A 72089-nucleotide genomic window follows, 5' to 3' on the forward strand; every position below is an offset into this window, starting at 1 on the left:
TGTTGAAAGTTCAACAAAAAGTGTAGAACATTTATAAGTATAGAGAAGGAAAAAAATGGTGATCGAAATTGATTCCACTTGCCACGAATTCTTTCTCTTTCGCATCGAAAACTTTTAGAGTCGTAGCGTTTGGAACCATTCGGAAGACATGAAATAGCCAACAGAGCCGCTAGATCTTTATTCGCTCCACTATGTCTATGTCGTCGTAAAGCCCTTGCAGCTCATTGTTCCATAGCCTACAATACTCACCGTTGCTAACGTGCAAAAGCCCAAAAATCGTCTTTTAAATACTCCAAGAGACGCCTCATCGCATGTTGTAATCGTCCAAGCTTCTGCGCTATACGATAGGAATAGCAAGTGAAAAATCGAAAATCTTTGGTTAAAAACCACATCAATCTGACACATGGCACATAACGAAAATAAAGTAAACCACAAATATAGGTATTTACCACTCGTATTTAGAACAACTATGTAAAGGGTTTTCCAATAAGAGGTGTTATTTTGATATTCAAAGAAAAATACTATTTTTTAATATAAATAATCGGATGTTTATTTCATTATAAAGAGGAAGGTATGCCGTTAATAGTGGAAAATAACATATGCAAATGACCACCACAACCACGCTTACGGGACAATATCTTTTTCATGAAATTTTCCATAACCGAATTGCAAAGATGTTGCCCTATGTCGGCGATAGCCTCACGAATTCCATCTTTGAGGTCTTGAATCGACCCTTGGCTGTTCGCGTAGTCTTTCTCTTTCACGTGGTCCCAAAAAAAAGTCAGAAGGTGTTAAATCACGGTCCGGTTCCCGTAAAAAATCAATAGTTTCGTTGCTTGTGTGGCACGAAGCGCCGTCATGTTCTTCATGCATTTTTTAGTTCAGATATAAACATTTTTCCAAAAAAATATTCTTCACCCGAAGAAAAACGTTTCTCTAAACATATCGCATTTGTCGAATGTCAATGTCAATGGAAAATTAACCTAGACAAAAATATTAATGTCGATGATAATAATAATTCCTGCCGGGTAACCACAAACAATATTTATATGCAAGTACACACACCTATAAAATAATATACTTTCATACACGCATACAACCAAAGAATCGTATAGCCGATATCGCCGGTCAGTGGTTGCATTTTCAGAAGTTTTCAGTTTCGTTTCGTCAGTTGTTGGCGTTAAGAGAGTGCGTGCGCATATTCGGTTACGGAACGATAAATTTGAGAGAATCGAGTGAAAAAGTGTTTTGCGCTAAAGGTTCATTTGTTTACTTTCATATTTATCCGGTTGATATATCGGATGTTCCTTCTAACTATTATTGGATGTTATTTATGAGAAATTCAGTTTACCAAAGTGATTAAAAATGAAAAATGATTTTTAAGAATTCAATAATAAAGCAAAGTGAAATGAATTTGGGAAGATGATAGTTAATGGAAAAAAGTGGTTGAAAAAGTAAAGAAATGAGCAATGAAATAAATAAAGTGAAAAGGTGAATGAAAATATGAAACATGAAACATAAATATAAAATTGAACATTTTGTGTCTTAATGATGTTTACAATTGAATTGTTAAAACAAAAATTTATACTAAAGTGTTTATAATACTGTTATATACAGATATACAAAATATATGAATTGGTGAAGAAAGATTGAGTGGAAATATTCTGTTAAAAGTGTGTGCTGAAGGCTAAAATCCACAAAAATTTAAGTAAGTTTTTTGTTTAACTTTTAGTTATGAAAAAAAAAGAAACAACAAAAAAAAAAAAAAAATAAGGGGCAAATTATTGAAAGCATTGAAATTTTTTCAGTTTAAATTATTTAATTTTTCAAAACGTCCAAATTATATAGTAGTTTGTATGGACATTCAAAATGTTTGTCAATTTATACAAAAAATCAGGCAAAAATAATTTTAAGCATTGACATTTTTTGAGTTTAGATTTTTAAGCTTTTTAAACACCAAAACTATAGTTTGTATGGATACAAAAAATGTTTAAGAATTTATACAAAAAATCTGGCGAAAATAATTTTAAGCATTGAAATTTTTTGAGCTTAGATTTTCAAGCTTGTTAAAATACCAAAATTTGTTATATGGTTTATATGGTTATATCAAATTTTTGTGAATTTACTAAATACCAATGTACGTACACCTCTGTGTTCAAAATAATAGTAGAGCGACGAATTACCAAGCCCAAAATTGCTTTTGTTTTTAAGTTTTTTTATTAAATTTTTGCACAAATTTTTTTTTTAATTCGAAGAAACTTTTTTCCATTTCTTATTTTTATATTTATGTTTTTATAAAACTATATACAACAAAAAATCCCGCAACTCAAAACTCTAAACTTTGTAAAAAATTAACAAACATTGAACGAATTTCAAAAACAAAAAAAAAGGTCAAAACAAAGTACACCAAAATCTCAAACCTTTTATATCGAATATTTAAAAAAAATCTGGGTATGCAATTCCATAACCCATTTTAGTGAATTGAGGTATAAGCTTGAATTCGCTCAAAAATTTTCTTGATTTTGATAATTTTATTTGAACGAGTTATACTCGTATGTGGATAATAAGTGCATTTCCATCCAACTTTGGAGTTCATTGCATGCCATTAAATCTACTTTTAGTTAGTCTAAGGCTAACTCGAGTTACAATTCGGTTTTACTGAATACTTTCCAAATATTTGATTTTTTTAAATTTCTCAAATATTGAATAAAATATTACCAGGCTACCTAAGTGACCAGCCTGATAAAGTTGCACAGTAAAATGAGTCAGATTTTGAAAGTTTATCGACTTATCAAATTTCAATGTTATCGAACACGCTCTGATATATTAGGTCTCTTCTTTTCGCCAAGTGATAGCAAGTGGGCAAGCGAGCAGAGAAGTGGCAAATAGAAGAGACCTATAGACACGAAATTAGAAATATTATACCGTAAGGTCTAGGCGTATTGTTGCATTCGAATTACTTATTTAATGGCATTTAAACACTAGGTGGCGCAGAATTAATCATTTATTTTTGAAAAAATTTCTGTTTTGTATTATCATTTTAAGTTCTTAAGCTCTTAAAAAACCACCCGATCTATAAACATTAATTTTTAATTTTATTCCCCCTCTCTCTCTCTCTCTTTTCAGCATGTTTATCCTGAAATTACATATAATGTTTACACATTTCGTGTTGTTGCTGTTGTTGACATCAATGCTATGTCTGCAACAGTGCACGGACGCTTACCGCCACAAGGCGGCCAATTACGAACTCTTGGACAACGACTCTCGCTTCATATCATATCAAGGTAAATTAAATTTATTTCATAATATAAAACATTTTCATAAATGAATGCAAGCAGTTTAATTGATGAATGTTAAGGAAAAAAATATACAAAATAAATGAAGAAAGCGTAAAATTGCATAAATACGGACAGAAGAGCCACGTGGCCGACAGCCGGCAACACTCGTTTTCGGTTAAAGTTTTAATTGATTTACTTAATTTGAAAGCATTTTTATATTTAGTCTTTACTTTTCAGTTTTTTTTTTTTTGTTATTTCTTTCCATTTTAAACTTTACGTACAGAGTAATTAAATATTTAAGACTGATAAAAACACCGCAACAGCGCCGATATCCGCATGTTATGTGGCCGTGTGTGTGTGTGTGTGCATGTACGCATGTTCAAGTAATTTGCCTTTGATTTACGAATGAAGTTCGAATGTAGCTTTTAAGGTGCTTCTACCTGATTTGGAGCATGCGCCGTAAAACTTTAAGTGTCCGTGAAAATTTCAATTACTCTTTTCATTTTATATGATTTTCAGTTCCGGCAGATTTTATATTTGCAATTTACATTTCACTTCCACATTTCTATTACTAATTATGCGCTACTAATAGTAATTTCTTTGCATATTTTTTACCAGATTTAATGTCGACCTCGAAACGTTTCAACGATCCAAACACGACTTACTTTTCGCAAATGTTATTTGATGTGGCGCGAAATCAGGTCATTGTTGGTGCACGGTAAGTGTTTATTATTAAAGAATATAGTGCAAATGCGTGTATAGGTACGAAATTTTATATCGTACATATGTATGGGTGATCAATTTTGAGGCATCGGATTTTGAATTGAAATAAAACAACGAAAACTCAAATTGATTGGACAATCTTTATAATTTTGTGTAGAATCTTTCATGACATTTATTTTTTAAAGATATTCTCTTTAAAATGTTGGCCGCAACTGCGCCGTATTTCGGCCACCCGTAAACACCAATTTTGAATGACTCGCTGGAAGATTTCGGTCGGTCGATGGGTATGTTGTGAATTACTTTAGTAATGTTGGCTTCCAATGCCTCAGTCGAATGCCTTTATCCGCAAAGCATTTGTGCTTTACAAAATTACAATAAAAGTCCAAAGCTGTGATATCACACCATCTTTATGGCTACTGGTCCGAGACGAGCGATAAATTGCGCTCCAAAGCACTAATCCATTGTTTCACGAGCTGTATGGCCAGTAGCACCGTCTTAGGTAGGTAGGTGAAATGGTTGAAGTGCCAGTTTGGCAGTCCTCAAGTAGTACTGAAACGCTGTTTTGTTACTATTATGAGACCTCCAACAGGCAGTTATCTACAGCCAACCAGAGCTGTTGATATAATGGAGAAGATTGATGGGATTTAGATTGACGCACTGCCCCTGGCTATCGAAGAAAGGGGGGCCCAGTGACCATAATCGTCTAGCTGCCAAACCTGGACATTTACAGATAAAGAGCTCAACAGTTCCTTCTCTGAAAGGTCCCACAGCTTCTGCAATGGGGGTTAAATGGTAACCCTAGCGCTTCCGCGTATGTGCCGATCGTCCAGTGACCGGTAAACACAGCTACGAGAATTGTAATTGGAAATTTAATGGCGAGGAGTCCAAAGGATTTTCTAAGTCATTCGTATATTGTACTGGGGCCACAGGGTTTTCGAAATAGCACATGAAGAAATGGAACTCCATCTTTTCTGTGCTTTCTTGAGAAATAATTTTTGCAGGGTGGGAGGTTTCTGAGGCCAATTCAGTATCCTTCCTGACAAGCTCATCAACAATTTCATTTCGCTCTATGTTCCTATGTCGTGGAACCCAGATCAGAAAAATTTTAGCTGCACACCCAAGAGATTTGATCTCCTCCTTACAGGAGTTTACTAATTTCGTTCTGCACCATGGCGTCGTCAGAGCCTTGATCGCGGCTTGACTATTCGAGAAAATGCTAATATATCCCTCCCTCCGCGTTCCTTAAGCATTTTGCATGACTGCAGGATCGCAAAGACTTCTGCTTGAAACACACTAGCAGTATTCGGCTGTTTTGCTCCGACTCCCGATTCCATTTTGGAACTGTCAAAGAATACAGAGGAGCAAGCTTCGGTCCAGATTTGCACCTCGATTCAATCCTTTTATCATGGCGCGTTAGTGTTCACCATTCACTGTTACATTGGCGCGAGCCTCATCTTTGGAGAAATTTAGGCAGATGATTCCTCCAGCGCATAGGCCGCACCATAGGCTGTTTTCAATGGGGGTAATGGCTGTTCTTGAATGGGCTTCGGGTTACTCTTCAGCCCAGATACGGCAATTTTCCTTATTGACGTAGCCATTAAGCCAAAAATAGGACTCATCTGGCCTAACTGCATGCTTGGAATTTTTTTTGATTCTCATTAAAATATACAAAGTCTCGAAGGAAATTAAATGATTTTTTTTTAGCTTGCATATAATTTAAAACTTGAATTTATATGGTTTTTATGGGAGCTCGAACCAATTCATAAAAAAAAATAATCTAAATTAAATTAAAATAAAAGTCCTTATGTTATTCACACGGCAATCACATTCATCACGGCGGTGATGATCACATAGATAAGGAAAAGTTAAGAAGTCCGCTCATATTTCCCTAAGATTCAAGTTATGTGTGTGTGAACTTCTCAGTTTTCCGTATCAAGACGAGAACTTAATTTAAAAAGATGTTTATCAAATTAATATATTTTAGTTCAAAATTCAATATGCATCTCTAATGCCAGAGTTTAGAAGTAAGAACATTTTTTGATACTACATACATACATACTTATGTCTGATAAATGTTCACGACAGTTTGACCTAAGAGATGATCTCTCAACTATTTATGATTTCTTATATTTTTATGCTTACTGTCAAGATAAAATTTCTACCCATAGATATTTTTTTATTCATAACCTGTTCTGGGCAGAGGGGTGGCTCACTTGACGTGGAGCGATGCATTTGCATTTATAATTATATAATTGGTATGCATATGGACATACATATGTATATAAATAATTGAAGCGTAAATCCTTTGATTTTGATGTCGGTTAGCCAAACTGCTGCTATAATTTGTAATGTGCATTTTGATGTTGTTCTATGGTTCTTAATGGAAACGTGAATGTTTTAAAGGCAGAAATGCACTTTAAGGCCTGTCATTGCCTGACGACGGGCGTAATATTTTAGAATTTTTGTTTTTTATATCATTTAAGGGGTAGCACCACTGTACACGCGTAAAATAAACACGATTTTTAAAGAATTTTTTTGTATAGAAGGAAAGGGGAAACAATCACTCTGATTTGGGAAGTTATTACTTATATACTAAAATCCAAAACTACAAAGTTTGATCGAAAAATTTTACAAAATGGCGGCATTGGAGACATTTTTGTAATGTGGTTTCTCTTGAAGGAGCTCCGCGGCACGCAGCACAGAGGGTGCAAATTTTAATCTGGAACAAAGAAACATTTTTTTTCTTATTCTAGATAAGAATAGCTAGAGAAACACGTAGGGGATTTAAAAAATATTTATTTTTGTGGAATTAGCAAGCATTTGAAGGAAAAAACTCTATTTTGGACTAAAAAAACGGCACTTAAATAATTATAACAATCGTTTAAATTAATCTATCGAAAATCCCCTACGCTCTTCTCTTAAGAAGGTACAGACGTAGTGAAAAACCTGATTAAAAATATTTAAAATTGTTTGAGTTATGCTGCGTGCCAATTTCAGAAAACGTGTTTTGAGAAAAACGCGTTTAAAGTTTGGAAATTTGGAGAAGTCGTTAGGTAGCAGTCACTAACGCTTGGTTAAAAGCTTCAAATATTTATGAAATAGACTTTGGTAATGTATAAAACTTTTTGTTCTGTATTTTAAAAGGTTCAAAGAATTTTTTAAGCTTATAAAAAAAAATCAATTTTTTGAAATTTCTACAGTGGTGTTACCCCTTAATGTCGCCTGTCCATAACGAAATTCAAACTCAGGGAGCCAATCGAATGGTAGCCATGCGTAAATCATTCGGGAAGGCGGCTGCCTGACTTAAAGTATATTTGAGTTTATTTTGTTTTATAAATTTTCAGGCTTCTCAACCAAGTTTCACATATACTTATGCATACATATAAACGCATAAACAAAAGCAGCCAAACGCTTATCTACAAAGTCATGTGTTAATCTTTCCACCAAATTAAATTTGATAAAATATGTTGAAACAAATTAAAATTTTCACTTCATTTCATTTTTCTAACAAAGTAAAAACTTGACTTTTATACATACATAAACAGATATGTACAGATATAAATAACGCATATATATGTATGTGTGCGTACCAACTTGAAGCATAATTGTTGCCACAGCGCAATTGGGGTTTAATAAATACGAATTATTTTTTTATTTGAATTTCAATGTATGCACTTTCATATGTCTGATATGATCACATATATCTACACACATACATATGCAGGTATGTCTGGAAAAAACGTTGAAAACCCCTTGAGCCAGTTGATTAAACCAAAGCGCATAAGCGACGTACAAACAAACCATATCTTAAGTAGAAAGACCCGGTCAGATATGAAGAATAAATAAATAAACCGTTTACAGTAAAGAACTATAGGAACAATAATTTATATGGTGATCCTCAAGGCTTATCGCCATCTATGTGGTATATCGGGAGGCGAAATTTATAGATCAGTTGAAAGTCATAAGCTAAAAGAAGGCGGAGTTGGTTAATAACGAAAAAGTACACCGAGTATTGAATTAAAGAATCGGTGGAATTAAAGAAATCGAGCCCTTGGCTATACGTGATAAAACTGTATGTATGTACCTTGAAGTTGTTGAATACCTAGTACTAAAAGGGGCTTAATAGGGGAAATTTACACAACGAGTAAAATAGCGCGTAGTACTTCATATAATATAATACACGAGTTTACTGCATCGGTTTTACTTGTATCTGACTGCCTGCAAGAAATTCAATAAGGACAAAATATTTAGGTGCATACATTCATATATCTTACATATGTATTGAGAGCCAAACATGTTTGCTTTACATATATCGTACGATTGAACTGAATATATTTCTAGGTTAGGTTAGGCAACCATCCTCTCCATGAGAATGTTACTACCACTGCTACTTGTTTGAGTACAACTCTTCCCCTGTAATTTCTTATGTGGGGAAACCATTTTGTTTATATTTTGAAGGTATTTTCATGCTGAAGAGATGAAAATGAACTTATTTTAATATAAAGCGAAGAAAGCAATGCAGAAATCGGACTAATACAGATGCCAAAAGACGTATGCATATATAGCTCCCAAATGTATGCTTTAATATTGATACCGAATTAGAGAGACGTGTTACGCAGCGGTGTAAGAATTAGATTTAAAAGGTAATACAAGGATGAAAATAAAAGTAAATTTACACAAGAAAAGAACAAAAGCAAAGATAATTAAAATAAAAACAAAGAAACGTAATTAAATAAAGGCAAAGGTAAAGGTGAATATGTAGATAAAAATAAAGATAAAGATGAAGATGGAGATAAAGATAGAGATGAAGATGGAGGTAAGGATAGAGATGGAGATAGAGATGCAGAAAGAGATAGATATAGAGATGGAGATAGAAATAGAGATAGAGATAAAGGTAAAAGTAAAGATAGAGATAGAGATTAAGAAAGAGATAGAGATAAGGGTAAAGATACATATACAGGTAAAGACAAAGATTAAGGTGAAGATAAAAATAACAATAAAAACAAATACAGATACAGATAAAGATTGAAGAAAAGATAAAGATAAGAATATAGGAAAAATACAGATAAAGACAAAAAAATGATAAAGATAGAGAGCAGTGCAGACACAGTCAAAAAGCTAGAAAAAGGGAAGATAAAACTGAAATTTAATAAAAACAACAAATTACAATGGGAATTGGTATCGGTTGAATTTTCGAACACACACAAAGTTTATATAAATCTTTGAATTATTTGGGAACAGTTCTTATGAAACACGCATTGAAGAAATCGTATACTGAACACAAAAAAAAAAAAACAAAATTTATTACGCAAACTAAAAGTTTGGCAATATTAAATATCAATAATTACCAAGTCAGAGCACTTAAATTCGGGCATTCACACATACACATGAGTGTATAGGTACAATGGACTCAGCGGTAGTTGCGACAGATTCATTACTTTAATTTATTAAGCTGTCTAGATAGTAACAACAACTACAATATGTAAGCATATACGTTTTTAATATGTATGTATTTACTTCTCGAGCGAGATGATAAGCAAACCTGTGGAGTTTTCTTTGCATTTTACATTATGCAGGCCTGTAAAGAAACACAAAATAAAATAATGCCAGGCGCAATCAACCCAGCCAACAAAATAAATAAAATCTTTGCGAGACAGACAAGTGTTTCTTTTGTTTTGAAAGTACAGGCAGCAATACTAATAGATGAAGAAGCGCAAAGTACCAATAAAAACGAAAAAAATTAAAAAAATGAAACACAAGAAATCTAATAAAAATCGTAACTTACACAATTGCTTGCTTCACTTGCTATGTCGAGAATATATACTAACAAATAGTAATGCTACTAAAATACATATAAACATATGGAAACTGATAGTAAAAAATCACAATAAAAAAAAAAATAATTATTTGAATTAATGCTTGCCTTAGACTTACACACATACATACATACATGTGCAAAGAAGCACATATATGAGATAAGAGAATGCATGCGTACATATGTATGTATATATGTAAGTATACTCATCTATCTTTGAGGAAAAAAAAGAGGTAAATAAGCGCTTAATACGACAAGTACACACTTTTTTACGCTACATTGCCGCTTCTGCTTTAGCTTCCTTGTGTCTAAAATACTTCCATAAATATGTGTACATACATGCATATGTATATGTGTATGTGCTTATATGTGACTAAACTCTTTAACTGCTCCACTATACTGTGCTCAATTTGTCAAGTACGTTTGGGGGTATCTCTAGTTTGTACTCCGCCATCGGTCTAGAAAAAAGTTGATTGCCACTTGGCAGTTGGCACATTTTTATCTTAACTTGATTTGTTGTAGTAAAATTGTTAATGCGTCAGTAAAAGTATAATTGTAGCATAAACACATACATACATATGTACATAAGAATTATTGTTTAAATTTATCGAAGGATTACTTTTATTTGCCGCCACTAACATTTCTGTGCCGTTATGGCCTTTTCGGTAGCCTGAACCCATAAATTTGTATGTGCACATATTCTGTAGTATTGGAAAATTTTGTGATTATAGAATTTTGTATTTATATTTTTATGACAAGCACCGTTTTTGTGGAGCAATAAATTTGATTCATAGATAACTGGTCGTATTTATTAGTTATTAGATTCGGGTAAATCCAAGTACCTAATCACGTAAAAGGTTTTTGTGTGGCATATCGGCGCTAACCGCCGAGTTTAACAAAGCGCGCCAATAATTTCTTTCTCGTGCCTGTTGGACACACCAAGTGTCTTTATCCACCTGATTCTCCAACGTAGAAGAGGCCTTCCTCTTCCTCTGCTACCACCAGCTGGTACCGCATCATAACCGGAGAAGGGTTCCGTGTGTTCCACGCAAGTGGGGAAAGTATCTGATTGCCATTTACTTGGGAGTAGCCAGGACGTTGCTTCTGCATGCGGCCAAAGCAGTTCACAACTTTCACAATCCTTCCCCAATGAAAAACAAAACAATACCAAGTATTATCTTCTACTTTGCAAGGAAAATGGAGGTGCTTGGAGTGTGGATGCCACCAATTTGAGAAGAAAACCCTGACAAGATTGTAAGCACCACACTTTCATAAATAAAAATCCTTTGCCATCATCATCATTATTGGCGTGACAGTCCTTGTTGAACTTCAACCAAGAATATTGATCCTTGCAGACCTTCCTCCACTTGTTGGCTCCAAAAATCTTGGCGTCATCATTAACTGTATTAATCTATGTTTTCCTTGGACGACCCCTTTTATAAGATTGTAGATCTTTTTTACTATTTTTCATCTCATCCTCTGAACTTGTCCAGCCCACTTAAGTCGCTGAAGCTTGATATTGTCTACGATTTGGAAGTCGGCAAGCTCTGCTAGGTATTCATCGTTTTAACGTAGGCGACAGTTGACGTGATCTACCGTACCGGTCCAACAATGCGGCGTGGAATTTTTCGCTGAAATATGTAAAGCTTTTCCTCGGCCGTCTTACGCTTCTCCCAGGGTTCAGAAGCATAGGTAACACAAGGCGTAATTATTGTTTTATAGATTTTCAGCTTCTTTCGCTTAGAAAGAAACAAGGAACCTATAGCTTTGTTTAGCGAAAAGAAGACCAGGTTTTCGGACTGAAGCCTACAGTTTTAAGCCGACTCCGAACGGCAAACGGTTTTTTTTTTATCAGGAGCTTTCTAATGGCAGAAATACACTCGGAGGTTTGCCGTTGCCTGCCGGGGGTCGACCTTATTAGAACACAATTTTTCTATTATTCTTTTTTTTTGAATAAAACGCGTTATTTCGTGTGAAAGAACAATTCAGTATTTATTTGTAACAGCAAAACGCAAGAATGAAATGCAAAGCCTACTTGCATGCAAAAGCTTGAGAAAAGACTGAAGGACAGAAGGTCTAAAGAGAACGAAATAAAGTTGCCATGTAACTAAAATATACAAATTATTTCAACACTTCTGTTTGATGATCACGCACGGAGATCGAACCTACGCACTCCCGAATAGAGTCACGCAACAACCCATTCGGCTAAGGCGGCCGCAATTGACGGGCCATTTGGAAAGATTTGAAATCTTCCGATAGGGTGCTTAATTTTGCGTATATACATATATTTCCGTGGTTCCTAGGAGGAACATAGGCCTTCATCCAATGCTAGAAATTTGCCATGCACGGCTGCTTGAAGCGCTTCTGTTTCGACTCATCGTCTCCTCGTGTTGGATGGTCTCCCGCGCCTGCGACTTCCTTGTGGGCCCCAGTCTAAGGCTGTTTTTGCAATATCTCCATGAGGCGTACGAAGTGTATGTCCAATCATTTTCCATTTTCGTCGCCGAATATCGAGATAAACCGGAACCTGCTTCGTTAAACTCAGTGTTGGAGATGGTGTTTGGCCAGAAAACGCGCACAGTCCTTCGGAGACAACTATTGATGAATGCTTACAGAGCTTGTACATCGCACATCGTCGTATTCCGTGTTTCGCAGCCATACAGAACGACAGACTTCACGTTTGATTCGATTTGATTATTAATTTCGTATGCCTGGATATATACGAAGATTTCCAAACTTTGCCTAACACGCCATATACAGCGCGACCGTTTCCTATTCTATTGCGTATGTCAGCTGATGACCCGTCAGTTCTGTTAATGATGCTACCGAGATAACAGAATTCGTCTACTTCTTCAATGTTAGTACCGCGTATATGGATACTCGTCAGTCGTTTCTTCAGAGAATGTTAATCCTCGGATCTGGTTTAGTTGCGCAATCGCTTACAGCCCTCATCTTTGACTGTGTATGTGTGAATTTGTGTGACAACAGACGGAGCTCATCAGCGTAGTCTAAGTCTTCCAGGTTGCTGTTCAAACCCCTCGAAATACCACTATTAGCTACTGAAGCTTACAGCATTATGAGGTACAGCACTAGGTTGAATAGAAGCGGGGATAACACGCATCCCTGCCTTACTCTTGTTTTTACTTGGATACGATTGCTCATAATGTTTTCATGTCTCACTCTGCAACTCGCATCAATTCTTTGACAAGGGCTGTCCTTATACTATATCAAAGTAATTATAGTTGCCATTCATGTTTAGTAAGCAAAGCTCCACCAACTTGTTTAATTGCCCCTTGAGTTGACATTTACAAATTTACATAAATTTAATCCTCCAGAAGACTTACGGTATTATCCTTTAATATAGCAGCGGTGCGAACTCATAAAATTCCATCAATTTTTTTTTGTCGACTTTAAAAGTATCAAATTTTGTGGCCGTATCACCCCAATAAACCCCATTAAACCGTTTTCACTTTCAATTTGTAAATACTGGCATAAGTGAATTAAGTGACCACTTTCGTGACACTTCGTTTCAGCAAATACAAACTTACATTTACTTGCCGCCTTTGAGCGCTTTGTAAGGAATATGCAGGCAATGCAAATATATCAAATTACCAATAACTCTATAACTCTGTAATTGAAAACAAGTTCACTGCTAAATATTGCAACTCTGTACGACGACTGCGGCTGACATATACACACACATATGTTTGCATGTGTAAGTAGATAGTGGATCGCATTGTTTTGTGGAAAATTAATTACACTGCACTACTCCACTATGTGTCACTTTCCTTGCTCTCACACATACACACACACATGCACGTTGTATGCATGTGCCAAATAATATATTTTATGTGAGCACTTTTTACGTACTTATGCACACCACCTACTCTGCTTCTAAGTGTTTGCTGCACTTTGCACCGAAGCAATAAGGAAATCCGATCCTTTGTCAGCCGCTAATGATGCACCCTTGGTGTAGCTTATCGGGTTTTACGAAGACCTTTAACATATTATGTTTTATAAGTAAATATATGAAAATTGAGTGCTACTCATTCGGCACGTACTCATGCGATCAGCGCTGTGGTCCCTATCTGCAGAAGTCAGTGTGAAATTATTGAAAGTGAGTGCATGCGCTGCGGTCGGGCTCATATTTTATCCCCTAATATGATTGGTTTTTTCGTTTATCGATTGGTTATGGTATTTTTCTTTTTTTTTTTTGCTTTTCTTGTTTGTTTATTGAACTTCTTGTAATACGAGTGGTTTTTGTAAGTATTTCCTTAAATTTCGTTAATATCTCTTAAATTCTTTGGTGACCCGCTTTTGACAGTTGCTCGGCACTTTAATGGCTTATTGCTTTCGAAAAGTGTCATAAATAACTGAAATTCATTTGCTACGCTTGGTGAACTGAACTGCCGCTCTTGCATTTCAAGCGAAATATTCACATAGGCCATTTTCTTGTAGGTAAGTTTACTATTCTGAAGTTTTTCGAGTAGAAAAGTAGCAGACAGCAATTTGTTTCATGTATGTACACCTAATTCTCTATTTTCACGATTGATACGTTCCCAAAAAAAAAAAAAAAATATGTAAAAAAAGGCATATAAAAAGGCATATAAAAAGAGAGTTATGTGCAAACAATATTCAAAAATTCATTATGGAAAGAGTAATGAGATGGCACCTATCGTGGTATCATTACTTTGCTCTCAGCGAATTTGAAAATGAATGACGTCATATTAGCACCAGTATAGCCAGATTACCATTTTCCTAACTTGTTTTTTAGACTCGGAGTTTTAGTTCTTTCTTCATGACATATTTCTAGCCTGTTCTAATTAAAAGTAATGTTTATAATTTTGTAAAATATAAATTTTTTAAAACTTGGTTCAATAATTCACTCAGTTTTATTTAGGCTTACTTTTTTTAACATGTGGTCGCATTGCCCGCGATTGCAGTTGTTGTTGGTGTTCTTCTCCTTTCAGCAGTTAAATCTCTTCTCGCATTTGCCGTGTTGCCTAGCTTTGGATATAAAAACACACCAAAATGCCCATTTAAAGAAAATAAAACATCAAATTTTTATTGAGTTTATTAAAGAACTTTGTTTGCGTGACAAATTGTCTTTAAAATGTGTGTTTTTTTTAAATAAAAGCGTTATGGTTATGTACAATTTAATTTATGAGTTTTTTTGTTAAGAGAAACTCTTTTGTTAAGAGAACGACTTATTTGCTATATTTGAGGTTATGTAACTAGCATTAACATTTTTGTAAAAATGTTATTATGGTTTATTTAGTATTTTCTAGTATTGTTTTGCTGATTTTTACTATGAATACACCTCTTGAAGCCCTATGTCCAACTAAGTATTGAGGACCGGAAGACGCGATTACGCCTCTATGGTTTTAATTCGCATTCAGTAAATTCAAACGCTTTTTAAAATGTGTAAAAAGGTTTTTAATGTTACGAAAAGTTGAGAGAAGAAGATTTAATATTCTTGCATTAACTTAAAAGGAGCAAAAAATAAAATTTGCACTTCCAAAATATCAAATTTTATAAGAATCAACAAATTTTAGCAATAAAATCTTCTCAGAGTAACCGTTTTTAACCCTTTTTGTTTAATAATACAGTTTTTTTAACTTACAGTTTCGGTAGCTTTAAATTAGAAATAAGAAACAAACACCAAACTTAAAAATTTTCGCATTTTGACACATAAACAAGCACTAAATTTATTGCGAAGAGCAACTGATTAGCAACACTGCACAACTCAGCCAATGTGACGTCATGCACCCCCTGATGGACTCAATCTTGTTTCTATCATTGTACCGAGTCTCAGAGACTTTTCCTGAGACTAATTTAAACGCTTCGTACATGCGTCGAAAATCTCAATCTATTTGCTTTATTAGATTCCAGAAAAATACATGAAATATTGAAAATCGTGGTAAACGAAAAAAAAATATTTCTTTTCTTCGTCTAAAAAAATTTTTTTTTTCTTTTTAATTCGTGTTAAATCAAATTAATGTAAACACAATTCGTATAAAAAGAGAATTAGGAACATCATTATTTCTTTGTTTTACCTTCATAGATTACATTGTTAGATATACTGAGACTGGATTTCTTGAATACCCAAAAACTTTCAATAAACCAAAGAACCGTAACTCATTTCTTAAGCCAATTGAACTGCTCGTGAATGCGGGAATCGATGTTAAAGAAAATGCCGATAACCTCACAGAAATAATTGAAGTTGACCGCCATGCCAGCAGTCGTAGCATTGCCCAGGAGCTAAAGATCGACCAGGAAACAGTTTAAAACTATTTACGCAAAAATTAAAAAAAAATCGTTTTTTTTTCTTCAAACTAGGTAGATAAGTAGGCTTGGTAGCTGCATGGCACCTAGCAACAGTGATGCCGCTTACACCACGAAATGGGTCCCTTGTGAACCGTAGAGGCTGGGCTATATTTCCTCTTCCATATTGAACCATCCTGAGCTTTTGACAAAGCGTAAAAGGTTAATCTTAAATATCGGTTCCTGCTTCTGCTTAGAGCCGGGCATGTGCAAAAAGGTGTTGAATTGTTTCCAACTCCTCCTGATTTCTGCAGCTACGATAGAAATCATGCCGCCAAATCTCCTTGCGTGATTTCCTATGATACACTACTAAGGTCCTAATTTGGAATCTATTCAATTGTATAATATTCTTGGGCAGACGTAAATTTAGCCTTGGCCATATTTGCCCCTGCAATTTTACAGGTATTAGGTTAGGTTAGGTTAGGTTAGCCTGGTTGGCAATAAGCCGCGCATAGACCTTTTGGTCCCTAGCGATACCAGATGGAGACCGACCTCTATGAATACCTGAAGTAGACATCATGTAGGATGTCAGCGCTTTTGGCGAATCTAAGTAGGGCTGGGAGCTCCGCTTTTGAGACGTCTTCCAGACCCTCAAACAGTGGGGCTCCCAGGCATTTTAGTCGCGTTTTTAATAATGCCGGACAAACGCACAGAAGGTGTTCTAAAGTCTCCTCAACATCCTCTCTGCATTTTCTGCATTTGTCCGTGTTAGCAATCCCTATCTTGTACGCATATGCAGCCAATAGATTGTGGCCTGTTAGCATACCTATGATAGTTCTGCATTCCTTTCGCGAGAGCGTAAGTACGAATGGAGTCAGTTTTTTGTCGTTAGTTCTACACATGACTTTTGCTGTTTTGCATGTGGTCAAGTTATTCCACCTAGCTTCCACTTGCCTTTTCATGTGGTCGTCCATTTCGTTGTATATTGTGTTTAGCGGTTTTGGTATGTCGTTCTCTTGTTCAAATGGTAGTCTCACAGCACTTTTTGCTATCTCATCTACTATTTCGTTCCACATAATGCCTTTGTGACCAGGTACCCAGTAGATATGCAGCCTATTGTTTCTGGCTAGCCTTTCTATGGCCTCCCTGCTCCGTCGAACATTTTTGGACTTAATACAACATGAGCTTATTGCTCTTATTGCTGCTTGACTATCCACGTATATATTAATTGTTGAGTTCCTTCTTGTTCTAGAGTAGGCTAGCTCCGCGGCCTTCCCCACAGCAAAAACTTCCGCTTGGAAAATACTGCTGTGGTCTGGCAACTTGATAGGCTGCCTTATTCCTAGTTTTGAGCAGTAAATACCCGCTCCCACTCCGTCTGGAGTTTTCGAGCCGTCTGTATAGATATGAAAAGTTCTATGGCCAGGCTTCATGCCTTTGTGCCATCCCTCCTCTTCAATTGTAGTGCGAAACCTTCTCTCCCAATTAAAGTACGGAGTCATGTAGTCCGTGCCACCTGAGCTCCACTTTCCTATTGAGTTGTGACCGAAGGTTCTGCAGGTGAATACCCCCGCAGCCATTACCCTCCTCGCGGATTTCGCTGCCAGGTTTTCCGCCATGAGGTCAATAGGTGACATGCTGAGTATCCTTTCCAGCGCCGCCGTTGGAGTGGTCTTCATCGCTCCTGTTATGCACAGAGCAGCGAGGCGTTGAATCCTTTCTAGCGGCATTAAGTATGTCAGTTTTTTTGTCGCAGTCCACCATACTAAGGTTCCATACAGCAATATCGGTCTGACTACTGCTGTGTAGCACCAATGCATCAGAGAGGGTGATAGACCCCAAGTAACGCCCAGCATTCTTTTACATGCGTAGAATGCATTACTGGCCTTCTTCACCCTCGCCTCAACGTTGTGCTTCCACAGCAATTTGCTGTCCAGTATTACTCCGAGGTACCTCGCATAGTCTTTGAGTAGTAGTTCGTTGTTGCCTAGCTTCGGTAGGTTCCACGCCGGAACTTTGTACTTCCTGGTAAAAAGTAAAATGTCCGTTTTTGCGGCGTTTATCCCTAGCCCTGCGCGAGATGCCCATTGGTGTATCGTTTTGAGAGTGTTGTTCATCACATTACTGATGGTGTCCAGGTACTTTCCCGTAACTACTATATCTATGTCATCGGCATATGCCACTAGTTTAGGTGGCCCTCCGTCAAGTTTCTTAAGAATTTCATTTGCTACAAGTAACCATAATAGCGGTGATAGTACCCCACCTTGCGGAGTACCTCTGCATGCATATTTGGTGACGCTCGCATCGTTCCACTCCGCTTTTATCTTTCTGCTAGCTAATAGCTGCCTTATCCATGATAAACCGCGGGTTGCACATTAAGTGACTCTATGCTATTTAAAATAGCATCTTTTGTCAGTTAGTTTGTTAGTGTAAGCATGCTGCGCCTTGGATAATTCGTCCGGCGCAATTGTGTCTCTAATGTATGTATCTAAAATCTTCTCTAACGTTTTCAGGAGAAATGAGGTCAAACTAATGGGCCTGTATTCTTTTGAGTATAGAGGGTTGCTTTTTCCCGCTTTTGGAATAAACACAACCCTCGCTTCTCTCCACTATACAGGAACGTAGCTGAACCTCAGGCATCCCCTGAATATCGTTCTTAACCATGGTACCACAAGATGGCTAACCTTTTGGAGCATGGCTGGGAAGATTCCATCCAGTCCTAGCGATTTATATGGGTCGAAACTTTGTATGGCCCATTCTATTTTGTTGTTTGTAATTATGTTCGTCGGGATTTCGTGCACAATATCTCCTCTAGGTTCGAGATCTGCAGTATCCGCACACCCTGGAAAGTGTGTACTGACTAGGTCTTCTAGAGAGTCCTCACAGCTGTCAGCCCACTCCCCGTTAGTTTTTCGTATTGTTCTTGGATAACAGTTTCCTAAGTCTAGCCACATCGTTAGTGTCTTCCATACTGCTACAGAAGTCTTTCCAAGATTCTCTCTTGGCTTTACGTATCTCTTTCTTGTATACTTTTAGCAGATCCTTATACTCTTTCCAACAGAACTCATCGTCAGCCACTTTGGCTAACCTATAGAATTCATGTACTCTACGCCTTTGTGCTCCTAATTCCCTGTTCCACCAAGGAGGCTTCACCTTGCGTCTATTACGTGTTGGAGGGCAGGATCTTTTAAAGGCTTTGACAAGAGTAGTTGTGAACAATTCAACCCCTTTCTCAAGCGCGATGTTTGACTTGTAATTCCGGGGTATTATTGGTGTTTTTGATAGTATATCCCTATACAAGTCCCAGTTCGTATTCTTAAGATTTCTAAAGGTTGTAAGCTTGTTTTTTGAGCGGAATATAACCTGAAAGCTTATGTATCTGTGATCAGAGAATGAGGGCCTACTCAACACTTCCTATTCCTGAAGATCGTCTGAAGAGAGATTATTATCAATATAAGAACATATACTTTTTTTGACCATTATCGCTGTTCTTACCTTATTTTTTACAATCGGGATGTATGTGTTGTAGTTTTGTGACTTTAGACCGGAGACTATGTTGCCCGATGCTATCCATGGTTCCTGGACTAGAGCCACATCGTAGCCGACTCCCTCTATGTTGAGCAGGCGCTCGGCTGAGGCGTTCTTACTTTTGTGGAAGTTTATCTGAAGGACTTTCAGCATCTGGCCTCAGTACCTTCTCGGGGTTGGATACTACCTCCAAGTCCCCTTTCTCCACTTCCTGTATATTGAGGGAGGCTTCCAGGATCTCTTCTATGCCGAGATCCTTTTCCACCTCCCCCGCAGCGAGCGTGTTGTGGTTGTCGTCTGCCGGGTTGCGCTTTTTGAGGCGAAGGTGCACGCTACCAACTCCCCAAGCCATCCTCCCGAATCGCGCGTAAAGCAGGTCCTCTGCCGGCTTGTTGATTTGGATAATGTAATCCTGGCCACCATCAGCAGTTGCTGGTTTTGCCACGCTCAACACTTTCCAATCGTCTGTCGGCACGTCCGTGTTTTGACGTTGTAGTAGTCGCAGCGCATATTCCGGTTTTACCACTCGCGGAATGAAAACCTTTGCCTTCGGTATTGAGGGAATGCAGCTGCGATCAACGATTTCCTGTGATGCCCCCTCCCACAGGCCGTGAAGCGTTTTTACCGCTTCCTTTAGCCATGTGAGCGTGGGGTCATCCTTGCACTTTATGATTTTGACGCCGCTGAACCACCCTGCTCCGTCGAATGCTGGCATGGGTGCGTTCGGCTCCGCGTCCATTTTAGTAAACAAGGTTTCCAGTAGCTTCATTTCCACTACCTTCCGCCGTTCCTGCGACATTCGCCCCAGCTGGTCGCTACGGTCAGTGAGTGCCACTATGAGGTGTCTCTTGACAATTTCACTGGCCGCTACCACTGCTTTCGACATCGTAGGTCTTTCGTCTCCGTTTTTAGGTTTAGCCGTCTCGTGCCTGTGCTTCTGCTTTTTTGATGGCCCTGAGGCCTCACTATCCGCAGAACGCTGCCTCTTGATGGCTAGCTCTTCTTCGATTTTCGCATATTTCGGGTTCGAGGCTTCGAACATTGGCTTTGCTGCGTAGAAGGCCCGGCCATTTTTGATCTCCTCTCTGGCCCAAGCCAAGCCGTTCCTCCTCTTGCTTCGTCAGGTTGGACTTGCTGCCAAATCGGTCACAAACTTTGACCTCGGCCTTGTATCGGGCTTTGGCCTTCAGCTTCTCTTTATCAGGCTTGATCCTTGGTCTGTTCTTGCTATCCGAAGCAGCACCATTGGACCTAGCCGGAGAACGCAGAAGAGCCTCTTCCTCAGCTGTGTTGGTGCTCCCGACGCTTTCGTGGTCCAAGTCTTCGTTGACAACGGCACCTCCGCGTTGAAGAGCGTTCAGTGTGTGTTTGGCAGTGGAATTACGACCACTGTAGCCCGCTCCCGTTACAATGGAAGTTTTGTTGCTTAGATTTTTGTCTGTATTCATCTTTTTCGTACGACCACCTGCTCGACGAGGCGAGCGCAGTGGTCTATTTATATAATGGGGAATTCAAAACGGACCACCACGGCAGCGCCCCATACCGTGGCATGGCCACAGTTACTTCCTAAGGCGGCCCGGTGTTAGGAAGGCGCCGTTGAAATACAGCCGGTCTGGTGAACCCCTGGCTGCAAACCATCCAATGGGCACGGTGTCGCATAACACCCTGGGTTTAGGGGGTGGGCTAGGAGAGGAAATAACGGGATGTAAGGGGTTTGGGGATGACAAAGGGATCTTCGTCGGTACGGTGATCTTCGCATGGTGAATTGGGTGGCCACCAGCTTCGCCGTAAAGCGAATGGATGGCTAGCCAATCCCCATATGAAGCTTCCCTCTTAGTTCGTGTTGGGTTGGCCGCCATGCTATGGGGGTCAGACCACCACTTAAGCCTCATCGCCGCGTCAAGGAGACCAACATGATGAGGTTTTACAGGTATTGGTACTAATCCACTTCTAATTTACAGAATTGATTAGTGCGTCCATAACAAGAAGCTTACAAGTTGCGAGAGGTACCCTCATAAAATTATTTATGTTTGCATACATTTGGTCCGCCCTACAAATCCTTGGTATATCTCTGTTGCCTGGCACCGAGCGTAAGATAATACGATACTGTTTAGCCACCCATTTAAGAGATTGGCTACAATGTCAGACTCTCCTTGATGTTATTTAGAATGCATCCAGGACCCGCAGATTGGCTGTCTGTTAGAATGCAGATATCGTTTGATGATATTCTGTATATCTCTAACCAGCTTAAGCTTCAGTAGCTTTTATTTCCGCTTGAAAACACTACAGTGATCCAGTAGTTTAAAGGATTCGCTGGTAAAAAGCTCTTCGCAATATAACCCTGATCCTACACTGGTATCTATTTTAGATCCGTCCATGTAGCTCTTAACGGGTGTTTTGGGTGATGGATCTTCTTCAAGTCATTCCAGTCTAGAAGGGATTTTCACTGAGAAATTTTTTTCGAAGCAGAAAATAGGAGGATGATAATTACAATTCCTGGGTATATCCGTATAGGAGTCTAAGATGGTCATTGTTTATTGGTACTTAAACTTTACAAAAAAAATTTATTTTAATTTTTCTTTACAAAAATGAGTATATAAAAAATCACGTAACCCAAAGTACAATGAAAAAAAGTTGCTCCACCATCTGCATCAAATCTCCTTCAAATGTTGATGGATCTGTAAAAATTAAAAAAAAAAATCTTGTAAATTAAAGTTGTAGTTATAGTCTGTCGAGCAGGTTTTATGAATTTCTAAAAATTTTGCAATTTAAAAAATTTCATAAATGTCACACTTTAATTATGTTTATACAATTTTTTATATTAATAAAAATATCAAAAATCAAATCTATAGAGAAAACACTTTGGAATATTTAAAAAAACCGCATCAACAAATTTAAAAACTGTATGAGTTATCATGCAGACCGTACCGGAAAAAGTAGTTTCGAGAAAAACGAGTTTCAAATGCATTTCGCTCGAGGTGGCGCACATTTAAGAAAGAACTCACGACAGTAGGTTCTACGTAACCGAAACGACCCGGATTTACATCCGGCCAAGGACTGTCACTTCAGCAGCAATTCCTCATATGCACGGGGAATGTTTATGCTGCTACAACAACAACAACCTTTGTAACTTTGGAATTTTTACAATCGACTTCCACAGAAATACGTATATAACCACTTAAAGCGGAACAGGCCGTTAAATATTTCAAAACTTGCCCAAACTAAATTATTAAAATTTTGTTTCTGTGTTCGCCTGCATTGAAGATTAGCAAAACAATAAATACTTGTTTTGCTATTTTTTCCGACTACCTACTTATTTCCCAGTGTTTTTGTTAACACTGCAGTGTAACGCGGGAACCCTTGAAATGCGCGTATGATTCCTAAGGAGTGGACTATAAAAAAAATACATAAAAAAGCTAAATATTTCAGTAAAAAAGTTCACTAGGGTTTTAAAAATAATTTATAAAAATTTAGTAAGAATTTCACACAGTCAGCGATACAAGCAATATCACTGAATAAACAAGTAATCATTTATATGCTGCCAATGCCAAATTAAGCTTTCCTAATCAACAATAAATATTGGCAATACCTAAGTTTGCACTTAATACAAGCATGTGAACGCACATAAATACCTACTCATAAATAAATGCATAGGTAGATATTTTTATCAAAAGTACCAAAGGCCAGCGAATTGTCGTCACACTCCGTGTAGACGTGATAAATGCCACATATCGCGCTGATAATTGCACTTTTCTAAGCAGCTGTTAACACAGAATTTCTCTTTTTTGCTTGCTACTAATATTTACATTCTATACAAGTGTACAGGCAAATAAAAAACAAAAACAAAAAAAAACTGAAAATTATACATATCATATTTACATATTATATTTATTTACTATATATAAGTAAATGCAAATATAACACTAACAACTCAACAGCCGGACAGAGTAGACTGTTTGGCTGCAAAAAATCCGCTGACTCCAGCAACTTCAGCCAACTGCTGATTGCGCAAGTCGTGAGGTGACATGGGATGTGCAAGTGTGTGTCGATTATTTGCCTGCTTACATACTGATATATGTATCTGACATACACATATACATATGTACGTACAAAGTACATTTATATGGGTTCGCATAGGCTTGCTAAGGAGTGCAGTCAACGCTGTTTTCGCTTTATTTACGCTTTACTGACTTCTTTATTTTTCCAATATGCCGCGTGAATATGCAAAATTGGCCTGATAAAGTTCGCGTCAGCGAACTGTGTTCACGAGCGGTTCAATTGGTGTAAGAAATTAGTTGTTGTGCTCAGCATTATTGAAAGTTCTTTAGAATTCAGAAAAAAAACAAAAAAAAAAATTAAAAAAAAAAAATGCTTACATGTCTTAGATAAGTTAACTTGTGTTTTATATTTTTTGGGTATATTTTACAGCGCGTACTCAAGGTTGGTCGTTATGGTAGTAGTCCATTTAAAAGCTACGCTCCTAACTACTAACTTTAGTAAATGAAGTTGAACTGAAAAGCACTAAAGTGCTTTAAAAAACCGTCTAAGCTTAAAAAACCTATCTTAAAAATGTCTAAATAAAATCAAAAATCATAATATCCTTTATAGCTAAATTATAAAATAAATTATAAGTTCCAGAAATAATCTTGAAACACAACCAAGGAGGGTTTCTCGTAATTTTTATTTAAATATTAATCTTTATATTTGGTCTGAGTGCAGTAGTTGCCCTACAAAAAATGCAATGTTTTTAAATATTTTTAGCGTTTACCTATAAAACCTGTAAACATTACCACCTTTCGGTGTTAGGTTAGCCAGGTTGCTTGCCTAAGATAAGACAGTCGGTGACCCTAAGGCCCATTGTGATAACTGCATTTGGTTTCCATCGCCTAACTAAGTTGCTTAAGGGGTCTCTGTGGTCTAGAGCTCGAAAATTTAGGGTATTTTCAGGAATTTTTTTACAATAAAAAAATTAAAAACTATATTTAAATTTTTAGGCTTCTATGACATACAACAATTAAAACAAAATATTTAAAAAAAAATTTTAATAATTTTAAAAATGGCGCTGAACTAGACCTTCCCGAAAACCGTGACCTGGTGTTGTTCATTTTGGCTCTTCTATTTATCTGAACACACAAAAACCAAAACAATTATTAATCAGTCTGACTCTAGCTATGTCCTGTAGTAGAATTAAAAAAATAAAATAAAATAAAATTTTACAAAATGGCGCGGGTGAATTTCACACTCTAAAAATCAAGTTTTTTAAATTTTTTTAATAAAAAAAAAAAAAAAAAAAAAAAAAAAGAAGTAATTGAAATAATAATATGGGTCTGGTAGCGATAGGCTAATCACTTACCCTGTCAGAAATCAAACCAACGCAAGACATCTTGTTGGGGCCCTATGCTCCCGAGTGGAGTGATCAAGGAAAAAAAACAATTTCAGATGACTACACCAGGCCGAGGTATGAGGTACAGGAGCGCGCGGGCCGCTCTCTACCTAGTTAATGGGTTGTAGAAGCTATAATATTGGGAATTTCCGCATGAAAATTTCATAGTATATTCTTAAGATACTACACTTTCGAAATATCGAAAAAACAAAACAGAAATCGATATTTTGAAATTTCTAAACCACCGACTCCCCTTAAAGCACTTAGATCGATTTAAGAAGGTAACTATTTATAAGTAGTCACTCCAGTGAGATATTTTGCAAATTTCCCAGGTCTTCAAAGAAACATCCAGGACATCCACAGAGGACGTGTTTTACCGACTCAATTTCTTCTTCATTTCCACACCTCCTGCAGAAAACATTGTGAGGTACACTCATTCTACTGCCTAGGGAGCCAATAGTGCAGTGATTCGTTATAACACCTGTGGGGACGCTGGCAGTTGATCTGTTGAACCCAAGCAGACATTTTATCATTTTAAGGTTCAGTTTTGGCCAGAGCGATCGATTTGGAAACCTTGCAGTTAATAGTCTGATACCACCTTCTATTGTTACCGTGACTACGCTCAAGTCAATCGGTCAATCGCAGTGTACAATTTGTTTAGAGGAAAGCTTATGCCCTCTGTCCCCCGCTCAAGGCCAAGCTCACATACTTTCCTTGCACACTCATCCTCTCCTTCATTTCACTTCACTCCAGAGTGACCGAGAACCCAACAAAGAGTGGTGTTGTGTTGTTGGATAGGCGAGAGCACGACATTCTGCAATCTTTAACACATCTTGAACGGGTGGGCGCTGAGGCCAGCGCTTTGATCGCTGCTTGACTATCAACGAAAATGGTAAGGTTTGGTTTGTCGGAGGTAAGTCCATTAGTCTTATCGTCTTTGCTGCTTTTTCTATAGCATAGATCTCAGTTTGGAAGACGTTGCACCGGTCTGGGAGTTTAAAGAAACAATTTAGGGATAATTGTTCCCAATACACTCCGACCCAGTGCCGTTTGTTCCTCTTTGAGTCGTCAGTATACATATGGTGACAACTATCATCTGATATGTCTCTGGTCTGTCAATCTTTTCTGTCGGATATTCTTATTTCACTGGCTGTTTTCACATCTATCCTGGGACCCAGATAAAAAATAACACCAAACATTTAATAATTTAGAAAACATATTGTCAAAACAAAAAAAAAAAATTTAATTGAATAAATTTTACTTTAAATATAAAATAATTCAAAAATTAAATTTAATTTAATTAAAAACAAAAAAAATAAAAATAAGTTTTGAAATTTAACTAAAATTAAAAACTAAAAAAAAATTAAATTTAATAAATGTTGGTTGGTTGGTTTAAGGGTGACCGGAGTACCACATAGACCGCAAGTTGGGTCCGTTGTGTTGCCCTAGAGCTCATTATTTTAAATGATTTCCCCACCTAACCGAGATTTTTATTGTAGATTTTGATCAAAGATATTAATTCGTTTCGAAAATTTGATGAGAGATTCGATTTTCAGGTCCGAGAGTACTGAAAGATTGTCAATTGTTGGAGAGCCTAGAAGAGTGAGTCGACTTCTGGCTAGACCCGGACAACTGCACAGCAAATGTCTGCTCGATACTTCTCCATCTTCGTCCTCGCAGTATCTGCACAGGTCGTTCTGAGGAACCCCGAGCCGACGTGCGTGAGTGCCCAAAAGGCAGTGGCCGGTGATATGAGATATTATATGCCTTAGTTCGTGTTTCGAAAGACTTATAAGGGTTTTTGCCTGTTTCAGATTGTAGGATGGTCAGATTTGTCTGGTCGTAACGCAAGTAGTTTCCACTCGCCACCTCCGATCAGCAATGCTGTGAAATTCTCGATCGATGAGCATTTTACATGTTGAGAGCGGAATGTGGATTGTGGGTAAGTCACTAACATTTGATTGCGCAGCTCCAGCTCTTGCGAGCTCATCAGCTTTGCAGTTACCTTCGAATCCACTGTGACCCGGTATCCAGATAACTTGGACAGAATTCTGAACACTTATCTCGTTAAGAGATAAGAGACAGGATCGAACCACATCTGAGTGGGTATAAGAGGAGCTGAGTGCTCGAACGGCCGCTTGACTGTCGGTGAAAAAGCGGATATCCTCTAGTGATATTCTATTTTCTAAGAGAGTTTTCGCAGCATACCAGATAGCGCATACTTCCGCTTGGAATACGCTACAGTAGTCGGGTAATCTAAATGATAGATTGATGTGAGGGGATTTGGAAAAGATTCCAAATCCCACTTTGCCGTCTTGTTTTGAACCATTTGTATATATATTATAATCAGTGGGCCATAGATTTCGGTTAGATTTGTCTTCCATTCTTCCCTAGTTGGGAGTGAACAGGCTGTCCACCATACAACCACACCGTAGAAGAGTATCGGTTTGATGATCGAGGTATATATCCAATAAATGATCCGAGGTGAAAAACCCCAGGTTTTGCCTATAGCTTTCTTACAAGTATAGAGAGCTATGAAAGCTTTTTTACATCTGTTTTCGATGTTCAATTTCCAACTCAACTTCCTATCTAGAATAACTCCTAGATATTTAGCTGAATCAGATAGGAGTAATGATTCCCCTTTTAAAGTTATTGTTTGCAGTGGAGGAGATTGTTGTTTCCTATTGAAGAGAACAAGATCTGTCTTTGCTGGATTCGCATTTAGTCCGCATTCGGTGCACCATTTTGACAGAATATTGATTGAGCGTTGCATGAGCTCAGTGAGGGTATTCAGGTGTTTGCCTGACACGCAGAGTGCAATATCATCTGCATAGGCTACAACCTTGCAGCCTGCTTTTTCGAGATTTCGAAGCAAACTGTTTACAGCGAGATTCCAGAGAAGGGGTGAAAGTACTCCGCCTTGAGGAGTGCCTTTGACGGCGTACATTCTCATGCGGCTTAAATAAATGTTACATTAAAAAAAATTAATCAAAAAAAATTTTGATTCAAAAATTTTATTTAGTTTAATTAAAAACTAAAAATAGGTTTTAAAATTAGAAACTAAAAAAAAAATTAAATTGAATAAATTTTACATTAAAAAAAAATAAATTTAAAAAAATTTTAATTCAAAAATTTAATTTAATTTAATTAAAAACAAAAAAACTAAAAATAAGTTTTAAAATTTAATTAAAATTAAAAACTAAAAAAAAAAATAAACTGAATAAATTTTACATAAAAAAAAAATTTAATTCAAAAATTTTATTTCATTTAAAATTTAATTAAAAACTTACAAAAAATTAGATAAAATAAATTTTACATAAAAAAAATAACAAAATAAATAATAATTAAAATTAAATTCATTAAATAAATAATAATTAAAATTAAAAACTAAAAAAAAAAAATTAAATTGAATAAAATTTAAATTTTACATTAAAAAAAGTGTTCATTCAAAATTTTTGTTTAATTTAATTAAAAACGACAAACTAAAAAAAGGTTTTAAAATTTAAGTAAAAAAAACTTTATATAATTTTTTTTAATATTTTTTTTTAAGGTTTATTTTTTTTTAAGAAATAAAAGTATACTTTGTCAAAGACATTCAACGCTAGAATCATAGTCTGAATAGCTCCAGTTGATGAGGTTAGGAGATATTTTAACTTAAGGGGTAACACCACTGTACAAGCGTAAAATAAACACGATTTTTAAAGAATTTTTTTGTATAGAAGGAAAGGGGAAACAATCACTCTGATTTGGGAAGTTATTACTTATATACTAAAATCCAAAACTACAAAGTTTGATCGAAAAATTTTACAAAATGGCGGCATTGGAGACATTTTTGTAATGTGGTTTCTCTTGAAGGAGCTCCGCGGCACGCAGCACAGAGGGTGCAAATTTTAATCTGGAACAAAGAAACATATTTTTTCTTAATCTAGATAAGAATAGCTAGAGAAACACGTAGGGGATTTAAAAACTATTTATTTTTGTGGAATTAGCAAGCATTTGAAGGAAAAAACTCTATTTTGGACTAAAAAAACGGCACTTAAATAATTATAACAATCGTTTAAATTAATCTATCGAAAATCCCAACCGCTCTTAAGAAGGTTATTATACAGACGTAGTGAAAAACCTGTTTAAAAATATTTAAAATTGTTTGAGTTATGCTGCGTGCCAATTTCAGAAAACGTGTTTTGAGAAAAACGCGTTTAAAGTTTGGAAATTTGGAGAAGTCGTTAGGTAGCAGTCACTAACGCTTGGTTAAAAGCTTAAAATATTTATGAAATAGACTTCGGTAACGTATAAAACTTTTTGTTCTGTATTTTAAAAGGTTCAAAGAATTTTTTAAGCTTATAAAAAAAAATCAATTTTTTGAAATTTCTACAGTGGTGTTACCCCTTAAAAGTGCAAAAAACACGACTTGAGCCCATATTTGAGGATATGTAGCATGGCGATTTCTTAATTAATTCTTAATTAATATCAACTTAAGCAATGTATTTTTTTCGAATGGCCTTGAATTTGCTCGAATATCACTTTGTTTTGACCTACTAAAATACTGATCGACTGTCTGATGTCTTTAGTACATTCGTGAATATTGCGAAATTTATAAATTTTTAAACGCGCCATCTCGGCGAGGAAAAATTTACTCGGGAAAATTCAATTGCAGAAGTTGCGCATTTTTGCGTTTTGGACCGATTGTGGCTCAAATCATTGAATTTACTTTCGCGCGCTCATAGCCGCTTTGCCTTCAGTGCTGGGGCTTCGTAAAAGTTGAAACACAAACAAGAAAAAGTATTCTTATAAAGAACAGACAAGAATCAAGACAATTTTCATTAAATACAAAATTAAGTGAATTGATTTCGCTTTTCATTGTTGTTGTCTAATCGTAAAAGCTACTCGTGAGCACAATCCCGCTCATCAAATTGGTTTGTTGATTTAACAAATTTATTTCTCCAATGATTTACCCCTCATGCATGTGTACATGTGTGTGTATGTGCTTATGTAGTTAGTACAGTAGTTTACTTGAGAATTTATACTTGACTATCTATAGTTGTTGTAAAACAATCACATTAATCGATAAATTTATTTTTACTAAAAACCGGACGCCTCAATGCATTCACGGCTGCTTCTGCTGTTCTTTATGCATATCTGCTGGAGTATAAATAAAATATAGAAAATACGATACTATTTGCGTGAATGTAGAAAAATAAATATTAAAATTAAATATAGATAATAGCAAAGTATCTGTACGCCAAATAAATGCGTCAAATTATAAACGAATGTGCAAATAAATAAATGCTAATGGCCTCAAAGCGCGGCCAGTAAAAATTTGCTGATCACATTTCTTGCCAAAACTGCAACACCCTCAGAATATATAGTATTAACATATGCTTGAGAAGCCAAATATAAAATATTTAAACTTTCTGATGAATGCACAATTTTTTTATAACATTTTTGTTTCAAAATTGGTGTGCCATGCCGGTGCTGTGTATTCACTTGCTGAGTTGGTGTCGCTGTTCACAATTGTGAAGCAGGTCTATCTTTATATACTCGCACTCGTTGCTGCTATCAAATGTGTGATAAAAATTTTGCAAAAAAAACGAACAAAAAAAAGAAATAGCAATAAAAATAATATTTAATCTGCAAATGAACACCTTATTTTGGAATTGTAGCTGTATGCATGTATGTGTGTATGTGTGCATGTAGCAAACTGAATATGAGTATCGAGTGTTTACACAATTGTCGTTTTTTATTACACTTTTTATTGTTGTTGCTGTTTGTTGTTGTTTGACGCTAGTACTCGATTATTTGACAATGGCGTTGTCTGTTGTGTGTTGCTTGAGAGTAGTAGATAAAAATCAGGTGATTTCATACGCTCATACATACAGGCACACCTTCTTCATACTCGCATAAGTGTGTGCTACTTGGTTCATAAATTTGATCAATAGGTTTCACAGATAGGCAAGGACGTTGATAAGGTTGTTAGAGGTGTTTGGGTGAAAAAAAAAAAACAAAAAAATTATAAACCATCGCAGTTACTCTTTTTATTATTACTCTGATATTTGCATTAAGTGTATTTCAGATAAGCGATATCTTGCCATTTGTGACACAACTTAGAGACTCACTTTTTCCATATCTAAATACAAATTTGTACTTCTAGTATATCGCTTCTAAACCTACACACCAATAAGTAAAGAGTGTTTTTTAGAGGTTAGGTTTTCAAGATGAAATAAAACGTATATAATTTAATGTTATGGCCAAGAATTTAGCTTTATTATAAAGATAAGGGTTTGCCATTATGTTTTAAAAATGATTTCGGGCAAGTGGCCGCCGCGCCTGGCTCGAATAAATTCCAGCCGAGAGGCCTAATTTTCGACCACTTTTTGCAGCAATTGGGGCCGTATGTCATCAATAACGCTGAGGCCGATGTTGTTGATTTCATCAGCATGCGCCAGTAAATGCAGGCTCTTGTAAAAGATTGTGCCAGCTCGATTCAGTTCTGCAACTCGTGCTATCTGCTCCAACATTATAGCTGACGCTATTGATGATGTTGCTAAGTTAAAATTAATTTAAATATGCGAATTCAATAAATCGCCTGATAGATCCTCGAAACTTTTGGATGGCCGTGTGCTACGCTGCCTGTTGATTTTTTTAGTGAAAGAGTGCGAGCTATTTTTTGAGCGGGCAAGGTGGCACAAAATTAATCATTCAATTTTTTTTTAATAATTTTTTTTCGAATTAATTTTCTAATAAATAAAAAAAAATATTTTAACCGTCCGTTGTGTGATGTGGCCTACGCAGGCCATTCCGAATTTTAGAGGGGTATATCTTTTTGTTTCGTTAAGTTTTAAAAAAACGGCGAAAATATACCATACAGGTCTGTTAGATGAATCTTCTGAAAATTTTATAACCATTTCCAGCGAAGTGATTATGAAAAAAAATACATTTTACACAAAAACTTCATATGTTAGGGTAAATGGCCTGCACAGGCCACCAGTGCAATTTTAGTATAGTCATGCACCGTACTTGATCTTCTGACTAATTAGAGTACAAGAAAGAGTGAATACGGTTCTCTCTCACTCAGAAGTTGAAGCTTTAGTCGGTCTCACCGCATTTTCGACAGTTTTACTAGTTTTAGTAAATAAAAAACACGAGAACAGGCGCCAGATATATGCCGTTAGAATTGAATTTGGTTCTATTTATTTGATAATGATGGGGATTATGTTCCTGTTGATGACGGAGAGGTGTCTGATATTAAGAATGAGCTTGAGGTTGAAGAAGAATTGCCTGAAAACGAAGAAATTTATGAAGTTGAATGGGATGAAGTAATCGAACCAGAGCCTAGTGTCTCAAGTCTTGCCAGTGGAGTGAATCGATTACTAGGTGAAAAAGAGCAATGTTACGAGTGCAAGATTGACAATATGTTTTGGAAAAAGGAACCGCCAGCACCTAGAGCACGCCATTGGAACCGATTTACCAGTACCAGCACCAGACCAGTGGAACCTGCTCATCGATTGCTGCCAAATCCAGTGTCTATTTTTCGTGTATGTATTCTGCACACAAGTAGACAAATATGTGCTAGTATTGTCGACACAACATTACACGCAAGCCACAGAAACTTCAAACAAATATAAACCTGCAGCTGTCTTAGACTACAATGAAAATAAGTCTGGGGTTGATACAATGGACAAAATGCTTTCTGGCTACAGTTGCAAACGCGCAACAAACCGGTGGCCATTGGCCTTTTTTTTTAAATGTTTGACATTACTGGCTTGGCTTCTTATATTATATACAAGCATTTACGACCAAGCAAGAAGTCAGACCAACGACGGGATTTTATATTAGAATTGGCTGAACAACTGACAATCCCCCTTATGGAAACACGTGCAGCAAATCTCGTACTGAAATATATAATTAATTTAAATAATGTATCTCTCACAGGATCCACCATCAACTTCGACGGCCCCAGCACAAAAAACTGCATCAAAGCCCGTAAGCTCACAGTACCGGCCATTGTGCAAGCTATGTACCAAACTGGATAAGTTTAAAAGAAAAACCCGATTTACTTGCCACATTTGCAAAGATGCAATGTGCTTAACTCACGGTTTAGAAACCAAAACCTACACTTGCAGCATATGTCTAGCTGCAGTAACTACGTCAACTTCATAAGTACCTTTTAAAATTTTATATTTTTATTTATTTATTTATAAATAGAATTTTTCAAATAATTTAAAAAAAAAACAGTAAGAAGGATGAACCTTGATAAATAAATTTTCATTTAACACTAATCAATCTGTTTTTTTATTAATCGGTATTACACTTAAATTGATTACAGACATAATTTTCGTACCAGCCTATAAATAAAGCACGTATTCTCATAGGTGGCCTGGCCAGGCCATTTTAAACAACGAAAGAATATAAAACTTTCACACAACGGACGGTTAAGGCATCTTTATTTTGACCTTTTTGTGCTCCATTAATGCTCTGTCTGGATATTGCTGCTGTCAAATTGACATACGACGCCATTTGCAAAAAATATAATGTTTTAGTCCTCTGAAAATAGCAGATAGTCAGATAGATAACCACTCAATGAAAGTCAAAGGACTTGGTGGCTTCCGTGGGTGCCAGTTCTGCTGACCAATGTCTTTTGGAAGGCACAGACACAGAAGGGCCGGCAGAGTTAATCTTTCCTTTTCCTCCTCACCTAACTCTGCGATTCCCCGGCTTCTCCCAAAGACTTCTCAACGCAAGTCCTCCGAAATTGGGGAACGACTCTGTGTCTCTGAAGAAGAGGAGATTGCGATAGTAACCTCCACTAGCTCCAGAATGTGCTCTCGCTCATAAAACTGAAAGACTTTGGTCATTTGGTAAGGGTTGGGGCCTCCAGACTCGCTGCCCCTGTCGCCGAAGCAGGATTGCCACTTGTGTGGGTTTCACTTGAAGTAAAAATCTTATTGTTGTCCATTACCTTCAGAAGGTTTTAAATCGGGACTCCTCCATAGCCAGTTTGGTTCACGGATGGCAGCCTGATTCTATGAGCCATCCTACGAGTATTATGACCTAACCCAATTCGGAAGGCCACTCGTGGGATGCCAAGGCTTCCCTATCCAACATCTGGGACACGATCGATGGAAGAGCAGGCAACTCCTCATGGGCTTGTACACTTATTATTGGAGATTTTTCTGCATTTATGCCATAACAAAACAAATCCTTTTTTGGAAGAGAAAGTGTAAACTAACATTTTTAATTATTTCACATCTGCTATTTCAAATCAGATATAAAATTTTCAAATTTCACCTATCACAAAAGAATAATTCACTTATATTCATAACTTATTTTCAAAATATATTATTTTTTTCCAATTTAGTTGATCAATACCCTGGATATTAAAACCCTGTCTGTTATATAGTTATTAACACTGATCTTTACTTCATGGTTGACGTTTGAATCATTTTTTAACGATTGTCACTCATACTTGTGGCAAAGCTGCACTGGTACATACATACATACATGCTCTTAAATAAATATGGAACATTTGTATGTATGTTGCAATCTGCTTGTTCACTTGAAAAGGTCTTCGCGCATGCGCGTTTGAGTAGTACACATTTCCTAACACCTCTAACTATGGCTTTGCTACTGTTTCATTTTATTGCTGCTGCTTTTTAATTTTCATATACATACATACATATGTACGTATGTACATTGCGACAATCGTGTAAGTCGGACTGGCTTTGTCAACCGCAAGGAAGTAGAAAGGGCTGAGAATAAAGGTTTTACAGACATAAACAATTTTTTTATATTGAAGATTTGTATTCGACCGCAGACTGCTTTCTACTTCACCACAGCTGCGACCATGCCAACCGCGAGCCGACTAACCAATCGCCTGATTTGATCGCTTGCTCAGTGGACAATGAGATACAAACTCGTATAAGGAGCTATAATATGGGGCTACTATCTAGTCATAAAGAAATATATGTATGTGTGTATGTATTAGATCTGTATAATATATAATATTAAAAAAAAGAGCTAGAAATTCATTTGACGGTTGCACTATCAGTGGGTTGCAACGCCTCTGTTTATTTACCATAAGAACAACAAAAATCGCATCGGCAAGCAACAGTCAAGCAGTAAAAGCGCAACAGCCATCTCAATTCTTTGTTTTTAATTTTTACTTTGTTGTTGTTTTATGTTGTGTGCAACACACTGGCTAACGTTGGTGTAATATACGTACCTGTTTGCCTTGCAGTTGAATGACCGTCTTATGCCAGAGACAATCTCACACACACACAAATGGGAGACAAATCAAAAACAAAACAAAACGACGAAATGAAAATCACGTTGACCGGTTGCCTGTGGCCGAACACAGCTCTCTAAAAGAATGTACACATACTTACATACACAGGTAGCTAAATGCATACTTCACTCATATATCCGCCTATGAAATCCACTTGTCGTAGTTACCATGAGAAATGATCCTTGTTTTTGTTTGCTTCGTTTTTCTCTGAACTGTACACTGCTCTCCATCTTTCACCTGCACTAAGTCGCTCACTGTCAGTTAAGTATTATAATTTCTCATTTTTTATTATTGCTCAGTGAGTTTGCACTGTGATTGTGGTATTTGTTGCTTTCAAATGTTGCTCAGCTGCTCACTTCAATATTTGCTGAACTTGACATGTATGGTATGTGGTCACTTGTAATATTGCATTGAAACCAGCAGCAGAAGTAGCAGCAGCAGCAGCAACAACAGCTCAACAGTTAAAGTCGTTTTATGGCAGTTGCTATGCAGTCGCTGTAAGCAATCGAATACCGGATGTGGAATTTTAATTTTTGCACTTAAAATTTGCTCTGAATTGCAATCGCTAATGATGGCTGATGGATCACGATCGCCAAAGGAATGCTTTGAATTGTTTTGTCCGTATTGCAATTTAATATGCAGTTCATATGTTGCAGATTATGGCAACGATTGTTTGATCGATAGCTCTAGTCACTAAAAAAATTATTACTACAATGTGCGTGTGTGCACGATGCAGATCTATTTCTTTTACAAGCTTACAATTTAGGCTATGAGGAGAGTAACGACAGAGTGTCATTTACGTGATGTTTAATAGTTGAAGTTGTTTATCCTGAAATCTGATTGATGAATATTGAGTGGAAGAAATGAGGTAGAAAGAAATGGTAGTTTATTCCAAACTTAAAAGAATCAGATATATTCGAAAGTGACTAAGTTTACGGCAGACCACGCTCTGATAGAATTGCCTGGAAATAGTCTATTCACAGTCACCTGGAAAAGCCTTTCAACTAAGAGCTGGATTTATTAGACTTCTTAAGATTAGGTCGCGTTTGCTGATGTAAAAGTACATTTAAGGCATTTATTACGAGAATGAACTCTGATTTGGTATTACAATACTCCGTGTAAGTAACGAGTGATTTTTTAGCTATTATCTTTTTAAACAGTTGGTTTAAGCACCTGACGCACATTTCGTGTTTTGTTTTACTGTCAAACATCTTCAGTTTGGTCTATAATTTAACCATGAATCGTCTTGCAAACGAACAACGGTTGCAAATCATTGAATTTTATTATAAAAATGCGTGTTCTGTTAAGAAAGTTTATCGCGCGCTTCTTCCATTTTATGGTCAGTTTAATCGACTCACTGAAGCGGCTATTCGAGCTATTCTGACATCAAACCACCAACACGCCTACGTACAGTGCGAACTGAAAAAAATATCGCAGCTGTATCGGCCAGTGTTAATGATGACCCTCAATTATCGATTCATTGCCGTTCGCAGCAATTGGGTCTCTGTTACTCAACAACGTGGAAAATTTTGCAAAAGGATTTAGGTGTGAAGTCTTTCAAAATACAGCTGGTGCAAGAATTGAAGCCGAACGACCTACCGCAACGCAGAATTTTTGGTGAATGGGCTCATGGAAAATTGGCCGAAGATCCACTTTTTTATCGAAAAATTGTGTTCAGCGACGAAGCTCATTTTTGGACCAATGGGTACGTAAATAAGCAGAATTGTCGATTTTGGAGTGAAGATCAGCCAGAAGAATTGCAAGAGCTACCAATGTATCCAGAAAAGGTCATAGTTTGGTGCGGTTTATGGGCTGGAGGTATCATTGGACCGTACTTCTTCAAAGATGCTGCGAATTGTAACGTAACTGTGAATGGTGAGGGCTACCGTGATATCCAACTTTTTTTGCCCACAATGCAAGAGCGTGACTTGCATGACATGTGGTTTCAGCAAGACGGTGCCACATGCCACACAGCACGCGCAACAATGGACTTGTTGAGAGGCGAGTTCGGTGAACATTTTATTTCACGTTCGGGACCTGTCAATTGGCCACCCAGATCATGCGATATAACGCCTTTAGATTCTTTTTTGTGGGGCTATGTTAAAGCTCATGTCTATTCAAACAAGCCTGCTTCAATTAACGCATTGGAAGACAACATTAAAGCATTTATATGTGAGATACCGGCCGAAACATTGAAAAGAGTATGCCAAAATTGGACTAAGCGGATGGACCATTTGAAGCGCAGTCGCGGTCAACATTTGCATGAAATAATCTTAAAACATTAAATTATATGGACTGCACTATCGATTTAAATAATTTCATTAATAATGATTCAATAATTTGTTTTATTGAAAATCTTTCCTATAGCTCTTAAAAAAATACCCTTTATTTCGTTCTGGTTGCCTGCCCAAGTTTTTGAGAATAGACCAATCAGGAGAATAGTCCAATCAGACTCTCACATCAGGCAAATTTGTAGCCTCAGAAATGCTCTGAGTGGCATTAATTAAGCATGAAGATCTTGCTGGTGCTACGCTACTAAAATAAAAGCAGCTTTCCAAATTGATTTCTCTCTGACTATTGCAATCATCTAGACTATGCAAGTTTCTTTTTCGAAAAAATCACTTCCGACTTTCGTTCGCAGGCAGCAAAAAATTTTTAGTCAATTTGTGGAAAAACACAGGACGCACATCACAAATAAAAGTAGGAGCTCGGCCAAACAGCCAGTAAAGTGTGTAAGCGCCAATTATATATCAGCTGGCGCAAAATTAATCACCCTATCGGAAGATGTAGGTTATTTAGTAAAAATAGTTCAAAACCCAAATGGCATGATTAATTTTGCGCCACTTTATATATATATTTTTTTTTTCACAAGAACCGATACTCGCAATGTCTGGCACCACAAGATCTACTCAGATAACTAAATGGGAATCAAACTGTAAAACTGAAAAATAACCATCAAACTGAGGACTAAAAGAAAGTGAATGCGCAGCACTTCGCCATTCCTCACAGAGCTATTAGCCCAGTAGTCTATTAAGTAAAAGAAAGTTGGTTTAATTTATATTAGGACTACTTGGTTATGTGCATGCATAACTATTGTGTTATTGCTTGGATCAATAATATGGGGTATAAGCCCCAAGTCTTAAGTAAGCCCTAAGCAACATAAAATGCGATTTACTTAAAAAGCATGTAATGAACTTGAATATTGTATGCCGTTCATATTAAAATATATTTTAATTACCAGCTTACTTACTCATTCGCCGGACTGGATTCTCAATTCACAGTAGAAGAAAATATTTTTTTTTTTTAATAAATCGCTTAAAAAGCGCAATTCAAATATACCCGGCAAATAAAATTAGCTAAGAATTTCTTAAAAGGTTTTGCGTGTTAAATGTTTCCTTTCTACAAATTGTCTGAAATTATTGAAACTAAATATTTTATTTGAAATATATGGCACGAAGTATTTGCGCTCATAATTGGGCAAAATTAAGAAAAAATGGATATGCTTAGGTATGCATTAAACTATTAAGAAAAAAATTAATTGATCAATACAAATGCAATACAGCCGTAAACTGGCCGATCAGCGGCCAAATGCCTAACGAAAACTAATCTTCGCTGCCAATTGCAGCATAGTTGGTAAGCGATTGAGTAAGACCTCAAAAAGTGATCGATTTCAGTTGTCAATATGTTCGTGGCCACAGCGGAGACTGCGCGTGCGCCACACGACAGCAAGTACGTAATGCGAGTACAAGTACAACAATGAAATTAGCTATTGTAACAATTGCTACAGCACCAAGTACAACTGTGAAATATTTTGTAGCAACAACACTAACAATAAAGCTTACGTAGCCATGGACATGCAATAACCAGCGCTGGACATGGTCGACAGTGCAGCACCGGCGGACTGTATGTATGGCGACAAAGTGGTTGTTGGTGCTTGGTGCTAATGGTGGTGTTGATTGAAAAAAAATAGGAATTATTTATAAAAAAACAAAGAATGTGTGGAATAGGAAAAATAGTTTGTAAATTGAGAACAAAAAAAAATGTTGTTGAAAAAATTCGAAAGAAACAAATGAGAGTAAAAAAATTAAATTAAAAATAAAATTAAAAAAATTCAAATGAAAACAAATAATAACGTGTGCCAATAAAGTAGCTGGACAAATTCCTTTTTATTAGAACCTAAGAGTGGTGAATAATATCTTTTTCATTTAATCCTTAAATTATTTATTAGTTTATGGCCTTTAATTAAAAAATTATTTAAATTAATTTTTTTTTAACATGAAGGTCGCAAACCAAGACCATTTACGTCAACGCATTTATGACATGCTTGGACAGCATTCAAAAAAAGAGGTTTTGCAACACTTTTTTCTGGAAAATATTGCACGTTCAACAATTTATTCAATTTTTAAACGTTTTGATAGTGGGATAGCTCCCTCAGGAGTGAAAAAATCAGGTCGCCCAAAAGTTCTGAACGCAAAACAATTAAAAAAAACTGCAAAAAGCTGCTATTGACAAAAAAGGTGCATCAAACCGCAAGTTAGGTCGAAAGTTTGGTATTTCTAAAGAGACGGTACGTCAAAATTTGTTGAAAAGTGGTATTAATTATCACAAAAGGGTAACGGTTCCAAAATATAGTGATAAACAACTAGAAGAAATACCAAAGAAATGTAGATTGCTCCGCCGTAGCTATTTTGTTGGCGATGTTGAGGTGATTCTCGATGATGAGAAATATTTTACGTTTGCTTGGAATAACGGAGACCAAAACTGTGGATTTTATACAAACAACATAGAGAATACTCCTGATAATATTAAGTTTGCTCCTAAAGCTAAATTTGAACCGAAAGTTTTAGTTTGGGCTGCCATATCTTCCAAAGGACTCTCTCAACTTTATCTTCAAGATTCCACAGCTCCTGCCATAAGAAGTGACATTTACATTCAAAAATGCCTTACAAAACTTAAAAAATTTATCAAATCCGAGAATTCTGATGGTAATTACATCTTTTGGCCTGACTTAGCAAGTAGTCATTATGCTAAACAGACCTTAGAGTGGATGTCAGAAAATAATATAAAATTTGGTCCGAAATGTGCTAACCCACCAAACATCCCAAAGGCCAGACCAATTGAAAATTTTTGGACTCTACTTTGCCAGAAAGTGTACGAAGATGGCTGGGAAGCTAAATCAAATCAACAGTTGAAGAACAGGATCAAATTATGTGCAAGGAAAGTGGACATGAACGTCGTCCAAAAGATGATTGGAGGTATCAAATCAAAGCTTCGGAAAATAGAAGACCATGGTCCTTTGGAACTATACAAGTAATGCTTTTTTTGTGTAACAATCATATGTTTTATAAATAAAAAAAATTAAACAATTTTGAACAGTAGTGTGGTTTTTTATTTTTAATCAAAATTTGTCTAGCTACTTTATTGGCACACGTTAAGATTACTTAGCTAAAATTGTAGCAACAACAAAAATGTATATTAACAAAAAAGAGTTGAAGCTTAGCGCAGTGTTGGCGGCATATCAAAGCCCTGGCGGCTTGCTGAAGCTTAGCGACCCCACCGTGCAGCTGAAAAATGTTGTTCGCCGTTTCCTTTTTTGCTGCATCAACATTTTTTGTCTTTCATTTAATGGGTTTTTGGTGCTATTGTTGCAGCAAAAACTATTTAGTTCATTGTTTTTGGGGCTCATTATATTATTGCTGAGCTGTTGAACTTATTTATAATCGAATATCGTAAATTGATGTTATTATTTCTTATATATTCTTAGCACTTTCTGCTTGCAACAACTATTCTTTTGCGTGTACTTGTTGCTGTTGTTATTGTTAATGCATTGCGATGTTGTGGAGGATTTTCATGGAATTTTTGCGCTGTATGTTCATATACATACATATAAAACTTCTCAACTACTTTCTTAGCTTCTTATTGATTGCAGCTTCTATATCTATTGTTGAAGGGCATCCCATCTTGCTGGCATGGTCTCCCAAAGGCCAATGGCCGGTTATTGTGGACGCACTTCTGAATATATCTACTCGTGAGTTTCTTAATAACTCCTCAGCTCTGGATTTGTTGAAATTGCGCCAGTTATTTATTTCTGTGTTAGTCCATCTGTCAACGGCCTGCTTCTGGATATCCCTTTTGCGCACGCCTTGTGGACAGCCTATTTCTACCGCTTCGAATTTGTTATTTGATGCCCCCTGCCTTGCCAGTTCATCAACTTTCTCATTTCCTTCTATGTTCCTATGGTCAGCTACCCAGATGAGAGTGATGTCAGTCATGCGCTACAGCATTAAATTCTTCTGTGCATTGTCTGACGATTTTTGAATTGGTTGTAGGTGACTTTAAATCTAACGTGGCTGCTTGACTATCTGAAAACTTACTTCCGATAGTTGTTATGGATGGTTTCTAATTACCCTGCAAGCATCCCTTATCCATTGGTTGTAATTAGCATTTTATTTTAATTCAAGTTGTTTTTTGATTATAAAATATTTTTGTAGTTTTTATTGTCGTTTTTATTTTGTTGTTGTCAGTTGGTTTTAATTTTTTTTTTGCATTTTTATTTTATTGTAAAACTTTTGTCTGTTGGTTGTAATTTTTTTTGTCTTTTTATTTTGTTGTAAAATGTATGTCAGTTGGTTGTAATTTTTTTCCGTTTTTATTTTGTTGTAAAATGCTAGTCAGTTGGTTGTAACTTTTTTTCCGTTTTTATTTTATTGTCAAATTGTTGTCTGTTGGCTGTAATTTTTTCTGTCGCTTGTACATTGTATTTATGTTGGCAGTAAGTTGTGGTTCAATGAAATTAGTTGCCTATAAATGCCTTGTTGTTGTTTTTGTAGCAGCATAAACAAAAAATTGTTTAATATTTTTCTTAATAATGCCTATGTGTATGCCAATTATAATTATGAGTTCGGTATAAATTTTTAAATAACATTATATATATATATATATAATTGGCGCGTACACCCTCTTTGGGTGTTTGGCCGAGCTCCTCCTCCTATTTGTGGTGTGCGTCTTGATGTTGTTCCACAAATGGAGGGACCTAGAGTTTCAAGCCGACTCCGAACGGTAGATATTTTTTTATGAGGTGCTTTTTCATGGCAGAAATACACTCGGAGGTTTGCTATTGCCTGCCCAGGGGCGACCGCTATTAGAAAACTGTTTTTCTTAATTTTGTTGTTTCACCGAGATTTGAACCAACGTTCTCTCTGTGAATTCCGAATAGTAGTCACGCACCAACCCATTCGGCTACGGCGCCCGATATATGTATATTAATATTAATTGCATATATTTTGATATGATATCGTTGAAACTTTTGAAATAAAGGGTTTTTCCAAAGACTCGCCTAGATGTTGTTTTAAAATAAAATATGTAAAAACTTAGATTATTTCAAGTTTCTTTATTTTTTTTTGTGTATAAATACGGCTATTAACAATTATACGAGTATATAAAAAATTACATCATTTAAAAGAGCACTATGAGCACATCTACAGGTAAAGTCCGCCATGCAGTCGATTCATGAATGCCTCATCGTTGAGAACGTCGAGTTGCCGATGCTGAAGGTTGTCCAGCAAAACTTTGCGCTACGTCAATGATATTCTCAACAGAAAGTCCAGCTTTTGGTTTGCCCATTCCTTTTTCTATCCTCGACAGACCCTGGTATTACCTGAAATTTTGACACCAACCTTTGAATTGCCGGCTCGTCGGGCAATTAGTTTCACCAAAAAATTACGAATTTTGCGATATACTCATATTGTTCTTAAAGACCGTCCATTTTCATAATATGTTTCAATAATTTTAACGCGTTGTGTACTTGACAAATGTCAAAGATGACACAAAAAGTGTTATTCACTACTGACATCTAGGCATCATTTGCATTGAAAAACCCTTTCTAAAATCTGCCTCTGGTACCATTTCTAAATTCCATTCTTGTTGTAATTGTTTTTAATTGGTTAAATTTAAATGCAGTTTAAACTCTTCCATTGTTGTTGGTGTCATCTTTTAAGTAGCTGGAGTATTTTTGTAATTTTGCAACTATGGCTTTTCCCTCAAGTTACTAGTGGTAGTCAGTTTTACTTTTCAAATATTATGTTTTATATGCTGATAGTTACACTTGTTGTTGTTAGACGTAGAACATAGAATGTACACGTTAGACGTAGAACGTAGAATGTAGATGGATTACTTATGCATATATACTTATATATTATTTGAAAGGCTAGTTGCATGAATAACAATTTGGTACCCGTTCTTAAGTTCCATCGCTTAAGGCGTAACGTACGTTCAAAATTTTCAAAAAATCGATTTTTTTCGATATTTCGATAGCATAGTATCTGAAGAATATACTGTGAAAATTTCATGCGGAAGTTCTCATTATTATAGATTCTACAGCCCATTAACTAGGTAGAGAGCGGTCCGCGGTCCTCCTGTACATCAAACTGTAAACTTGTTTTTTTCGAAACTACTTTTTCCGGCACGGTCTGCATGATATTTAATATTTTTTTTAATATTCGAAAGAGTTTTCAAGAGTTTGATTTGATTTTTGATATTTTTATTATATATTTATATATTTTTATAAATATAATTAATTAATTCCTTTTTTTTAATTGCAAAATTTTTCGAAATTTAAAAATCCGGCTCGACTATAACCACAAATTTATTTTACAAGAATTTTTTTTACTTTTGACGGATCCATCATCATTTCAAGGAGAAATGAAGGAGACCGTGGATCAACTTTTTTTCATTGTGCTTTGGGTTACCTGAATTTTGTATACTAACTTTTGTTAAGAAAAATGAAAATATTTTTTTTTTACAAAGTTCAAGTACTAGTAAACACTGTATACATTTTTTAAATATTTATTTCTATTGTTATCTCTTCTGAATACAGCTTTTCTTTTAGCGCATTTTTGGGGCTGCTGGACGTATGTAGCCCCTTAAACAGTTTGTCTTTCCTACATTGATTTTATGCCATTTAAATGCTTCTATATTCTCCTTACTCGTCTATTTCTTCTACTTTCATTTATTTATTACTATTTTACAATACCCGTAGACGCTTTCCCAGTCACATGCCTTTTTCGACATCTACCTTTACATTTGCCTGCTCTTTCTGCGCACCTTGCAACCAAAATTGTCATTTATGAAATTTTATCGCCTGCTGGCGACACATGCAAAACATTCTGTTACAGCGCTGCAGGCGCATGCGCAACTATTGCTTTCGAATACGCGCACCAGCAGTGCCCAGCAGTGTCAGATGAAACACAAAAAAGTCATGGAAAATTTGGCTCAGTCACAAAGCGTAGTGCCCATAAAATGCAGTTTGCGTAAACTTACATACATTACTACGGTTTAAAATGGAAATAAAATAAAATGTATAGTAATATTAGTTTTATAAAAATCTAACAACAACAAGCGCATACATCTAGTTTAATAGCATTCAATGCGGCTTTTAGACGCCAGCAATACTTTTAAGCTTTCAATTTTTATTTTATTCTTTCTTTCGGCGACCTAAGTGCTGCACTCTTTGGCCGCCACGTGTGGGCGGCTGCCTAGCGCCTCGATGGCGACGTTCTTTTACTACCGCTGCTGCCAAATACCCTCCATTGCTGCTGAAGTTGCTAACGTTTGTTGTTGCGCAAGCAGTTTGCCCCCAGAGTTGCCACTACTGCACCGGCCTGTGTTGCGATCAGCGCTGTCACTGCGGCTGCCGCAAATCAACCGCGTGCCAAGTGAACTGCCGCTTGTTGTACAACATTAAGCGGTTCACTACCGCCGCGGGCGCTATTTGTTGGTTGTCTGACTGTCGTTGATTTGGGCGATTTGATGGCGATTGCAGTCAACTTAACAAGCGACAAAAGTAGCTGTTGTTTGTATTGTTGTACTATTGAGTTGTTGTATTGTTGAATTGTTGTATTGTTGTTCGTGTTGCACGTTGCAAACATGTGCGCACTCTCACGCATAAATTTTACATTCGCATTCGTAATTAAATGGCAGCAACAGCCAGCGCGCATTTACAGACGGACGATGACGGTGGAGCAGGTGGAGAGCAGGTGCAAAAAAGCTGGCTGCAAGTTGGTCAAGTAGTTAGTGTGCAAGTCAGTTAGCCGGGCAGTCAGTCAGTAAGTCATGCAATCAACGAATCATTCGGGCGATATTTGCAACGCCAAAAAACTTGTTCGCTTCTTTTCTTCTCATTTTGGCAATTTGCATATTTTCGTATTTGCTTATTTATTTTTCCGCGAAAAACTACTTAATTTCGGGTTATTAAAAAATGTGTGGCACAAACTTAAAGTGAGGCAGTTGGTCGTTGAATATTTTCGTAATCGTTCTTGCAAGTGTTTTATTATTATTATTTTTTTTGCTCAGCATAGTTGACGGCTGCAATAGCGACGGCGCGCGACACACTTGTTGACGCCTGCGCAAATGCATTTCTTTGGGCATTTTTTTATAATTTTTTTTTCGTCTGCTGATGCATATTTTTAAGTTTTTGCTGTATATCATTTAATATATTTTGTGTGTACTTATAATAATACTAACAAAAGTATTAGCGTGTCTAAGCTTTTCATCCATAAACGTCATGATCTTAAGCGTTTGTAATTTTCAGTCGACTGGGTCCCTCCCACCTTCATGCCAAATGAACTGCGTAATGCTATGAGTTATGGCATTGAAATTTTGAATGCAAGAAAAATTTGCATGCGACCTTGAATTCTTTCATCTTAGCTGGAGTGAAGTAGATTCATATAAACAAAGCTTTAAAATGTAATTTGTTAGCCAGCCAACGCCATTTCGGGCTTTAGTCGATTTTAAATAAATTGAGGCCACACATTACGTGCCTTCGGATAACAGATTGGGATTACATGGATTTGAAATATATGAATGTATGTAGAAGTCTTTGGAAATAGGCGTAAGACCGGCTACTTGATCATATTAGAGGAAACGAATGCAGACAAAACTGAGAAGAGTAGTGATTGGGGGGCTTTTAAGTTTGGAGTCACTTGCCTTAAGAGAAAAATATGGTTTATGGCCGTGGTTAAAAGCTGGATCTTTATTCACTGCATTATATCGCCATAAAGCCCACACAGCTACCGATCCATCACCTACGATACATTTATGATATCACATGGATTCAATTTCTATATTTTATTTATGAGCCATTTGCCGTATTTTCAAATTTTCCTGGTTTCTACGCTCCACCCCTTTTTGGTCATATTAGTATCTCTGCCGCTCTCCTTATATAACTGAGTGCTCTGAGTATTTCTCTGCTCATACCCCAATCTGGCCACACAAGTTTAGCTGAGTTGCAGAAACGGAAGTACAAGTATTCCTTGATCAAGAGCTTATAGGGAGCGAGCGTCTTGCCCACACTTTTACAGCTCAGTGAATGTGGTACGGAAGTACTCTTTCGCAGAAGCTCATCTGGTTTTTCGTGGCCTTTTATACATTGAGTTTAATAATTACAGCACCGCGACGTTTTGACTAGTTTTGAAAATTTATTTGTTTCTTATTTAAATTTAATAATCTTTTTATGAAAACCTAATTCATTCTCCTGCAAAAATGATATAATTCCAAATTTAAAACTTAGTGCAAATAAATAAATGCCCACTAAAAACCCGAACTTTTTAATCAAAATTTTTAGAAAACTTTCAAATATGCAGGGCTACAGCCCATTGAAATTTGATCTAATAACGTGTAAGTTTGGGGTGGCTTAAAAGTCGAGTTAATTTATGAAATTTTTTTGCTGACTGTATTCTTGAGTATTCTCTTTCATATAGAACAATGCCAAGCATTCTTTATACCCGTACTTGGATTTATGTCTTTGGTTTTTGTAGTATATTTTTACCGCCAATGGACCAAAATGGACGGCATTGGATTTCATACCTGACGGTGTATGTGAGAATACTTTGTTAGTTGTAAGAGAAAAAGCACGTGCAAATTAAAAGATGAAACGCTTAACTTTAAAAAAGAAACGCTAAACTTTAACCAGAAAAAAAGAAAAAATCCTAAAAATAAATGATTTTCTGGAATAGAACAGTAAAATTTTTTCTATTTCGTATTATTCTCATTTTCGGATGAGCCCACGTACTTTTAATGCAAGTTTTGGTATATATTTTTACGTTATGTTACATATAGTTTTCAGTAGTGCGTAGGTTTGAATCTCCGTGCTGAAAGAGCAAAATCATAGAAAAACTGTTTTCTAATAGTGGGCAGTGCGACCATCTAAATCCCATCTCCATTACATCAACACCTCTGGTTGGCTGTAGATATCTGCCTGTTGGAGGTCTCATAATAGTATCAGAACGGCGCTTTAGTGATACTTGGGGAGTGCCAGAATGGCACTTCAACCATTTCACCCATCTACTTACCTACCTAAATAGATGAGTATGTGTTTCTACCTTTTATAGGCGGGCATAGTAAATTGAAAACTTGGATGCTGTTTTTCTCGACAACTTTGTTTTTTGGCTTATGACTTGCTTGCAGCAAATGCTCTATATGTTTGCACTCGTTTATAAAGTTGTCCACTTCAACAACTGATTAGAATTAAAAGACATAAAATTAAAAGTGCTCAAAGCCTTCGCAACCACTCTTAAAACGCATAAATCCCTCAAGCATTCTTATATTTACATATTTTCCATACATTTTATTTTCGTTGTTTTTATTTTTTATTTATTTATTTGTTTTTTTGCTGGCAAATCTAACAACCACACACTTTTTAGGCATTCGCATAAAATCCAAAAATAACCAATTATATTTTTCATTTTTTATTTTTATTTTTTTTTTAATACTTACAGCGACTCAATTTATCGCATGTCCTTCGATTTGGAGCCACTGGAGCGTGCCATTTGGGCAGCACCGCCCGAACAGATCGGCATTTGTCAGGTAAAAGGCCAGTCGGAGCGTTTGTGTCGCAACTATGTGCGCGTACTGCAAAGCTATGGTGAGAATCAGTTGTACGCGTGTGGGACGAACGCCTTTCAGCCGCAATGTTCATGGCGCCAGGTTGGTACTCGAAACACATATCTTAAGAAATAACCAATAAAACAAAACACCACAAAGTAACTACAATCAACAACAATCAACGCAACCAGCAATCAAGCGTTGGCATAAGTCCACTATAAAAACAAAAACAAAAAAAAATCGAAATGGCAAAAACAAAAAACAAATCTACAGCCAGTGAAATAAACATTAGCCGCAAATATTAGCAAGTTGCATGTAAGCTGGTGGGATTACTACTTGTTTCGCTTGCTGCATAGTTGACTTGTCGATTGGTTGTTTTGTTGTTGCGTTGCTTGCCTGAGTTTGATGATTGTCGGTTGTTTGCTGGATTAGCTGCATTTGCTTGATTCGCGCGGCAATCAATAATTCATTGCATTTCGTAATCTCTTGTCTTGTCTTGGTTTTTGTTTCATGCTTCATTTCCCATTGCTTTGGGTTGGCACAGATGGAGAACCTTACCATTGTGGCCTATGATAATGGGGTGGGAAAGTGTCCCTTCAATCCGCATTCGAGCATAACGAGTCTAATGTCCAGCACTGATAAAATGTTTGTGGGCACAGCGACGGATTTCTCAGGTGGCGATGCGGCGATTTTGCGCACCGAGGTGCAACCAAAGAAAATTGTAAGTGGAAGGCAATGCTGCTGCTATGCGCTGATGATTCTAATAATTTTGTTTTTTATATTTATTTTTATTAATTTTTTTACTCATTTTACTCACTCAGTTCGGATATCGGCACATTGTACGCACGCAGCAATACAACAACAATTGGCTGAATAATCCGCACTTCGTGGGCAGCTTTGAGGCTGGCAGTTTTGTTTACTTCCTCTTCCGCGAGCCGGCCGTGGAGTACAGCAATTGGGGCAAGGTTGGTGCTGACAGAAAAATATACTTTTTGAAATACTGTTTAGCGCTAAGTATTAAATATTTATAAATATTAAATTTTTTTCTTTTTCCTCAAAAGATAATCTACTCGCGCATTGCACGCGTTTGCAAAAATGACGTCGGGGGCGATCACATTTTGAAAAACAGTTGGACTTCCTTCGTCAAGGCGCGCTTGAATTGCTCACTACCTGGCGAATATCCGTTTTATTTTGATGAGATACACGGCATGACCTACTCGGCGGATGAAGATGTACTATATGCGACCTTTTCAACGCCAGAGTAAGTAGTTCTACTGAAAAAAAAACTTTCTTTGAATGGCTTAACTTTAATCAACTTTATAACTTTGGTTTTCTGCACACAGGAACAGCATTCATGGCTCAGCGGTCTGTTCGTACAATCTCTCTGCCATAAACGCCGCCTTTGACGGCCCATTCCGCTACCAAGACTCCGCCGACTCCGATTGGCGTGTGGTAGATATGCCTCATCGCGGTCAGTTCGAATGTGAGACTCCCTCGCCAGATATGCGATACAAACGTCTGCTCGAGTCATCGAAATTCCAACTTATGGCTCAAGCCGTACAACCAATGACCGATCAGCCGCTGTACTACTCTAAATTGGAGCGTTTCCAGCATGTAGCTTTGGACACATTGCATACGAAAACCGAGAAGGTGCATGTCTTGTTCATTTCGACGGAAGATAAGCGCATAAAAAAACTGTCGGTCAAGCATCAGTTAGAAGAGCGTCGTGCACAGACGTGCCTGATTGAGGTGTGGCAGTCGGCGGAGTATAGTGGCGCTGATGGCGCGATTTTAAAAATGGAGTATCTGAAAGTAACCGAGTCGCTGTATCTTGGCACGGAGCAGTCGCTAGTGCGCATACCAGCGCAGCGTTGTAGTCGTCATGTGTCGCAAAGCAGCTGCCTGAATGCTATGGATCCGTATTGCGGTTGGAATGAGCTGATTGAGCGTTGCACGCCACAGGAATTGGTGCAGCAATTGAACAAGTTTTGGCTACAACCCGATACTTTGCAGTGCCCCATTTTGAACGCACCCATCGACGGCGCTTGGTCTACCTGGTCGGAGTGGTATAAATGCAAGAAGCAAGGCGATGATGATGGCAATTGTATGTGCCGCTCGCGTGAATGCAACAATCCATTGCCGCAAAATGGTGGGCGTTCCTGTGATGGCATAACAACAGAAGTGACCAACTGTACCGTGCATGGTGATTGGACGAACTGGTCCGAATGGTCCGCTTGCTCGCAGTCCTGCGGAATTGCAGTGAAGACGCGTCGACGCTCGTGTGGCAATCCGAAACCAGCGCACGGTGGACGCACCTGCGTAGGTGATGATCATCAGGAGATGTATTGCCGTCATTTACCACCTTGCCCCACACCGAAGTTGCAAGCGATCGATGGCGGCTGGGGTCCTTGGGGTGTGTGGAGCGAATGTAGCGCCCAGTGTGGCGGTGGCTTTCGTATACGTCGCCGCGAATGCAACGATCCGGCGCCACAAAACGATGGCCAGGAATGTCCAGGTTGTGCTATCGACTATGAAGTGTGCAATGTGCATGCCTGCCCCGAAGTGAAGAAACTAAGTTCGTGGACGCCTTGGTTGGTGGAGTACAACGACAGTCGCAAAAGCGCAGAAGCCAGTGGCGCCTATGTCGAGCGTCGGTTTAGATACGCCTGCCGTGGTAGTACCACCGATATGAACAGCTTGCGCATATCATTAGCTAAGGAAGAGACGCGCACATGCCATGCGGATGGCAGTTGCCAACGGCATCACGAGGTGTACGGCGCCTCAGCGGTTGCAGCTGGCCAACCAGCAGCGGCAGAGGAGCGTGAAGAGCATAGTGAATGGGGTCCATGTAGTGCTAGCTGCGGTGGTGGCATGCAATATCGCCTACATGAAGTTGGTGGTGGGGGCAAGCATCGAGGACGTCATGCCACACTAGCGCGTGTGTGCAACATACAAGCTTGTGAAGAACCGGCCGCGGCGCCGGCAGCGAATCTGAATGAGGTTGTGTTGGCGCATGAGTGGGGTTGTTGGACCGATTGGTCACCATGCTCGGTGACTTGCGGCATGGGTATTAGACGACGCACACGCCGGTGCCTGGGCGGCCACGACAAGCTGTGCAATGGGAAGGCTATTGAGGAGGAAAAGTGTGCCATGACGCCTTGTACTGGTGAGTAGCGTGATTCGCAAGGCATTCAAAGGGATGAAATATTAATTGCATTTTGTTTTCTGCTTGCAGATTTTGTTGGTTGGAGTGCATGGAGCGCTTGGTCGGAATGCTCCAGCGATGGAATACGCATAAGACATCGCAAATGTTTGGTAGATGTGCCCTCACCGTCCGAGTGCCGTGGTGCTGAGTTTGAGAAGACTGCATGCGTGGCGAACGAATATGAAGGTGAGTGCAATATTTTTCTCTATCGTTCATAGTTTATATGCAATTCTTAACTAAGATAATGGAAATTATTCTATATTTGAGATATACACAATGTGATTATTGATGTTACGACCAGAAGGGTTATACCAGTAAAGTTCCATGTACCTTCACAAATCTCTACTCTACTCCTACCCACTTCTTTATGCAGATCTATAGAGCTAGAAATGTATTCTTTCCGGTTCTTTTTTAACTATAGAAACTTCGAGTAAAGACCAGCCTCAACAAAATGTGCAATTTTGTAGTCTGTGAGAGCTTCATTTGTTCATAATATCATGAGACATTGTCATTTAATTTCGATAAGATAATACTAAAACATTTAGGCGACCGCCGTGGCCGAATAAGTTGGTGTGTGACTACCATTCGGAGTTCAGAGAGAACGTAGGTCCAAATATCGTGGAAAGACCAAAATGAGGAAAACGTATTTTTCTAACAGCGATCGCCCCTCGGCAGGCAATGGCAAACCCCTGATTATGTTCTTGAATCACTCTTTAATAGTTTACGAGGGTTGCTATTTATACCTCTGCCTTTAAGTACTTTTGGTGTTTCCATTGGGAAGTTTGATATATTTTACCATAAGCGCGGTCAGAATGCTTTGACGTGTGAGCCGTATTAGAGTTGTTTAAAAATTCATTCCAATGCATTTCTTTTTGAGAAGTTTCGACGTGGCTTAACAAAACAAGAATGCGTCGATGAGCCAAAATCATTAAAAATTGGTACAACAACAACGAGAAAACTCACATAGTCGCTGTTAGCGGCTAATTCCGATAAGGTTGTACAAAATCAGTTGCTCTACTAGAAAATGTTAATGCTGTGGGCGAAATGATTCAGCAGAATCGTCATGGCGCATACTGTGAGATTGAGGTATCTTCGGGTATTAGTATGAAGAGCCTCAATATGATTTTCCATAATCACCTTGTGATAAAAAAGTTACGTTCGCATTAGATCCCACACAACTTGAGAAACGTTCTGGAAAGTGACCGGAAAGTGCCTCGAAAATAAGTTCAAACAAATGCCAAAGTGTATTGATCCGCATGATGAATATTTTGAAAAACAGTAAAACCATTTTCAGCCACCAATTTTAATTTTTCCATTCTTAGGCCAGAAGCACTATATGGTATGTGATATTAAACTTCCTTCCGGTAGACCTGCAGACAGAGTACATTGCGCGCAGTGCAGCAATAAGGCTGAACACTTTAAATAAGGTGGACTATACAGTCCCGCCTATACTTGCCACTACAACGTCCCTCGAGGGAAGAGTGGGAACGGGACGATGTAAGACAGGGCGAGTCAATCCATGTATACACAGATGACTCACAGCTCGATGGCAGGGTGAGCGAAGGTGTATATTCCGAGCATCTGGGAATCTCCTTCAGTTTTCGGCTTCCCGACTACTGTAGTGTCTTTCAGTTTGAACTGATAGCAATAATGAAAACCGTGACACTGAACTTTAAGGCTGCCTGAAAATAGTCCTCAGCATCAGCGACATGGTTGTGGACGAAATCAAGAGTGAATTTTATTCTATCAGAAAAAGAGGAGTTAAAGCTGTTTGTACTAGCTTTACTCTTCTAAATCTTATCATTAGTTTACATCAACCCACTTTAATTTCTTTTTACTTACTAAGAAAAAACACGGTGATTGACTAATACCCCATACGGCCATGTAAAATCAGCACCAGAAGAATTGAAAAACAAATTTAAACCTCCATTGGATACCTTTTTTAATAAAACCTGCTGTTGGGTACCGGGGTCTCACATTTTTTCGTCCTCTTCGAGGATCCTTTTTTAAAGGTTATATCCATAAATCGATACAAATTTTAGTTTTAGGAAGCCTGAAGCTTTTAGGAAACCTGAAAGCTGAAGTCGTTAGCTATAATAGAAATATGTGAAATTCACGTCCAGCATCGTAAAAGTCTGGCTCGACCCGGATACCCAACGGAGTGTTAAATCCGCACGTGTGCTAGAAATCGGAGCATTCACCCCAGAATTGGTTGCAGAGAAGCCAATTTTCGAGGTTTCACAATGTCGAAGTTTCTTATTACTAACATAAAATTGAATTTTATGCAGAAGGAAATGGGCACAAAGAATAGAGCTTCTGCTATCAAGCGATGTGCCAGCTGCTATTTAAATGATTATCTTCAAAAATATTATATTTGTTTCCACTTGAGTATCGGCCACTCTCACTAAACTGTGCATTTTTCTTTTCTCTCTTCCAGCCGTCCGCCTATCGTCTTCCACTTCATGGCCTTGGATCATCCTACTAGTATCTATAATCTACATCGCCACCATCATTGGCACTTTCTATCTGACCAAACGTTTTATGAAACCCATCGATCTGGGATTGAATAAGAATAACACACCTGCTGCGCCCAACTACGACTCCTATGCCAATCAGTATTCCAGTCTACCGACAAAGGATGTAAGTAGTCAAATACACTCCACCCTAAAACCCACTTGAAGCTCTCTAAATATTAGCAGTCTTTAAATTTACAGATCTACGAGGTGCGACCGAAAGTGAAACGACAATCCAGTTTCAATATGTGCTCACCATCGCCATCGAAGAGCTGCAATACGGGCACACTAACGCGAAATAATATGACACACAATCACACACCCAAGGTGTTGGCGAAGACCTACAATGACTGCGAGACGGGCACATTGAAGCGCAACTCCCATCAGCTGAACAATTATCGTTCGAATATTGATGATGAGAAGTTCTAGTGGCGCAAAGGCAATGGGCGGTATTGCACTACCACCACGCAAGAGGGGTGAAAGCGCGTATTGGATGTGGCTAAAGGAAGCGCTTCAAAAGCTTCTCAACTGAGCACTGATGTGTGTGAACAGTGCCTTTATTATAGTAGACTAAATATACTCGTACCTTTGGTTGCCCAAATGTGCCCTTAGCTGCTTGGCAGCTTGCCGAGATGCGTCTTAAACTGGTTACGTCAACTGGTTATGTAGAATTGTGTAAATATGTCTGCGGAACGCTTCGTGAAATGTTGTATAGTATCATTTTGTGTGCCATTAGAGGCGCTAAGTCTGCCACAAAAAAAACACGAAAAAATAAGAAGAAGAATAAATAGTAATACAAAACATATTCAACTCGAATATGTTTTTCAGGATGTTGATCTACAGTAAAATAAGATTTCTACATTTGTTGTTGTAAGCGCTTTGCTAAGAGAAATGTTTGTCCAGTGAAGTGCATTTACTAGTTGTAAGCCAGAAATGACTCATATTGAGTCTTTATTTTTAATTTAAAAGAACTTTTTTTTTAATAGTGCATAATTTAGTGTGTATGAATTTTTATATGTATATGTATTTATAAAGTAGTTAAGGATATAAATTTAGTGGGAAAATTTATCGAGAACGTAGACAAATAAGCTTAGCTGCAATCTTGGCCTTATTAATTACAATTTTATTTATCGCAATTAAAAACTTTTTTCTATTAATTTCTAATTTTTTTAACGCAAATAAGCACTTTTTGTTTTTTGTGCTTTTTTATTAATTTATGAAACTTTTATTTATCGCAATTAGATTTTTTTAGTTTCAAAATGACAAAAAATTATGAAAAAATTTAGATAGCAAACAATTTAGAATCAAACAACGACTACCAAAAAATTAGGAACATTTCTTAATTAATTTTCAACATTTTTAGATGAAATTCTTTGAAATTCTAGCGATAAAGCAGTATTGAAGTTATTTACATATGAGTACAGGGCCCGGCACTCGAAGTGTAACCAATTAAAAAGGCCACAAATTTAGTTTGGAAAATTATTTTTATTCCATTCAAGGTAAAAAATGTGTGAAAATAATACAAAATTAAGAATCTATTTGCTTTTGCTCGATATGACCACCTTTTGCCTTGACCATGGTCTTGAGACGGTCCATGGTTTTTTAGCCATTCGTGGTTAACTCGAGCTTTGTGAGACGATGCCGAGTCCTGTTGAAACGTCCATGGTCTGCCACCGACTTTAAACCAAACTCCAGAATACTTTCCCGATAATAATTCGCATTTACATTGACGCTCGATGAAAATGATTGGAGAGCGCCCATCTGCGGTTACAGCGCTTCTTCACTTTGGAACCATTCAACGTGACGTTGCAGTCTTTTGATGACCACCTCCATGACATTTCGCAATGCTACCAGTATCATTGTAATGAGTAATGGCGCGATAAACAAAAACTTTATTTACTTTAAGGTGTTCGAGCTCATGGCTGGTTGTGATTTTCCACCCAAATATAATGCAATTCCACTATTACGTTTGAAATCCATTACTGATATTCTTTTTTCGCGTTTACTCCGGCAAAATGCTTTCACGCGCTTGTAAACAATATTCTTGACTGTCATTTAGCCAGCTAACTGCGCGAGCGGTCTGAACGTGGTTACACTTCGCGTGTCGGACCCTGTACGAACCTACAGGGACGGCTATGAATCACATGATGCTCTAAAATCACACATACCAGGGTTGCTATTTATATTTACAGCCTAACCAGGGAAAAATTAACATTGATGGTTGATGATTCAAAAAAAAAAAAATTCTGAGATGATGAATGCACTTTTGTATCAGCTTGAACTTATTTTCGCAGCACTTTATGCAGTCGCACTGCAGTACGGTGTTTAGATTGTGCGGAATCTAATGCGAATAAACTTTTTTAACCATGCGAAATCTAATTGCTGCTCCTCATACTAATGCCCGAGAACGACCCAATCGCATAGTAGGTGAAATCACTTATTCCAATTTCTTGTTGAGCCAACGGTGGGTGTGCTGAAGTTCGCTTCATCAGTTTTTTCCGGTGCTAAAGGATGGGGCTACAGCGCCATATAATGATTTTGGTTTGTCGATGCATTCTTGCCTATTAATTCATTAGAATGTTCGAGGTTTAATTCCATTTTCATTCATTCAACAAATTCATGATAATAAAATGAAATGCCTTAAATATCAAATGATGCCTTACGCTGGCGCGGCGCTTGTGGTAAAATATGTCAAACTTTCCAATGGAAACACCAGACGGCGCCTGGTTTCTGGTATTAGAAATGCTCTAGGCCGGAACGAGGCCTAAACACCCAGGGTGCGTGAAAAAGAATTTGGAGTATGCAGAAATGCTGCTTTGAAATAAAATAAGTTAAAAGGACTTTTTTAATATTTTTAATAATTTTTTATTTTTTTGATTATTTTGATTTCAAATTTCCAATGCGCATTTATTAAAGGTGGTGGCACTAGACCAGCAACAATGTTTTATACGTTTGATTGTCACGGAAAAGTATTGGAAAAGTAGAAAACAAAACATTAATTCGCCTTGTTTTATTCTGTGCTGACAGCCACATGGACATAGCGAAATAAAAAAAAAACAAATCAGCTGATTTACCAACACTTAAAGGTGGTGTTCGCCTTGCAAATTTCTGATTACAAATTTATTTATGGTATATAAATTTTTAGCACGTTTTAAATACAAAAAATATATATTTTTTCCAAAAATTCTAAAACAAAATTTATACAAATATGAAAAGCACCGAAGAAAGGCCATAGAAAAAGGTATTTGACTTTAAAACTCCGTATCAAAATTTTCGAAATTGAAAAGATCTAAAAATTATAAAATTTGTTTCAAAACCTTTTCAGTTAACTGTTTATATTAATAAAGCATAGAAAAAAATTAGAAAAATTTAAAGCCATGACTTAAATGCTTGAATCCTCTTGACATAGAATTCCTAAATTTTCAAATTTATTTTTGCACTAAATTTTCTGATTTAAAATTGGAAATCGTAAATAAATGTAATTTTTTAAATACTTTTCATACATTTTTTAATTATCCTTTTTTTAAATTTCGTAATTAGTTTTAGTTTTGGACTTGACTTTAAATTTTGCAATTGAAATTAAAACATTTTTTGTTTTCTAATATATGTTTGTATTAAATAAAAAAAAAGTTTTAATTTCAATTTCAAAACTTAAAGCTAAGTTCAAAATGCTTTCGTCAAATTTTTATTTTTATTTTTTATTTTTTGTTTTGAAAGTAAATTAAATAATTTTTTTAATACTTTTCATACATTTTTAAATTATTATAATTTTTTTTTGTTTTTGTTTCGTAAATTTTGCAATCGGTTTTAATTTCAATTGGTAACCAACTTCGCAACCATTTTTGCATTTAAGATTTGAGATTTGAGAAAGTTGTGTAATTTTTTTGTTTCATATTCATCGTTTAGTTTGATTTTTTTCATAAATATTCACTTTACATTAATATTCATCAGTAATTTTGTCTTCTCGCTCATAGGCAGTTTAGTTTATATGAAAAGAAAATTTTTTTTATAAAATTTTAAACGCCCGAAATGTTTTTTTATGCCCTCAAATATAACTAAAGTTTAATGTAAATGGCTTTTAGTGATTATAGCCGCAATATTTTTTCCATATTATTTCTTCATATATATATACATATAATTGGCGCGTACACTCTTTTTGGGTGTTTGGCCGAGGTCCTCCTCCTATTTGTGGTGTGCGTCTTGATGTTATTTTTTAAGCCGGCAGATATTTTTTTGAGGAGTTTTTTCTATTTATTTCTTTGGTTAAATTAAATTTTAGTTCCAAAATATTTTCATAATCATTTTTATTTTTTGTTTGAATATTTCTTTTTTTATTTTAAAACTCAACTGTATGCTAATAATATTTCAAAATTACAAAAAAATCAGTATTTCAAAAAATTTTATATCAAATGCTAATTGCAAACTTTTTTCATTTTATGATGCTTTAGGTAAAAAAAATATTAACTACAGACTGTTGAATTCAATTTTAGTTTTAAATTTTCCGCAACAAATTGATTTCGAAATTCTATGTATTTTTTTCTCTAAAAAAGTTTTTTTTTTAATTTTGTATTTATTTAGTAAATTTTGTGCTGATTTACACATTTTTTTCGATTGAATATTTCTTATTTCGTATTGTTTCTTTTATTTCTTTTTTTTATTTCTTTATTCAATTTTTTGCTGATTTACACATTTTTATGTTTTGTTTTAATATTTCTTATTTTATATATATAATATATATATATTATATTTTTTTTTGATTTTAAAATTTCCAATAATATTTTTCTTTCTAAAAATCTTAAATTCTGCGTATTTTCTTAATTTATTTCAGTTTCTCTTCATTTTTGGTTTAAATTGTTGGCACTCAATTTAAAACCAAATTAGTAAATTTCTCTAAAAATTTGTGCTAATTAATATAAATCTTAGTTAGTGTTCAAAATTAAAAAAAAAAAAATACAATCGGTGATCTGAACTTTCTACTTTCTAACTATCGTACGTGTGTGGGTGCAAATCGTTTAAAATAGTATTATGACTTTTGTAACAAAAATGTATTTAGGCTAAATTTTTTAAATAGTTTTAATTTAATTCAAGCAGGCTTAAAATTTCTATTTGCGAAATGTATGTTTGTGAAAGCAGCTAAAATTAAGTAAATTAGTTTTCGCTTCGGATAATGTAAATATTGCATTATAATAAGTTGATTAAATTTAATTGAATTAAGTAAATATTAATAAACGACATTTTTATGTTACTAACAAAATATTGATTCTTTTATTGAAACAAAAAAAAATTGACTGAGCTTTCTTTTTCATGACTGAGTATGCAATTGGCAAAAACAAAACCAAAAAAAAACATTTCCTCCTCCTTTCAACGGAGTGATTTTTTATATGACTCAAAACAAATTTTAAAACCTAACTCACCTTTGGTTGGGCACCTATTGCGGCGCGTCCCAGGTGGTGGATAGGGTACGCCACAGGTATCTTCTGTGGTTAAGTAGGTCATAGCCTTGGTAAAAGCCTACACGCGAACCAGCCTAGTTCTCGTCAACCAACAACTATGGTAGGGGGAACAACATGCTGTGCAGTGTTACTGCACGCGTGCCGTAACTGCCATAATTGCTGGCAGTGACCCATATCCACTTCGGTGGATGGCGAGAAGCCACTCGTATTAGTAGGTCATGTCTCTGCTAATACGAATGGAATAAACATGGACTCACGGGGAGAAGGCCACTTCCTTACATCAAAGGCTACCAATCCAAGGTGGAACAACACACGCCGAGGGATGCATGGCTTAGGGTGAGCTAAGTCGCTAGTATGCGGACTCTGGGGCACCTGTCGCATCCCAGTTTCAATTCGACTTACCATGGCATAGGGCTCTGGCGTGGCGAACCCCATTATTTCCCTACTAATATCCCTGGTTACGACTGCTGACTTGTCAGCTGAGTGACCGCCCCGCAAAAAATAATGAATAAAATAAACACAAAACAAACAACGCAACAAAAACAACAAATTCATTCCAGACGCGGAAGACCTCTTGGCTCCACCAAACTCATGGCGGGGTCAAAAACCACCCCTTCGGTGGCGAAAGTGCTCACTAAGAGCAAACCCGTCTAAGAGACACCACCGCATTCTCTTGTGGCTTCTACTTCCTCCAAAACCGACTCGGCTGCGGAGAAGCAATCAATCACCAAAGCTGTTTTGCCAGAAACTGGGAAAACAGCCCGGACAGAAGTCTACAAAAAACCTGTCCCTCCTCATCTCCGTCGATATAGAGATCGAAGACGCGCCACTTTCCTTATGGAAAAGCTCGGCAAAACCCCTGAGGAGGAGCTGTCCGACCAACAAAAGGCAACTCTCGATTGGGCCCGGGAATTCCTTCGGAAGTATGAGGCGTCCAAAGAAAGACCGAGTGCAGCTAAGCGGCAGCGGTCTTCAGAGGATCCTCTTAGTTCCAACGACCCCAAGAAGCATAAAACTTCCTCTGAGGTCAAATTACGCAAGTTCTGCGAAGTTGCCAGAGATAGTCTGGCCATGGCGGTGGTCGATAAGAGCCACCCTGACGGTTTCATCTCTCCATCAAACTGGAAGATTGTGGAGAGAAAACTTCAGTTGGGCTACCTGGACGTTCTGAAGCAGAACCCAGGACCCCCTCCTTTCTGCTCTGACGCGGGATGGTTCCAGGCAAGGGTCAAGTTGATCGCGTGCTCGGATCAACGCTCTGTCAGCCTGTACGGCATGGCCCTCGACCGACTCGGCGAGGTATGGCCCGGGGCGAATCTCCAGCTCATCAATAAGAGCGAAATACCAAACAAACCCCGCGGCAGAGCAAGAATACCTCTAGAGCCATCCGATCCGGAAACCATTCTGGAGTTACTGAAAATCGGAAACCCGAACCTACCCACCGAAAACTGGAGGGTAGTTAAGGTGGAAGAGGATTCAGGAAACTCCAGACATGTCACGCTACTCCTGGACCAGGAAACCGTTAAAGCACTGGACGACCGCAAGGGGATTGTGGCGTTCGGGTTCATCACCACTACCATCTGGACCTATCAGCCGAAAAATCTCCTCGCACCCAGCGAAGAGAGTACGGCGGCCCCCGAGATGGATATCGATAAGCCCCTCTCACAAGCTTGGAGGATTGAGTCCGACTCGGAATCGAACAGCGAACTTGTGGGACACTTATTTAATATTCAACTCGAGGACGAGGATAGACTTTTCGATAGCGGTGATGACGCGAACGCCATAGTCATTGAATGCTCGTCTAAAAGAGCTGCAGATTAATCTGCACCACTCTAAGGCTGCCTCGGCAGCCCTCATTCTTCGTCTCTCTGACCTCAGAGAAGACATCATTCTCATCCAAGAACCTTGGATATCAAACGACAAGATATGCGGCCTGAAAGATAGGCACTACACCTTGTTTCAAGGTGAGGCTAACATTAGAGCGCGCTCTTGTATTCTCATTCGAAAACATATTAATGCTTTTCTTCTTCGTTTTAGCAATGCTGACACCACTGTCATAGAGGTTGAAGCTGTCCACGGCCCGATTTGGATTGTATCGGCTTACATGCCTTACGATGCAGCGGAGGCGCCTCCTCCTGAAGCAGTGAGAAGGCTCGTCAATACGGCGCATGTGAACCAGAAACGCATCATTATTGGAGCAGACGGTAATGCACATCATATTGTTTTGGGTAGTACAAACAACAACACACGAGGTGAGCAACTCTTTGACTACATTCTAGCGAATAAGCTTGATATATGTAATAGAGGTGATGTCCCTATGTTTCTTAACTCGTCTAGAAGAGAGGTACTCGATATTACTCTTGCTAGCGAATCATGTACACAACTGGCGCAGGACTGGAGCGTTGATAAACAGCACTCATTCACTTTAAAACCCGAAATGGCAAAACCCATGAAGTACCTTAACAAAAAACGTATGAATTCGATCAAATATAAAGAACATCTTGCCAATGGACTTCCTGATATCAGGCAGTTTGAAATGGCAAATAAAAATGATATCGAAAACGCTGTCAACATGATAACGAAGACGTGTCAAAGCGCAGCACGACAATCTTGTCCCCTGACAAAAACAGGAGGTAAGCATAAACCTTTTTGGTGGACTCCAGAAATCTCAGAACTTCGGAATCGAACTCGGAAACTCTTTAACCAATCTAAAATAACAGACGAATGGGAAGAATATCGACAATGTCTCAAAGACTTTAAGAATGCTGTCAGAAGTGCAAAACGCACATCCTGGCGATCATACACTCAAGAATTAGAGAACACTTCAGAAGTAAGCAGGCTACGCAAGATTCTTGCATCAAACCCAGTCTCTCCCAGTTTTATCATGACTCAAGATGGAACTTGGACTACTTCAACACTCTTAGAATACTTCTAGAATCTCACTTTCCAGGCTGTGTTGCCAACTTACCTGCACTTCCCAGCACTCTTCAGAGTAATTATGGGAATAAATCAGATCTAATCAGCTCTAATAGCATCTCTACAGCAATACTAAGTTTTAAAAAATTTAAATCACCAGGTCCTGACAACATCATTGCAGCAGAACTTCAAGAAGGGCTGGAAATTCTACTGCCTTGGTTAACAAGGATCTTTAACAAGTGTTTAAATCTCTCTTACCTTACGACAATTTGGAAGAAATCGAAGGTAGTATTCATTCCGAAAACGGGGAAGCCTCCACACTGCAAACCAAACGACTTCAGGCCCATCAGTCTAACCTCTTTTTGCTTAAAGGCTTTTGAAAAAGTCTAAGATGAGCAAATCAAAACCCAACTTGATAGTAAGTTGATCTCTAAGGCACAACATGCCTACACTAAAGGGAAATCGACTGAAATGGCACTTCATTCACTGGTGCAAACAGTGGAAACTTCCCTTCACAATAAGGAGTACTCTCTTGTCGCATTTATGGACATAGAAGGTGCTTTTAATAATATTGAACCCAACGCTATTTTGTCTGAAATTGTCAAATTGGGTATTAACCCTTTCGGTACGGAAAGCCGCTAACGGAAATACAAATTATTTTATATGTTTAATAGTTGCAATGGGTGAAATAAAAGTCTTTTGTCCCATCAAAATTGTAGGTATCTTCAAACATTGCCGGGACATATAAGTCCCGTTCGGACCGAAAGGGTTAATTACTCCATCCGAAATATGATCGAACAAATGTTCCAAAATAGAATAATCACTTCAGAGCTTGGGTTAAGCCGCATGAGAATGTACGCCGCCAAAGGCACTCCTCAAGGCGGAGTACTTTCACCCCTTCTCTTCTACGGTGTGGTTGTATGGTGGACAGCACTCGAAGAACGGTGCAGAGTAGCCACAATTGATCGAGTCCAAAGAACAGCCTGCCTCCTGATAACAGGATGCTTAAGTACAACACCTACTAAGGCTCTAAACACGTTGCTTCACTTGTTCCCTATCGATCTGGCTGGCAAAGCGATTGCAGCGAAAGCAGCGACACGCATGAATGCTATATCGAAATGGAATAAGTATCTTGGCCATTCGGCCATACTGAACAGGAACACTGTTATCTCTTCCGACATAGACTATCATGTAAGTCTTCCATCACCACCCTTGCTATTCTACTGTTCACTCCCAACCAGGGAAGAATGGAAGACAAATCTTACCGAAATCAATGGCCTTCTGATTATAGGTATATACAGATGGTTCAAAACAAGACGGTAAAGTGGGATTTGGAATCTTTTCCAATTCCCCTCACATCAATCTATCATTTAGATTACCCGACTACTGTAGTGTATTCGAAGCGGAAGTATGCGCTATCTGGTATGCTGCGAAAACTATCTTAGAAAAGAGAATATCACTTGAGGATATCCGCTTTTTCACCGACAGTCAAGCGGCCCTTCCAGCACTCAGCTCCTCTTATACCCACTCAGATGTGGTTCGATCCTGTCTCTTATCTCTTAACGAGATAAGTGTTCAGAATTCTATCCAAGTTATCTGGATACCGGGCCACAGTGGATTCGAAGGTAACTGCAAAGATGATGAGCTCGCAAAAGCTGGAGCTGCGCAATCAAATGTTGGTAACTTACCCACAATCCACATTCCGCTCTCAACATGTAAAATGCTCATCGATCGAGAATTTCACAGCATTGCTGATCGGAGGTGGCGAGTGGAAACTACTTGCGTTACGACCAGACAAATCTGACCATCCTACAATCTGAAACAGACAAAAACCCTTATAAGTCTTTCGAAACACGAACTAAGGCATATAATATCTCATATCACCGGCCACTGCCTTTTGGGCACTCACGCACGTCGGCTCGGGGTTCCTCAAAACGACCTGTGCAGATACTGTGAGGACGAAGATGGAGAAGTGTCGAGCAGACAGTTGCTGCTGCATTTGTCTCGGTCTAGCCAGAAGTCGACTCGCTCTTCTAGGCTCTCCAACAATTGACAATCTTTCAGTACTCTCGAACCTGAAAATCGAATCTCTCTTTAAATTCTCGAAACGAATTAATATCTGTGACCAAAATCTACAATAAAAATCTCGGTTAGGTGGGGAAATCATATAACATAATGAGCTCTAGGGCAACACAACGAACCCAACTTGCGGTCTATGTGGCACTCCGATGCGGGGTCACCCTTAAACCAACCAACCAACCAACTCACCTATCGTGGAACTATGCGGGGGAAGTGATCAAGGATGGTGAAAATGGTGAAAAACAAAATTGTGAGGGGAACCACGTAACGATTCGTGAATCGCCAGCCGAATTCTGCACAATCGTTTCACACATATTCACACACTACTCCAAACACATATTCACACACTCGTCAAATCTGTCGTTGTGTAGATGGTAACGAAGTGATATTGAGTTAATTTTTTTCATATATCACTAACTCACTCTTAGTGTTTTCGTTAACAAGCCGATTCGTTACCCGGACTAAGTCAGCTCATCCACCCATATCGCTGAGAGCCGGGTAACGGTCTTATATGGTATTGGTCACACCCATAGGAGAAAGATTTACCGAGCAGACCGTTATTAGGCTATGAGCGAATTTGACAGATATGCCGTCGCCATTCGTTTAGTGTTTCGCTAAGCTAATGCTAAATTTTGTGAAACATAAAACAAATGACGTAGAATCAGCTGTTCCCTCGAAAAAATTTTTTTCACCATATCTACCGAGCAAACCTGGTGTCTAGCATTCTTGGCTGTAAGCATTGAAAGATGAATTCTAATTTTTCAGTGCATACTTTCAAGCGCGAAAGCAATGAAATCACATAAGATCTTGAGCGATATGTAGTAAGGAGCTTGACGCTTAGTTTGTCAATGTTACGAATTTTGTTAATTTGCAAATCGAGCAGCTTATTTCCTTAATTATAATTACAAAGAACTATAAACACATACAACTCTACTATAAATTCATAAATAAGATAAGTTTTATAATATAATATATTACCCATTTCAAACTTATTTCAAAAGGAAGTCTCATTTAAATACACATAAAAGACAAGAAGTCATATCGCGACCACCACGCGTTTGAATGCTTTTCGTGAATTTGGCAGAGTTATCAGCGGCGCAGAAAAACGTGGCAAATGGGTGCATTGTTAGCAACAGTGTCTACAAATATATGCACGTACGCTAAGGCATTGCGCCTGAGAGTTATGTTGTGGTTTGCCTTTATGCTGACACTAGAGAGCAGTGCTGATAAAGCAGTTCTGTAACGGGAAGTTCACAGTTTGAGGGGCAGTGTGCTAGCACAGCTGCCGTAAAACCGCAAGCTGTTTTCTTGGCTATTAGAGTAGAATAAAAGGCGTTAGATGAGATAGCCATTTACTTAAGATATTTTACAGAGATTTTGCAGCGAGCTATTTTTCACATTTAATAGGCTTTTATCGGCTGTTCATCATATAGAGACATAGAAATAAAAGTGAGTAGATTGAATTCCCGTAAAATGAAAAATTTCAAATGCCTTGCTGCAAGACCGATTCAAATATTGGATGGATTTAAATAAGAAATCACCACAGAAATTTTATAGGCATTATCATCTTGGTGGTTTCGGTGGTGGATGTTGTCTGAGTGACACAGCCCAGACCCAATTAGCACAAAAAATGCCATTTTGATACTTCACTTGTAGAACCACTGCTTTATATAAGTCGATCCATCTTGATATGAATCTGCCTATGACCACTATTTTCTTTTCTGTAATTTCTTTCAAGTTAACCAAGAGAATTCCCAAAGTATTCAATGTCGTAGAGCACCCAGGCTTGAGCACTCACACAAAAAGTGAAATACTGTTTCCTTAGAATCTTCTTGATTGCAGCTTCTACATTTATTGTTGTACGTCCACTCCATTTTCCTGGAATGGTCTCAAAAAGGCCAGTGCTCGGTTATTGTTGACGTAATTCTGGATTCGTTGAAATTGGGCCCCGTTTGTTTAGTTATTTTGCAGGTATCCGTGTTAGTTCATTTGTCAACAATCTGCTTCTGAAACTATCATCTTACTAACTTAGGAATTTACTTCAATGGCTCTTGCAGGTTCTGTAGGGAGAAAGATGAAGCCGACAAATATGCCCTGGCATCGTATCATACCTAGGACTGATGCCTAAGTGACAGAAGAACTCAGGTGAACACATTTTACCATAGGACATAATAAAACTCAATAAAGTAGGAAAAATACTAAACATTTTTGACGAAATTGAGCTCCGATAAATGCGCTTAATCCATGAATGGGGCACAATAGAGTTTTCAGGTTGCATTGCTAAATCCTTGCATAATAATAATAATAATAATATATGTCAGAGGGGGAGTACACTGAAGGGAAAGAAATTGCTTTGGAAGCAGAATACAGATTGTAAAATTTATAAATAAAGTCACCTTCCGGTTTGATGGTTTCAGTATACGAGTATCAAACTTAAATGCTGTAATTATTAAGGTCAGGTTAGGTTAGCTTGGTTGGCATTAAGCCACGCATAGACCTTTTGGTCCCTAGCGATACCCAGATAAAGACAGTTTTGAAAGTAGACATCATGTAGGATGTCAACGCCTTTGGTGAGTCTAAGCAGAACTGGGAGATACGCTTTTGAGACGTCTTCTAGACTTTCAAATAGTGGGGCTCCCAGGCATTTTAAACGAGTTTTTAATAATGCCGGACAAACGTTGAACATTTTTGGACTTAATACTATATAAGTTTATTGCTTTTATTGCTGCTTGACTGTCCACGTATATATTAATTGTTGAGTTCTTTCTTGTTCTTGTGTAGGCTAGCTCCGCGGCTTTCCCCACAGCAAAAACTTCCGCTTGAAAAATACTGCTCTCGTCTGGCAGCTTGATATGCTGCCTAATCCCTAGTTTTTAACAGTAAATGCCCGCTCCCACTCCGTCTAAAGTTTTAGAGCCGCCTGTGGAGATGTGAAAAGCCCTATGGCTAGGCTTCATGCCTTTGTGCCATCCCTTCTCTTCAATTGTAGTACGAAACCTTCTCTCCCAATTAATGTACGGAGTCATGTAGTCTGTGCAACCTGAACTCCTCTACCCTATTGAGCTATGTCCGAAGGTTCTACAAGTGAATACTCCAGCAGCCACTAACCTCCTAGCGGATTTCACTGCCAGAATTTCCGCCATAAGGTGAATAGGTGGCATGATGAGTATCATTTCCAGCGCCGCCGTTGGGGTGGTTTTCATCGCTCCTGTTATGCATAGAGCAGCGAGTCGCTGAATCCTTTTCATTGCGGTAATTATTTCTTTGGCAATAATTTTTACATAGAATACGAAATGGGTTTTGAAGTTACCTGACCTGGCCAAAAAAAAACAGTAAACAACTTTTTTAAATATATTTTTAAATTATTAGCTTATTTACAAAAAAACACAAACAAGCGTAATTCAATATTTTAACACAGAAAGTGTGTATTTGCCTACCAAAAAACTATCATTCGAATAATAACTGGGTAGGTGGAATATTAGGAGAAATATTTAGAACGGATATGATCACATATACATACATATATGTATATGCGCATGCTCACCACATACACACATACAAGTACCAATGTATCCGAAATGCCAAAAAGTAAGGCAGCTATGCTTGCATGTGGAAAAGAAAAGTTGACAGCTAAACAAAAACAGGCTCAGAAAGCTGAAAACATATGTTTAAACAGAAGTAATCGAGCAAAACAGCCCTGCAAATATTTGTCGAAAAAATGAATTCAGAATTAGTAAAAAAAAAATTAAAAAAAAAGTAAAAGAACAATGAGGTGCGACTGATTAAAGAAAGTAAATCAAAATGGACGCTAAAATTTACACAGGCATTCGTAGGTGCGACTACTGAAAAGCGAAGTGAAATGTGTATGTGTGTGTGTGTATGGATGTATGCGTGGATGTGTGGATGTATGCATGTGTGGCTGTATGTATATGTATATGGATGCATGTATGCGTATGGGGCGTACTAAAAAGCGTGACAAGTTGCTGGGTGAAAAAGTACACGCCATAGCTGAGAATAAGAAATTTATTGTTCTATTTAGCATCACAACACTTGTCTGGATAAAAACCAAAAAAAAATATTTACATTAAAATAAAGGAGGTTATGATATATGTGCGTATGTATGCACATATTATTAGCAGAGTATTGACGTATAATATTTAACTTTACTTGAATTAAAAAAAATTAGTTTTAGGCTGAATTATTTTGACATCACTTGCCTCCCTAAAAGAGCTAAAACTAGAGCAAAAGTAAGATGAAAACTGCATATATAGGGCGAGTTTAAACAATTATTTTCTAATTCAAAGTGATTCTAGGGTAACAAAGTCGTTGGCTATAACTTCCATGTTCTTCTATTTTGTAATAGAAAAATATGCATTAATTTTACCTACTGAATTTCAGTTAGAAAAAGTAATGCATAAATTTCATTCAAGACATATTTCCAGTACAATTACACTGTGTGACAGTAAAAATATGAATTTCTCAAGCCATAAATCAAATTGTAGGTCTAGTGAAGAAGAAACAAGCTGCATACTTTGAATTTTGAACTTAGTCTCAAATCTGCACTTTCAGCTGAAAAACCAATTTTTAGTAGGCTGAAGCATATTCCGCCATCGAAAAAATATAGTATTTCAACATTTTGACGAGTTTTCAATATTTTTGTTTTTGTAATATTCTTCTACTTCTTAGCTTCACACAGCTCTCTCCCTCTCTCTCTCTCTTGCTACATTTTTCCGAATACGAACGTTCATCGCTCTCAAGTCTGCTTCGACATTATCAAGCTATCTCTTTCTCGGTCGGCCTCTTTCCTTCCTCCTCTTTTTTTAATTCTTGCCTTTGGCATTCTTATAATAAGGCCAATCCATCTAATCTTCTTCTTCTTCTTGATTAGCGCAATAACCGCTTACCCGATTTTGGCCGAGTTTACCAAAGCGTACCAGCCGTTTCTTTCTCAGAGCCTTCCTCTTCCTCTGCTACCACCAACTGCGGTACCAGTTCTTTCAGAGCCGGGGCGTTTGTATCCATTCGGACGACAGTACTCAGCCAACGAAGCGCTGGATTTTTATTCGATGCACTATGTCTATGTCGTCGTAAAGCTCATGCAGCCCATTGTTCCATCGCCTGCGATACTCGCCGTCACCAAATTGCAAGGGTTCAAAAACCTTCTGTGGAATCTTTCTCTCAAACACTCCAAGGGACGCCTCATCGGATGTTGTCATCGTTCAAGCTTCTGCGTCATGCATTAGGACGGGCATGATGAGCGCCTTATAGAGTGTTAGATTTGTTTGTTCGTTAGTTTTGGCATCCATTGTAACGAATACCGGAGAAGTCAGTGGATACGTGCAGCATAAGGTAAACTCAGCAGTGTTAAAATGGAAAACCCTAAATGGCGTACTGTGTGACAGAAGAATGCCACTCCATCTAAAGGACAACATCTATAAAACGGCTGTGGTGCGTCCCACCCGGGAAGCCGAAAACTGACCTCTAAAAAGCTGCACGAAAGAAAACTTCAAACTACATTCGTGGAAGCCTTAAAATCGAGTGGGTTGAAGTACGAACTACGGTAGGAACTTCGGTAGGAACTACGAGACAGCCTTCTTTGCTGATATGGTCATGTTCAGAGAAAGCCTGAATCCGATATGACATAGTAAATTCTAAATTCAATCCATTCGGCCACGGCGACTGCTTATTTACACTATTTTCACTATAAATCCCCCAGTTTTTCTCTGATCTCTTTGAAATTTTGACACAAAATTACGAAAACTTTTGCCCTTTTAAATATGCCAAAAAACACCAAAATAGGATTAATTAAAATGGGCTAAATGAGGGTAAGACCTCACTAGTACCAAGTTGCCCTGGCTAAATTCTTTCAGTCAATGTTTCGTAATTCCTGCAGTTTTTCTTAGATTTCCTTGAAATTTTGCCACAATTATACAAAAGCGTTAAAATTTGGAAATATGCGAATAAATAAAAATAGGCCTCACCACTACTATGTTGGGTTTTAGAATATAAAAGTGGTCGTACTAGCAATTCCAATAGAGATGCCAATTTGATCATACTTAGCACGGAAAAAAAGAACATTAGGAAATAATTTGATTCTAGTTTATAAAAAATAAATTTTTAAACATAAAATATACTTCTTGAGTTTCACTCACTCTTTCCCAATAATAGCTCGGGAACAAATTTAATTAAATAGAATTTTCTGACTTAGAGGGAGATTTTAACGAAATCCAGCTGGAATGGGCTGATAAAAGTAAAAATCCATATTGGAAAAACAAGTCTCTTGACAAAAAAAAATTTCCTTAAATATAGGCGAGTAGATGGTCGCCATTTGATTGGCTCTCATTTTCTATCGAGCACTTTGAATGGCGGTGCATATTTGGAGCTTAACGAATTCAACTCTCTCTCCTAGCTGCAAACCTGGAAAGCGAAGGGGAAATTAGTGGACATCTGGCGCACATTGGTATTACTGTTAGAGAGCACCTCGATAAATGTTTCTCTAATAGTTGAATTGGATGCGAGGGGCAGGTATATTAGCATGGTCGCCTACCTGCTGTGAGTTGGGCCAACGTTTGTTTATTTATTTAATTGGTTTTTTCAGTGGAATGGAAGAGTAGGTAGCAGTTGATAGAAAAAATTAGTCAAGCCTGGGATAAATGGAAAATAGGGACAGAAAATGTATGAGAAAAGGGATTTCGCCAAGGTATCTAATTATATCAAATTCTTTAGTTAGCCATAAATTATATCAAATTCTTTAGTTAAAATTTCCAATATTTTGAGTGTTTACTTCAATGTTAATACTTGTGTTGTTGTGTACAAAAACATTAAACCTTAATGCACTAATCAATTTAATAAATAAATACATAGCTAAACCCAAACAGTTGAAGCCCATATCAAAATACTTCAGTCAGACACTAGAAATTTAAGAATAACAAAAAGAAAAAGTTCAAAACTCAAAAGGAAACGCTGCCGAAAAAAGCACACGCAGCACCGTCTCCCAAAACAAGAACCCAAATCCACATGAAAATTCAAAAAATTTAAGCTACGGTAAGCACAACATAAGCAAAAACACAACAACAGCCCTCACCTGAACGGTGCTAAGCGTATATTCTTGATTTGGGCTGCTGAAACGGCGGATTCGTCCACAAGTCAGGCAAGACACTTGTTAGCGCGTTACAATACACTCCACAGCTGACTTCTTGCCTCAACATATTTTGTTGTTTATACTTGTACGTTGTTGGTTGATTGTTGCTTAAGTCCGACCGCCGAATCGCTTGCCTTCAATACGCTGAGTACGATCGATTTTGTTTTGCTGTTATCTGTTAACTTTGCTAAAAAAAAATATGCTGAATGCGTGAGAGCGCCATGGAAGAGAAAGGTCAATGAATTCTTTGGAAATTCAAAAAAAGTACTCTTTCATACATACATACATAAATAAGTATGTATATTGTAAATTTGGTATTTCTGGTTTCGACTGCGTTTCTTTGCGCAGTCACCCAAGAACTCGCCCAAAACAACGGGCTATCCACAGATAAAGGTAAAAAAGTAAAAAAAAAATGAAAAAAAAATTATAAAAGTAAATGCCGATAATAGCTAAAGGTTCATGCGTTTTAGCCTTTTCACCGCTAAGCGCTGACTTGTTATTACTCGTATTGCAGCTGTGTTGAGTTTTGTTTTTTGTTGAGTGGAGCTAAAGCAACACTTGGGTACACCATCAACGACAACTCTAACAATAACAATAGAGAGCACTTTATAACAGCACAAATAATCG

The 72089-nt window shown here is 37.5% G+C and overlaps 1 protein-coding gene across 2 annotated transcripts; it reads left to right on the top strand.

The window, feature by feature from the left end:
* Positions 1 to 1624: 1624 nt before the first annotated feature.
* On the top strand, positions 1625 to 57300 carry LOC129243144 (semaphorin-5B). 2 transcript variants are annotated; one of them, XM_054880301.1, is made up of 11 exons: positions 1625 to 1708; positions 3127 to 3284; positions 3897 to 3996; positions 48050 to 48257; positions 48700 to 48876; positions 48977 to 49120; positions 49217 to 49416; positions 49499 to 51321; positions 51391 to 51546; positions 53798 to 54000; positions 54060 to 57300. In XM_054880301.1, the coding sequence occupies exons 2-11, from the start codon at positions 3128 to 3130 to the stop codon at positions 54300 to 54302; spliced, it is 3411 nt and encodes a 1136-aa protein (XP_054736276.1). In that variant the 5' UTR covers positions 1625 to 1708; position 3127; the 3' UTR covers positions 54303 to 57300. The 2 variants fall into 2 exon arrangements, with proteins under 2 accessions (XP_054736276.1, XP_054736277.1); XM_054880302.1 differs by having other exon boundaries at positions 54075 to 57300.
* Positions 57301 to 72089: the final 14789 nt, after the last annotated feature.

This window comes from Anastrepha obliqua, chromosome 3 (assembly GCF_027943255.1).
Source record: "Anastrepha obliqua isolate idAnaObli1 chromosome 3, idAnaObli1_1.0, whole genome shotgun sequence".
NCBI lineage: Eukaryota > Metazoa > Arthropoda > Insecta > Diptera > Tephritidae > Anastrepha > Anastrepha obliqua.

What these genes read in the sequence shown, in the direction of transcription:
- LOC129243144 (XM_054880301.1), top strand. Translation starts at nt 3,128, where the DNA reads ATGTTTATCCTGAAATTACATATAATGTTTACACATTTCGTGTTGTTG. An exon ending in CAGGTCATTGTTGGTGCACG is followed by an intron (nt 3,997 to 48,049) that starts GTAAGTGTTTAT and finishes TAATACTTACAG; the next exon opens with CGACTCAATTTATCGCATGT. An exon ending in CGCAATGTTCATGGCGCCAG is followed by an intron (nt 48,258 to 48,699) that starts GTTGGTACTCGA and finishes GGGTTGGCACAG; the next exon opens with ATGGAGAACCTTACCATTGT.